Source organism: Nicotiana tabacum, chromosome 21, assembly GCF_000715075.1.
Source record: "Nicotiana tabacum cultivar K326 chromosome 21, ASM71507v2, whole genome shotgun sequence".
Lineage (NCBI taxonomy): Eukaryota > Viridiplantae > Streptophyta > Magnoliopsida > Solanales > Solanaceae > Nicotiana > Nicotiana tabacum.
Genome location: NC_134100.1, coordinates 34,476,820 through 34,548,908, shown reverse-complemented (window position 1 = coordinate 34,548,908; position 72,089 = coordinate 34,476,820). Strand labels below are relative to the sequence as shown.

The 72,089-nt window shown below is 39.3% G+C and overlaps 5 protein-coding genes across 7 annotated transcripts; 1 reads left to right on the top strand and 4 right to left on the bottom strand.

Moving 5' to 3' along the window:
* Window positions 1–4,390: 4,390 nt before the first annotated feature.
* On the bottom strand, window positions 4,391–5,091 carry LOC142175197 (uncharacterized). The gene is made up of 2 exons (XM_075241777.1): window positions 5,056–5,091; window positions 4,391–4,918 (listed from the first exon to the last, which is right to left on the bottom strand). The coding sequence occupies exons 1-2, from the start codon at window positions 5,089–5,091 to the stop codon at window positions 4,391–4,393; spliced, it is 564 nt and encodes a 187-aa protein (XP_075097878.1).
* A 34-nt stretch (window positions 5,092–5,125) lies between these two features.
* LOC142175196 (uncharacterized) lies at window positions 5,126–5,518 on the bottom strand. Its single transcript, XM_075241776.1, has one exon. The coding sequence runs from the start codon at window positions 5,516–5,518 to the stop codon at window positions 5,126–5,128; it is 393 nt and encodes a 130-aa protein (XP_075097877.1).
* Window positions 5,519–10,996: 5,478 nt separating this feature from the next.
* On the bottom strand, window positions 10,997–12,223 carry LOC107760002 (uncharacterized). Its single transcript, XM_016578022.1, has 2 exons — window positions 11,470–12,223; window positions 10,997–11,343 (listed from the first exon to the last, which is right to left on the bottom strand). Exons 1-2 carry the CDS (start codon window positions 12,221–12,223, stop codon window positions 10,997–10,999), a joined length of 1,101 nt encoding a protein of 366 aa, XP_016433508.1.
* A 29,543-nt stretch (window positions 12,224–41,766) lies between these two features.
* Window positions 41,767–43,768, bottom strand: LOC107760005 (bidirectional sugar transporter SWEET12-like). 3 transcript variants are annotated; one of them, XM_016578027.2, is made up of 6 exons: window positions 43,648–43,768; window positions 43,235–43,271; window positions 42,925–43,135; window positions 42,671–42,832; window positions 42,442–42,561; window positions 41,767–42,354 (listed from the first exon to the last, which is right to left on the bottom strand). In XM_016578027.2, the coding sequence occupies exons 1-6, from the start codon at window positions 43,691–43,693 to the stop codon at window positions 42,034–42,036; spliced, it is 897 nt and encodes a 298-aa protein (XP_016433513.1). In that variant the 5' UTR covers window positions 43,694–43,768; the 3' UTR covers window positions 41,767–42,033. The 3 variants fall into 3 exon arrangements, with proteins under 3 accessions (XP_016433513.1, XP_016433511.1, XP_075098185.1); XM_016578025.2 differs by having other exon boundaries at window positions 42,925–43,147; window positions 43,648–43,765; XM_075242084.1 differs by lacking the exon at window positions 43,235–43,271 and having other exon boundaries at window positions 42,925–43,147; window positions 43,629–43,766.
* A 16,854-nt stretch (window positions 43,769–60,622) lies between these two features.
* LOC142175195 (secreted RxLR effector protein 78-like) lies at window positions 60,623–61,326 on the top strand. Its single transcript, XM_075241775.1, has 2 exons — window positions 60,623–60,728; window positions 60,881–61,326. Exons 1-2 carry the CDS (start codon window positions 60,623–60,625, stop codon window positions 61,324–61,326), a joined length of 552 nt encoding a protein of 183 aa, XP_075097876.1.
* The last annotated feature ends 10,763 nt before the right edge of the window (window positions 61,327–72,089 follow it).

Here is a 72,089-nt window from a genome sequence, read left to right as displayed (position 1 = left end):
TGAATTAGGGTTTTTGGAATGAGACCAGTTGGTCTCTGAGTTAAAAATGGGAGAAAGGATCTGGACCGTTGGATCACTTGATCAATAGCCCTGATAAATCGGGGAGTTACTTATTTAAGAAAAATGATTTTAGGAAAATATGGGGACCGTTGGATCTATGTAATTCAACGGCTGAGATAATTTCTGATAATGGATCGGGATTTAAACAGAACATAAGGATAATTCGTGACCGTTGATGATTTGAATCAACGATTCAGGTCGCTTGTGTTTGTTTTGTGAGTGGGATTAGCGGGTGATGTGTCAGATCGTGATTGGTTGAGAAGTGATGGCAAGGATTGCCAAGTTGGAAGAAGTTGGGGTGTTTGGACTGGGTTGTTCCGATTTGGGCTTGGTATTTGGGCCAAAATTAATTTAAAGAATAGCCACTTTATGCTTGGTTAAGGAATTACATTTGTAGCCTTTTAGTTTTAAAATCTATTTAAAATTAATTTAAATAAACTTAACAATTTCATTAAAATGTGATGAAATTATAATTACTATATGTTACTAATTATTTTAATTATCTATAAATGACACATATTTCAAATTGTAGCACTAATTTCAAAATATTAATAAAGTAGCCTAATTTTGGAAATGGAGGAGTAATTTTATCAAATTATAAAACCTATGTAATGTACATACAAAAGTTAATTTATAATAGTAAATATATTTGTAATTACACAATATTAGTACTATGTAATAAATTTTGAAACTAATACTTAATTAATTTATAAAAATAGATACCCATTAATAAAAAAATACCTTTAAAGCATTTATTGCAAATTGTTAAGCGTGAATAAATTAATTTTAAAAGGGAGGGTCAAAATTGGCCGTCAACAACTGCCCCTCTTTGACCGGAGATGATGAAAGAGTTTTTGGACAAAAAAATTGAACCAAAGCCAATTTGTCCCGACTTTTAGGCAGGTATTGCAAGAATGACATGAAAGTTATGAATTGAGGAAGAATCTAGGAAAGTTTGGGAATATTAGGTGGAATTCTGGCTTTGAATTGATTACATACCGCAGACTTAACGAGTATCAGGCCTCATGTAGTTATGGAGTAGGGACTTTGGGGAAGCGGCACTCGCTGGAATTGCCCCAGTATCATATTTTGATGATACTAGGAGACGGAAGATTGGTCACTTATGATAGCCTGAATTTTGCCACCTGATTTGAATGACTCAAAATTTTGAACTTACTGGTCATCTTGAGTGGGGATCTTGAGCCCGCTACTGGGTTGGCTGTCCCCAGAGCGTTGTAGTTCGGTTTGCTGCTAAGAAGTAGTTCCACGCTGCGGTGTTTGTTTCTACAAAACAAAATAAAATACACGCATACCAATATAGCAGAATATATTAAGATACCATGTAAATGATGCAGGAATGATGATGCCTGGCTACCGGCGAGCCATTATTTGGAATTGGGATGATGGGATACTTGATCCTTACTCGATTTGTTAGCCGGGCTAGGTATCGTTTCGCAGCTGTCAGAGCATTTGAAAATTGTCTCCGCTTGTTGGGAGAGCTTGATTGGTGAAGTGCGTCTCTGCTTGCTGAGAGAGCTTTGCACTGAGAAATGTCTTCGCTTATTGGGAGAGCTTGATTTGCAGAGTGCATCTCTACTTGTTGGGAGAGCTTTGCACTGAAAAATGTAGAGTATTTTCTTCTCGAGAGAGATCGAAATCATGCCTAAAACTGAACGAACAAAACGTTAAAATATTCAAGGTAACACCGAAATAAAATATAAGCATGCCCAAGAGATACTCCTGACTGCGAAGCTAGTTGCGGCCATCGATTGGTAGAACGTTGGTGACAAGGTTCGCGATTGTCTATTCCGACATTCGTGATTTATGGAGCAGTGCTGCAGATTGCTTTTTGTTGGCGTAGTTTGCAGTTTACTATATACAAGGCTCCAGTTGGTGAAGCCGATGTTCGATTTGTACAAGGCGCTCCGATTGATCGAGTTGACAGTTTTCTTTATACAACACTTTAATTGGTGAAGCCGGCGTGCGATTTGTACAGGGTGCTCTGATTAGGTGAGTAGACGGTTTGCTATTTACAAATTTCTGCATCAGCTGTCTGATTCCGAGGCACTTGCAAAGAATTCAAGAGTTAGCTTTAGCCGTGGTCAAAAATTTTAAGTAACAGGGAGGAGAGATAATATTAGGTAAATGGCGGGTCAGTCATTTGCCCCAGTGTGGTCCCAGTGATTCTTTACTCCCTGTTGAGCCTTCACTGAAAGAAAACTTCTTAGTAGGGGGGGAGGTTGGTTTGCGTCGACCCTAGTGTTGATTTTCCCCAACCTTTGACATGATTGCGCCACGGAGTTCGGTAGATGGAACAAGTTACTTTATATATATATATATATTAGAAAATATTCTGATCATATTTGTTTCTTTTAAGGAAAATGCCGTCATTCTGGATTATGACATATTGCTTAGGGTTCTCTGCACGTGAACACATTTCTCTGAGAATCTCGTCCGGTTTGATGTCGATCTTCCATGGTATTTCTGACAACGCGGCTACTAGTCGTTGTGATTGTGTCCTAATTAAGACCGATGCATTACAGAGGTTTCCTAAGGTTATGACCGAACCCTTTCAGATGGCCTACGTATCCAAAGCGGAATGAGGTCTGAACATAGTTCGTGGGGTAATGATATAATGCGATGAAACGACCGAGCCTAACTCAGACAGCCTACGTATCCAAACAGGAATCAAGTCAGGACATAGTTCGATTATAACAGATGCAAGATGATGAGATTAAAAGATGAAAACGGGGGAGTCTGACTCAGACAGCCTACGTATCCAAATGGAATCAGGCCAGGACGTAGTTCAATTACAAAAAACAACTGAATCCGATGAAGATTTCCTATGTATTCCTTTCTGAGGAAATCAAGTTGGCGTAGTTCCTGAAGAACATACAAAAATGATATTTGGTATTTCTATTACAAAATAAAGGGGGAGAGAAACCGAACCTTATGTGGGTTGTCTACGTATCCCTCCGTGGGAAGTCAGGTTGAACGTAGTTCTGTTACATAAGAATCTAACTCTATTTGTCCTCAGAAGTAATATCTCTTGATTGCGTTCGAGTTAATCGGCTTCGTGCTGACTCTTCTATCCATTTATGCTAATATTAGAGCTCCGCCAAATAGTTCTCTGTGGACCACGTAAGGACCTTTCCTGTTTGGTGCAAACATCTCTTTAACTTCCTCTTGATGGGGAAAAATTTTCTTCACAACCAACTCCCCCGGTGCGAATTGGCGAGGCTTCACTCTTTTGTTAAATGCACTAGCCATCCTATTCTAGTATAGCTATCCATGACATAATTCATCCATTCTTTTCTCATCAATGAGCATGAGTTTTTCTTGCCTGACCCGTATCCACTTTGCGTCATCCAATTTTACTTCTTGGATGACTCTTAAGGATGGAATTTTGACTTCTGCGGGTATTACTGATTCAGTGCCGTATACCAACATGTACAACGTTGCCCTAGTGGATGTTCTCATGGTAGTCTGGTAACCCAATAAAACGAAAGGTAGCTTCTCATTCCATTGTCTGTAATTGTCCACTATCTTTCGCAGAATCCTCGTGATATTCTTATTGGCTGCCTCGACTGCCCCATTCATTGTGGACTATAAGCTATGGAATTGCGATGGACGATTCTGAACTTCTCGCAGATTTCCCTTATGAGGTCTCTATTGAGGTTGGAGGCATTGTCAGTGATGATAGACTCTAGTATCCCACCTTCTTTGTGACGACCTTGTAAGTAGATGCCTTGACCCATTTAGTGAAATAGTCGATGGCTACCAAAATGAAACGATATCCGTTTGACGCTGTAGGCTCTATAGGTCCTATCACGTCCATGCCCCAGGCAGCGAAAGGCCAGGGTGAACCTATTACATTTAACTCATTTGGTGGAACCCAGATGAAATCTCCGTGAATCTGACATTGGTAACACTTCTGCACATAGAGGATGTTGTTGCTTTCCATGATCATCCAAAAGTATTTAGTTCTCAAAATCTTCTTGGCTAATGTGAACCCGTTTATGTGGGGTCGGCACATCCCCACATGTATTTCTTCCAACATTCTTGTTGCTTCGGCGGCATCTATACATCTTAGCAAACCTGAGTATGGGGTCCTCCTATACAAGACTTCCCCGTTGAGGAAAAAGTGGTTTGCCAGTCTCCTGTGAGGTCACTTTTGACCATTAGTAGCATTTTCTGGGTACTCCTGGGTCATGAGGAACTTCTTGATGTCGTGATACCAAGATTTACCATCTGGTTCTTCATTCATATGGAAGTAATAGGCATGTTGATCCTTGATTTCTATCTTGACGGGGTCGATGTAGTTCTTTTCTTAATGTTGAATCATAGATGATAAGTTCGCAAGGGCGTCGACGAACTCGTTCTGAATTCTAGGGACGTGCTTGAACTCAATCTTTGTGAACTTCTTGCACAGCTCCTTCACGCAGTGCAGGTACGGTAGTATCTTGACATTCTTGGTTGACCATTCTCCTTTGACTTGGTGGATCAGCAAATCGGAATCTCCTTTGACCAAAAGTTCTTTGATGTTCATGTCGGTCACCATTCTGATTCTGAGGATGCATGCCTCGTATTCAGCCATATTATTGGTAGACGGGAATCTTATCTTCGCCGACACTGGATAGTGTCGTCTAGATTCCAAAATTAGGACTGCCCCAATTTTGACTCCTTTGAAATTTACTGCTCCGTCGAAAAACATTCTCCATCCAGGGTACGATTCTGTAATATCTTTTCTGGTAAATAGTACCTCTTCATCGGGAAAATACGTGGTAAGTGGATCGTAATCCCCATCCACCGGATTCTTGACGAGATGGTTAGCTAAAGCTTGTCCTTTGATAGCCTTCTAAGTTATGTACACAATGTCAAATTCGCTGAGTAGAATTTGCCACATGAACCCGTTCATGTGGGATCCGCACATCCCCGCATGTATTTCTACCAACAGTTTGGTTGCTTCGGCGGCGTCTATATATCTTAGCAAACCTGAGAATGGGGTCCTCTTATACAAGACTTCCCCATTGAGGAAAAAGTGGTTTGCCAGCCTCATGTGAGCTCATTTTTGACCATTAGTAGCATTTTCTGGGAACTCCTGGGTCGCGACAAACTTCTTGATATAGTGATACCAAGGTTTACCATCTGGTTCTTCATTTACATGGAAGCAATAGGCATGTTTATCCTTGATTTCTATCTCGACGGGGTCGATGCAGTTCTCGTCTGGATGCTGAATCATAGATGATAAGGTCGCAAGGGTGTCAGCCAACTCGTTCTGAATTTTGGGGACGTGCTTGAACTCAATATTTGTGAACTTCTTGCACAGCTCCTTCATGCAGTGCAGGTACGGCAGTATCTTGACATTCTTGGTTGACCATTCTCGTTGGACTTGGTGGATCAGGAAATCAGAATCTCCTTTGACCAAAAGTTCTTTGATGTTCATGTCGATCGCCATTCTGATTTCGAGGATGCATAGCTCGTGTTCAGCCATATTATTGGTACACGGGAATTGTATCTTTGCCGACGCTGAATAGTGTTGTCTAGATTCCAAAATTAGCACTTCCCCAATTCCGACTCCTTTGAAATTTGTTGCTCAATCGAAAAATATCCTCCATCCAGGGTACGATTCTGCAATATCTTCTCCGGTAAATAGTACCTCTTCATCGGGAAAATATGTGGTAAGTGGTTTGTAATCCCCATCCACCGGATTCTCGGCGAGGTGGTTAGCTAAATCTTGTCCTTTGATAGCCTTCTAAGTTATGTACACAATGTCAAATTTGCTGAGGAGAATTTGCCACTTAGCTAGCTTCCCAGTAGGCATTGGCTTCTGAAAAATATACTTGAGCGGATCGAGCCAAGATATCATATGCGTGGTGTATGCTGACATGTAATGCCTTAGCTTCTGAGCAATCCAGGCCAGAGCACAAAAAATGCGTTCTATCAAAGTATACTTGGGTTCGCATGGTGTGAACTTCTTGCTTAAGTAGTAGATGGCCTGCTCCTTTCTCCCAGTTTCGTCGTGTTGCCCCAACACACAGCAAAAGGCATTGTCCAAGACTGACAAATAGAGCAACAATGGTTTCCCTGGTTCAGGGGCAACTAGCACTGGTGGGTTTGAAAGATACTCTTCGATTCTATAAAAAGCTTTCTGGAATTCCTCCATCCATTTTGTGGCAGCATCCTTCTTTAACAGTTTGAAGATGGGTTCACAGATTACTGTGGACTGGGCTATGAAGTGACTGATGTAATTCAATCTTCCCAAGAAACTCATGACATTTTTCTTGCTCTTTGGTGGTGGTAATTCCTGGATGGCCTTGATTTTCGACGGATCCAGTTCTATCCCTTTCCTGCTTACAATAAAACCTAATAGTTTTCCAGCCGGGACTCGGAACACGCATTTTACTGGATTCAGTTTCAAATCATACCTTCGTAAGCATTCAAAAAATTTCCTCAAGTCGTCCAAATGCTCTGAAATCCTAGATTTTATGATGACATCATCCATATACACTTCGATCTCCTTATGAATCATGTCGTGATAAAAGGGTCATCATGGCCCTCATGTAGGTGGAGCCGGCATTCTTGAGACCGAACGGCACGAACCTATAATAGTAGACTCCCCAAGGAGTGGTGAAAGCTGTCTTCTCTGCGTCTTCATCGTGCATTAGGATTTGGTGGTATCCAGCAAAACAATCCACAAACAACTGCAGTTCATGCTTCACATAGTTGTAAATGAGGATGTGGATATTTGGTAAGGGAAAATCATCCTTTGGGCTAGCTTTGTTGAGATCCCGATAATCCACACATATTCTGATCTTTTCGTCTTTTTTGGACACTGGGACGATGTTTGCCTTCTTTTATCCTCAGACCTAAATCAGGTTTGAATTTCCTGGGCTTCTGATTGACAGGCGGTCTGGTGGGGTTAGTGGGTAGTCGATGCGAGACAATATTGGTGCTTAATCCTAGCATGTCATCATAGGACCACGCAAAGACATTGACGTACTGTCGGAGGAGCTCAATCATTGTTTCCTTCTGCTTGCCTTCTAGGTGAATGCTGATTCTAGTTTCTTTCACGTCTTCTTCACTTCCAAGATTGACTACTTCTGTTTCTTTGAGGTTGGGATTCTTCTAACTCTCCAACTACTCGATCTCATGCGGGAGATTGTCTAGCATCATACTTTCATCATATTCCTCGGAATCCGGATCGTGGCGCTCAGCGGTTTTGTTACATGTCATAATCGCGGAACGCGGTTTTGTATCAGTTTGATTACTAAAAAGAAAATCTAGGTATAAATAAAGCAGTAAAATAGAGTTGCGATACATAAGAAAACGATTCTTTTTATTTCATCAAAAAGGGGAAGGTCTTAAGCGTTCACAAGAGGCAAATGACAAAAAGGTACAAACACGATACATGCCTCAATTAACCATGTTCTTTCAAAAGAATACTTTTACAGTTCCATACTACCAAGACTTCCGGGGAACTAAAGATGGACTGGCTGTCCAATTCTGCAGCTCTTCCCCTGGTTCGGCATCCCTGATAGTCGTTGTCTTGATGTCTGTTCCCTCACAACATTCTTCAATCATATTCACGATTAGCTTTCCCATCCCGTCAATGATATCATCTTCGGGCGTTGAACTCTGTCCCGGACATGAAACATGCTCTGGCACAACAACATTTTTCTCGGAGCTAACATTGCGATTTTTCTTTGACTTCCCTCAAAAACCCTTACGTGGCTTTCTTTGACTTCCCTCAAATGAATTACCAACTCCCGCAGGGTGGAGAGCGGGCAAATGTTTACTCCTGATCCCACGTTGACCAGCACTCGAGATACCACTTTGTCCCCATATTTGACAGTGATGTGAAGAGCCTTGTTGTGACTTGCGCCCTCGACAGGAAATTCATCTCATCTAAAAGTGATCATGTTTTCCTCTACCATTTTCCCAATTGTCACGGCTAATGCCTGGCTGGTGATGTTACTTGATACACTTACCCCGCTTAGCACTTTCAACAAAGCATCCTTATGGCTATCCAAACTCATCAATAGATCCATGATGGATATATGCGATGGAGTTTTCTTTAACTCTTCTTCCATATAATACTCTTTACTCGACACCCTTTTCCAAAACTCCGCGGCTTCCGGGTCTGTTATGTTTCTCCTTGGAATTTGCTCTCTCCCTTGATTGCCTTGATTGACCTTTTCAGGGGCGTAGCATCTCCCAGACCTAGTCATACCATGGGCTACGATAGAGTCTATCATTTTGGCTTTTCCCTTTTGCTGATAGGTCCATGGATGGTTTTGTATTCCCGATCTTCTTCACCCTAAGTAGCATCGGCGGGTTGCTATGGATAAGTTTGAACTGTCACTGTAGGCTTTAGTTATATTGTAATGATGGGATCCTTCCAAGGAGGGATCATTGCGGCTTCTGCATTTCCTATAGTGACAATTGTTCCCTTCAGGTCATATTCTTCATCCAATGTGATCAAGTTGGCTCCCTGGTTTCGATGATTTGGCAATGGGTTGTGATTTATATTAGGTGGTGCTGGAGTGCACTGGACAACTCCGCTCTTTATCAGGGTTTCAATTTCATTTTTCAACTTGAAACAGTCTTCAGTATCATGCCCTGGCACATTGGAATGATACATGCATCTCTTAGTGGCATTAAAATATTTGGAGGGATGTTCAAGAACCTTCCCTCAATTGGGTGTATCAATCCTGCTCTTCTCAACCTTTCAAACAATTGGGCCAGAGGCTCAGCAATTGGGGTATAGGTTCTAGGACCCCTCTCTTCAAAGTTGGGACGAGTACGTGGTGCATACACTGGTCGGTTTTGGTGAGTAGTGGTTTGGACATGAGCATATAGCCGTTGTAGGTTTTGGTTGTTGTTGACTCAAGGAGGGTTGTATTATGGTTGAGGGTGGTAGTATGGTTGGGTATTATAGATTGGAGCATAGGTAGGTGGTGGTGAGTGGTAATTTGGGGAGTACGAGGTGCTTCCAGGAAATGGGTTAGTTTGATAGTAGGGGACTATTGCTCAGACCTTCTCTTTCTTTTTCTTCCCGCTACCGATCGATCCTGACTGGATGGCCTTGTTGACTGCTTGCAGTGCTGCCATAGATTGCGCCTTTCCACATTTTATGACCTCCTCTAGAAAATTTCCCATCTTAACCAGCTCAGGGAACTTTTGACCCATCATTCCCATCATCTTTTCAAAGTTTATTCCCTTCTGGGCTCGGATGAAGTATTTGGTTTAGTTCACTGTCGTCCGGTGGTGGTTGCGTCCTGGCAGCTTTCGTCCTCCAACGTCGTGCATATTCTTGAAACAACTAGATCATATTTTCGGTAGGTTCACCAGCACAAACTGATCAGGAGTATTTTCTGTATTGAATCGAAAATGGTTCATAAAGTCCTCCACCTTATCTTGCCAAGTTCTCCAATTCCGCGGGTTCTGTCGGGTATACCGGGTGAGTGCTTCTCCCATCAGACTCCTTATAAACAATTTCATCCTCAGCTCCTCATTTCTCCCTACTCCAACCAACTTGTCGTAATAAGCCCTTAATGTGCGTGAGGGTCCCGTGTCCCATCAAAAGTATCGAACTTTGGGGGTTTGTAACCTATTGGCATATCCACATCTGGGTGAATGCACAGGTCCTCATAATCTAGGCTTTCACTTCCTCGGGCAACTTGGAGTCTCTTCATTTGCCTTCTTAACATCTGCAACTGCTCAGATACCTACTCTTCCTCCTTACGCCTGGCCTCTCTCTCCATCTCAGTGTATTGATCGATCTCATGTGGAACCCTGACCGTGATGGGTGCTGTAAAGGTAGGTTCGGCAATGACATATACAGGTGGAATATACCGCTCATGAGTAGGGGCATGTGCCATGGGTGTGTGCTGGTTGGTGGTGAAAGTGACTCCGTCACGAGAAGGGGTAGTTGTATTAGTGGTAATAGGTGGGTTTTGTGTTGTCTGAGGATATTGTGGTACGTAGGGGGTGTGAACAGGAGCATTTGGAGGGTTAGAAGGTGATACCAGAGGTATAACCAGGTGCGCCAATTCTCTGATATGTTGCACCTCTTCGCTTAAGGATTCCGTTTCTTGGGCCATCCTGGCCATGTGCTCATCATTCCTAGTGTTGTCCTTTTCCCCCGATCTCCCCGGGCTATCGGCTATGACCAGAGCATGTTCAGTTGGGGCTTTTGTAGCTGACATCTTTCCCTTAGACCTTAGATTGTATGGTGGCTCCGCCATTTTTAGTCAACGCAAACCAACTTTCTTTTCTTCTTAAGGGGTATTAATAAAGCAAAAGAAAAAATAAGAAGAAAGAAAAAGAGTAAGAGTTAGTTTCTTCATTTATGCGGGCAAGAAATCACATAAAGCAGATAATTCGTGCATTACAGCTAGCGTTTTCCTAGAATTCGCGGGGACCTCTCATTGCCAGAGGTAGGCCTAATTTGCGGATGCTTGACAAACATTTAGACTTGACACATTTAGAACCGAAGCGATTTGCTTTCATTGATAATATGGACTGATACAAGCGGGAACAAGGATTACATCACGAAGTTGCATGGGCTTAGATAGTTGCCCTTTTGGAAAGTAAAAGAGAGAACTAGGGGTAAAGGTACAAAGTAGGGAAAAGGAAGGGAAATCAACCAATTCTAATAACCATCCCCTGAGTCACCTTCTGGGCCCTTCTCTTCTTCTGGATACTCTTCCAGATCCTCCTCCGGGTCTTCCTCAAACTCTTCATCATCATCATTGAATTCAGACTCCTCCTCTGGATCTTCTTATGGTTCTGTGCTTGACTCTATCTGGATGCATTCTACCACCCGATCATCCTCTTCAGCTGGTGGCAACATATGGTCAATGGATCTTGGGACCACCTAATGATGCATTGATGTGGTCACAATATAGTGTGGTTGTATCTCATGGTAAATCTACAAAGAAACCACCGCATCCTCTAACCAAGCTATACCCTCTCTGCTCGGGCGGGCCAGTTCTTCTTCTTCATTAATCCAGACGTAGTACTCAGGGGTGCACCAGGAATTTTGACCCATATGCATTGTTACCAGGTCATTCCACTCTTCTTGCAGTTTCCTTATCCTAGGAATTGGGATCTGGCCATTATAGTCATCCTCGTACAACGTCGTCCTTGTCCACAACGGCACATCTTGGATCATACCAAATTGTCTGAGGACCTGCAGTGGTGAGTACGGCTGAATGCCTTCTAATCCGATCAACTCAATGAAGTACCTTTGGGAAGTCCTCAAGATTGCTCTTCCACCTAACCAAGAGAGTTTCCAGTTGATCCATTCTCCTGTCAGATTGTTCAGTGTTTCCCTCTATTCTTCTTGGCCATGTGGGGAAATCCTGTGTCTTATTCTTTCATTGTGGTTGCGAATCATATTACTGACACCTACGAAGTGGTCGATAGTAGCCTCCCATTGGAAAAAGTGTTCAGTAGCCCAAATCTGCAGCAACAAGTTGTATCCTTTGAAATTATCGTATCCCCGTGCATAGGCGGATAAGGCTCTCAGCATTTCGGCTAACACCATCGGCACTAAAGTAGCTTGAAGATTGCCGTGGAAGGTTTTCAGTACCACTGGTAACAAGTTGATGTTGATACGGCCCCTTCGCTGTGGGAAGACCAATAGTCCTAACAGTTCCATTGCGAAAGTGTTAGGCCTGAGGCTTTTCCATATCACTTGGTCAAATTGAAACTCCCCTGAATACCACTCGTAGCTTTCACGGTGCCCAAACCTATCAAACATTTGGTCGAGGCTTACCCATCCATCCTCGATACTTCTGAGACTTCTGCTGTTGGTAAGACCTAGAGCATCGAAGAACCGATAGCCAGCCATGGTGACTGGCAGCACTGGCTTTCTTACGTTGAATGGCAGCTCCGTAAAACTTGTGACTTCTTCCAATGTCGGTACCAGCTCAAAGTCGGCAAATTTGAATACCACTTTAGTTGGATCCCAAAATTCTATCAACAGGCGAGTGAGCACTTTGTCTGTTCGGATGTTCATCAATGTAGTTAATTCCCCTAGGTGCGTCCGAACTTCATCTCCGTGTTCCCGACGAATATTCTTCCACCACTGTTTCATCTTATGTGGTGCTCCCTTTACCATGCTAATTTTAGGGATGTTCTGGTTGATTTCCATTTTTAGAGGTGGGTAGAAGAAAATATATTTGGGAAGTGTTTGCTTCGGATCCATAAGTGTCTTGCCATGTTTGTCCGTCTTTCCACAGAAATTATATCATTGGGTGCATGACCCGTTGACATCAGGGTGGTTGTTCTAATTGTGTGTTGGTACCTGGGACCAACTCACCTAAGGTTTATGCAGTATGACCTATTTTACTAGAGTAGAGTGTTTCCTATTTTTGAATTAGACTGTGAACTTCGGGAAGTTATGTCAGTTGACCCGACAAAACTATTCTCTGAAACTAGAGAGTTTTGAAAAGAAGGTTCGGAGGGGTATAAAATACAACCCTCATGTGCCATTGTGTGTGATAGTGTACGGCCAAGACTTGATTGGAAGAGATGTGATGACTGTGTATATAAAGCAGTAACAAGCAAGGGTGTAGCAACAATATAGCAAAGTGAGCATAGAGAGCAGATAATTGTAAAGAGCAAATAAGTCATGTAAGCATGTAATAGCAATTTCAATCATAATCAAAGCAAACTACAAATAAATCTAGAAGCCAAATTAGTCTAAATCTACTAAGGTCAGAACCTAAGTGTGATATCCCCAGCAGAGTCGCCATATTGTTGCACCCTATTTTGCACTAGTCAAGACAGGATTCAACTTGTGATTTTTGTATTGTTGAAGAAAGAGAGTCGCCACCTAATATTTAAAGGTATACTAGGGTACCTATCTAATTACTAAGTCATGTTCTTTACGGGTCTTCTAACCCGTGAGATTCTGGGTAAGGGTTCTTGTTCTTCTAAGGGGAAGGTGTTAGGCACCCTTTAAAATCAACCTGAGTTAGCTCCAAAGGATTTAGACTAAGTTTGGGATCAATTATTTGTAAAGAAAACTTTGATTAATAATAATGAATGCTTCTTACTGTACGCCTAAGGATGATAAAGAATGCAGAGTCTTAAAAGGATATGAATTTATCAAATGGTTCATAAGAGATGTTAAAAGAATTTTAAATTAGCACATAAGTGGTCTAAATTTTAAAATAAAGAGATTGAGTTATAAAAATACTTTGATTTGGGGGATGGTTATTTACATAATGATAAAAAGATGTTTGAGAAAAAGCATATCTAAGATTTACCATAGATTCGAAGGATTTTTAAAAAAAAAGTCATTTGCTGGAAATTCCTTAAAGCGATGATTTTCTGAAGTTCTGATTTTTCCTTTGAGAAAACAAGAGTTGAAATCTAGTTTTCCTTTTAGAAATAGAGATGCTTTTCACGAAGTTCTGTATTTCAAAATCTTTTAAAGAAGAGAAGGGTAAGTGAAAAACGTAGCAATTAGTGAGCAAATTACAACTTGCGAACTAAAAACTTACTATTAGCTGATTTTCCCTTTTTTTTAAAATCCCATATTGTTTAAGGCTTGCCTAAGTTCATATGATACTAAAGCATAAAGGAAAAAGGAAAGCATGTATTCTAATATATGAGTGTTATATACATGAGAAGTAAAACCACAATAAAAATATAACAAATACATCTAAACATTAAATTGGTAGAGGCGGTAAAATAAATTAATGAGGCAGTAATAATGATAAAAAAAGTTGAGGGAAAGAGGATTGGACTCTGGGATTGGGCCTCAAGAAGGTAGGCCCAACAATAAAGAAGAGCGAACACAGCTGGCGGTGCAACAGAGCTGGAATTGGGCATGAGTTCATTAAGAACTCAGAGGCCCAAACAGATGTACATGTGAAAAATAAGAAGATTATTAGATATATATCCAATACATTTAACATATTCCAACTACAGAACATTTTTTATGTACATGAAAAATACATGAACAGTTAATTAAAGCAAGAACAATATTAACAAAGTAGAGGAAATTATATATTAATGTGGTGGCTTTACTTAGTGACTAATTCACATTGAAAACTTTTCGTTGTCATTAAACACTAAACCCTTAAAGAACTAAATGTGTCAATGAATTAAAAGCTAAGGAGGGAACCCCACTCAAGGTCGAAGCTCCCTTTGGATCCCCTGACACTTCAATATTCCCAAGGGACTCAAGGCCCAGGGCAATGCTTGTGCCGGGGAGTGCAGCCCAACCTAAAGTCGAACTCCGCTCACAAATACCCTTAATCACTAACGACATGTTTTCCTTATGGGTTTAAGTGCAATGAGGCCCTTCTAATGCGAACTAAATACTAAAGTATTACCAACCATAAAATATATACTTTCCTCTTAATAAAATAATACAAGAGAATACATACTACTATGATACTAAATAGGGAAACATATCAAGGAAAACTAAAGGGATATAGGGCTAAGTTTAGAATGTACACAGTTTCATAATCACATTATTACAAGAATGAATCACTAAAACATAACATATTCAAACATGCATCGATAATATTACTTGGCAACTTAAAGACATCAAAGCAAATTCAAACTAACAGTCATAGTCAATAATAGTTTTAGAGATATAATCAAGGTCATGGGACTGAATTCTTATCATGATTACACACTCATAGTTTTAAACATATCATCCCTAAGGTATCGACAGGAACGTGCTTCTAACAGTATCAACCAGTTATTATGTTCAAACAACATCAACAAATGGACTTCAATAAGGTTTGAGAGTCAAATCCAATTTTAGATCAACAGTAGGAAGAAGGACTGGGCATGGTTAAAAACAGATTATGGTGTTGCAGATTTAAGCAAAGGGTAGAAACATTCAGTCAACTGCTTATCGGCAGAATAAATGAAGTAGTGACATCAAACAGGTATAGGAACTCTACACATTACAGAATCAAACTGATCAGGCAAGTGGAGAAGGAGATGAAAACATTATATCAAACAAGTTCAAACTCAACATGAATCTAGCTTAGCATATAGGTATGAAGTAACCATGCTTCAATTCTATCATTTGGTTTTAACAGTAGGCCTAGATCATTTCTTCATGAGAGATAAGCTAACTATAAATGCATGCAGACTTTTCAAAAATCATTAGGGGATCAAAGACTGAGGACAGGCATGTATTGCACACGTATATGAAGATCTCAATTGATTATGGAACAGACAAACCTAGTTATGCAACAATTACTAATTCACTTTGTCTAAATAAATCATGATTTACACTAAAAGAGGAAAATAGTTAATCTTACAGAATGTATATGCAACAAAGATTCATGAGGAAGGAACAACTTGATGTAAGTAAGATAGTTTCTTACGCATACAACATTTGAACATGATAATGGGAAAGTTCTAGTGACAACTGAGATATCACTCTTAGAATTAACAGGTACAGATACAGAGAAAAAACATCTAGGTACTCAGATTCTTCAACTTAGTTAAGTGACATGGACCTATGGTATATCAGTTAAAATTACCACATAATGAACCCGACTACAAACATATAGAATGCAGGGAAATGATATGCAGAGGTGGACATTATAACAATATTATTGGTGAAATGGAAACATGAACATGATTAGTTTATCAATGTTAGTAATCATGCAGAATAAAGACCATAATGCTAATTCAAAAGTAGTTTTAACAAACACATGCAGACAAGAAACTTCTTGAACATTGTAATTTCAAACTTAAGGTTTAGGGACAAGGACATAAGTCTTGAACAAATTCAAGTTTCAATAGCTATCAAGTAACACACTTAACTTTAAAAACTCATAAAATTACAGAAGTGCAATAAAATAGGAATAAGCTCATCATGGGTCACTCAGAACTATGAAGTCTACATTGAACATAAACATATACGACTTTAGGCATAGAGACTATAGGAAAAGCTCAGAAAAAAGACTAATAGTTATCATTCAACTAATCGATTGTCACTTAAGGAATCATAACAGAATAGGCTACTCGTAAAGGATTATTATACTAACAAAAACATGACTATCAAACATGTCCAACACATACAATATAATTATGATCTACAAAACTTAACATTAACATATCTAAATCATTTAGCGAGGTGAATAAAGAAAGGGAAAAGAAAGGTGCTGACCTTCTTAAGAGCAGCATACGAAACGAATTCCCTTTGTTGCTCAAAGATCCCAGAAAACCTTCAAGCTTGAACCAGCAAATAACTTGGCAAAGAGAGGAAAAATAATAAGAGACCTAATTATCAGAAACCCTAATTTCTTAGTGTTTATGACTTTTTAAAGTTTAGATTGATCTGGTTTGTTGGTGTTAGATTGTGTTCGATTGTAAGAACATTAAAGATCCCTTTTTATAATGACATTTAATGCTCTAAGGCTTTACGAATTCAAAATCAGTAGTGGAGAGTGACGCATGGTAGATGATGATAGCTAATTGAGTGAAAATCAGAAGACAGAGGGGGAATCTAGTAATGATTTTACATGTGTACTGGAGTGGAGTGAATTGTTGAACGTTGAGGCAGAAGCAACTATCGGTCAAAACCTTAATACCCAGAGGTCATTGCATTTGACCTATAAGTGTCGAATATTGATGATGAAGCCAACTAACACTTCCTGCTCGCTTTGATTTGAAAGAATGAAGGAAGAAACAAGCGAGTTTGAAGTTTCATCTTTGGGGTCTGATTTTGACTAGGGTTTTGAAATCGAAAGGCGAAAATGGAAAGAACGACGGGGTTGGGAATGCAGGAACAAAAGGAATGGCCATGCATGCCATGGATTTGAAAAATCAGTTACGATTTGAAGTTTTATCTTTGAGGTCAGGGTTTCAGAATTTAGGCGGTTTGAATTTGTGATTTGAAAGGGAATGTTAAGTGAGAACTGCGGATAAGGAAAGACATATGAGATGATTTCTTGATGGGTTCATGACCTTGCACGAATTTGTGCAAGGCTCAAGTGATTGACGGGTCTGTATGCTCGAGTGAGAAGAGAGAAGAAGAGGAAAGGGGGAGATGAGGCGGTTGAGTAAGGTGCAAATGAATTAGGGTTTTTGGAATGAGACCAGTTGGTCTTTGAGTTATAAATGGGGGAAAAGATCTGGGCTGGTGGATCACTTGATTAACGACCCTGATAAATCAGGGCGTTACTTATTTAAGAAAAATAATTTTTAGAAAAAATGGGGACCGTTGGATCTATGTGATTCAAAGGCTGGGATAATTTCTGATAATGGGTCGGGATTTAAACGAAAAATAAGGATAATTCATGACCGTTGAGGTCGCTTGTGTTTGTTTTGTGAGTGGGATTAGCGGGTGACGTGTCAGGTCATGAATGGTTGAGAAGTGATGGCAAGGATTGCCAAGTTGGAAGGAGATTGTGTGTTTGGATTGGGTTGTTCCGATTTGGGCCTGGTATTTGGGCCAAAATTAATTTAAAGAATAGCCACTTTGTGCTTGGTTAAGGAATTGCAGTTGTAGCCTTTTAGTTTTAAAATCCCTTTAAAATTAATTTAAATAAACTTAACAATTTAAATAAAATGTGATGAAATTATAATTACTATATGTTACTAATTATTTTAATTATCTATAAATGACACATATTTCAAATTGTAGCACTAATTTTAAAATATTAATAAAGTAGCCTAATTTTTGAAATTAAGGAGTAATTTTATCAAATTATAAAACCGATGTAATGTACATATAAAAGTTATTTTATAATAGTAAATATATTTGTAATTACACCAATATTAGTACTATGTAATTAATTTTGAAATTAATACTTAATTAATTTATAAAAATAAATATTCATTACTAAAAAATACCTTTAAAGTATTTATTGTAAATTGTTAAGCGTGAATAAATTAATTTTAAAAGGGAGGGTAGAAATTTGCCGTTTATACACAATATTTGATTTTTTCAGATATCAAGAAGGAATTAACTTCTTTTTTTCCAAATTTACCCTTGGTGTAAAGAGCCTAAAAGTAGTTTGTTATATTTTCAATGAGCAAATTAAGGTTAGTAAAGTCAAATTTATTGTTAATTAATGCTAAAAGGTGAATTTCTTAATATGTGTAAAAAGAGCAAAAAAAAGAAATCACTTAAAGTGGACCTTGGGAATACATTTTTAGTGGTTAATCATATTCAAAGGCAGACCTGAAGCAGAAGAACAATTATTGATGGATGATCCTGCTGGCTCGATCTCAAAAAACATCACAAGGTTCTTATCCTTTCTCTCTTTATTTTTGTTTACCCTTAAAATTGGATAACAATTAAACTTATAATATGGTTCTAAGGACACGTGATTTCACCTAATACCAATTGATAAATGTGAGGATCAGTAATAGAAATTAACAATAAAGTAAAGCAAATCAGTGTTAGAATGAAACTCAACCCTCGAGTTTGGACACCCTCGAACTGGTTGGTGCAAGAACTATGAAAGTATAACAAGCTGAATAACAATGGTGAGAACAATAAAGAGAATTTTATTGCTTTTTATGTCTGTCAACCATGTCCTACAAATGATTAGAACCACCTTTATATAATAGAGGAGTTACACTTATGGTTCAATTCTAATTACAGAAAGAAACACCATGATTAGATAATTAATCGTTTCTGGTTTGATCTGTTCCGAAATTTACGCCATGATTCTCGACCAGTCACCTAGATTTATACCATGATCCTCGGTCACCCACGGATATCTTGCCTTTCTGTTAATATGCTATCTCCGATCTTGCTCGATGTCTGTCTCATTTGGCTTCGATCGCTACTAGCCTCGATCTCGACAAGTACCTCGGTTCTGAGCTCGGTACCTTACCCTCGTGATATGGCCTATTCCGTTATGAGACTGTCCTTTGATGCAAACCCCCGGTCTTGGTCAAACAGTAAAATCGGGTGGGCCTGGATTTAACTGTATACAGATAGTCCCCTCGTTTGTTTGAAGTGTAATGATAAGAAACGAATTGAGCCTTCGATTTTCTACCTCGACCTGTCATGACGTCATCCTTGTGACGTAAGCGACGAAAGTGAATGAAACATCCCGTCTGTACAATTACCAAGGCATTAAATGTGCGTCAGTCGATGGCCAGCCACCGCCAATATTGAACCGTCGTTGTAAAATTTATAAATAGCCCCTCTCTCCATCATTTCAAACTTTTACTTTCAGATTTCTAATCTCCAAAGCTTTTTATATCTTCTAACTTCTTCATCTGCAAATCTATGATTTTCACTGCTACCATCTTCTCAAAACACTAAATCTTATCATCTCCATCTATTTTTAACTTCAAACCCATACAAAAATAGCAAAAACATCAAAAATTGTTCCTCAAAAGGAAAACTCTTCTTCATCGTGGCCGGCCGGCAACAAAACACAGGTGGAACTACGACCTGAAGAGTGTGTTCCCGGGGGGGGGGGGGATGTTCTCACTTCTGACTTCAAGACTGATAAAGCCTTATCGATTCCTCGTCGATGTGAGCCAGTGTCAAGGTATATATGCTCGATAACCAAAGGGTACCTTAAGCAGGTAAGGAAAGACTGCAACTGAAAAGGCAAAGAAGTGGTGGTCCCGACCCCGGAAGAAGACATTACCACCCATGTGGAAGGGTTTTTAAGTGTTTGCACTTACCCTTTCACGTTGGGCCCCATCGACCCCGTCGTTATTGATTTTTGTCGTCAGTATTAAATAACCCTAGGCCAAATCCATCCTTCTTTTTGGCGAATTGTCATTCTGCTCCGATTCTTCGTGAGTAAAGTCAAGGGGATGCCTTTCACCCTCGACCACCTCATCAGGTTATACAGCCCCCGCCTCTATCGAGGTGGGTTAATAAAACTCCAACACTGGGGCACCAAAGTGCTATTCTCGAGCATAGACGAGGACAAGGACCGAGGCTGGATGGGTCGGTTCGTTCGGGTGAGGACTTCCGACCTAATCCCGGCCGAGAAGATGCCATTTCCTGAGAAATGGAATATGAAGCGTAAGTACAATCCCACTGTTAGTTCTTATTTATTATTTTGCCCTTTGCTTCTTCTTATCGATATCCTTTTCCGTGATGTAGCAGTTGCTTGGATACCCGGTGCAATTCCTAACCTCAAAAGCTGGGTTCGGGACCTGGCCTCGACCTCTAAGTACGCTGAGCACTCGTGGCGTGATTTATCAAAGGGCCGATGGGAGGCCAAAACTCATGGTAAGACCATTTTCCATGTCTTTGATGGTTCTGTCAAGGCATTTCTCACTTAATTTCTTTTCATATAGCCTTTGGCAAAGATGCTGTTATGAGGCCCCTATCTGGTGAGGAGGAGACTTCGATCCCGGCACCGAAACTGGCGAAGGACAAAAAGAGGAAAAAGACCTCACCCTCCGAGGATCCAGAACCTAAGACGAAGAAGGCTTGGAAGCTGAGGAAGAACATCATCCTCCTGACCGAAGAGTCTATTCGGCATCTATGGGAGGAGGATGAAGAAGAGGAAGAAGATGACTCCGGGCTGGTGGCCCAAGCGGGAATGAGCACCGAGGCCCCAAAGGCCAGTGAATCGGTGAAGGCTGTAGAGACTCCGTCTCGAGATGAGGGGGTCTCGGGAAAAGACTTGGGCGAAGTCCCTGCGTCATCGAGGATAGAAGATGCTTCCCGCCACACTGATCCAACAATGGGTACGGCTGTCGAGGCCCCTCGAGATGAGGAGAACGCCCCGAGTGATCCACTCGGGGCAATAGAAATTAGAGACTCCCCGCTGCTCCCCTTGTTTTCTGAGGAGATGATTCAAGAGGCTCGGGCCTTGAAGACCCTCTCCATCGAAGGAGTCCACAGAAGGGAGGATCCCTTATGCGATTACTTTACTGGGGTCGAAGATGCTACCAACTTGAGTGACTTGGAGGCCTTGAGGAAGGACTCGGGCGAGGCATCGAGCCTTTTCAGTGAAGCGCAACAAACTCTAAATAAGGTAAGCCTTAACTCCCCTTGTTGGTATTATCTTTGTGTTTATTTTTCTCTTTTTAACTTCTTCTCTTTTTTCGGCGTAGGCCTCAGCGCTTCATCGGGAAGCATTTTCTCGGTCTCGAGCCGAGATGAGTCGGTACGAAGCCAACATTCAAAGGCTTACTAATGAGAGGAATGCCCTCAACCTTCTCGGCAAGCAAAAAGAAGAACAAATCAAGGACCTCCGAGCCGAGTTAGCCACGGCTCACAAAGATCAGACCGACCTGATCGAGCAGGTAATGAAAATCATAAAAGCTCATGGGCTTGATTCGGGAATGGTGGCTAACATTTCAATCTCACAGCTGCAACAAAAGATTGAGAGGATCGAGCAGTTCCGCAAGGAGGTAGATACGATAAAGGTGGAGATCTTGGGGTGGAAAGAAGGTATGGACCGCTTTGCTGCAAAAAACGAGACTGCTCGAGCCCAATTATCATCGGTTGAAAGTTAGCTTCAAGGTATGAAGGAGAAGAGCTTGATTCAAGAAAAAAAAATAGAGGAGCTCGAGGCTCGGTTGGCTTCCGAACTTGCCAAGGCCAAATCTAAAGCCGAAAAGGCAATGGCCGAGGCAGAAGCTATTGTGGCCGTCTACTGAGCCGATGCTGAAGCCGCTCAAGTCCAAGCGAGAGAGGCATCTGAGACCACTCAAACTCAAGCATACTGGATTGCCGAACTTGCCAAATGCCAATCTCGGAGGGAAACCCTCGAGAAAATCCACGCTCGAGGTTTCGATCTTACCAACGAGATATTAAAGGCTAGAGAGCATGAAGCCAAAGCTGGAGCGCTGGCCACTTTCGATGAAGATGATGATGATGGCAGTAAGAGCGGGTCCGAGAATGGGGAGGACCTCGATGGAGAAAAAGCTGCCCCCGAGGAAGATTAGGAACCTTAGGATTTTTCACTTTTGATCTTTTGTATAGGATCCTGATCGGACCTTGTAAATATTCTTATATATATAAAGATCTCTTTATATATATAAAGATCTCTTTCCTTTCCGACTTGTATTTATTTCATTTATGCCTTGTGAAAATTTTGTTCATAAGTTCGAGGTTTAGGCAATTTGATCGAAGCCGAACTAGTGTTGTTTTTATAATTGAGTGAGTATTTGCTCGAACTCGGAATAGGGTGACCCTTAGGTTTTAATTGAATGAGGATGATTTTTCAAAAATAAACTGGCCCTTTAAGCTATTGAATTAGGCCGACTATCTAATGAGAGAAGTTCATGAAGGAGTGTAGGGGAACTATTCCGGTGCAGACTCATTGCTTCTCAAGTTAATAAGAGCTGGCTACTATTGGCCCCGGATGGATCAAGACGCAAAGACATTTGTACAAAATGCGATAAATTCCAGTTAATACACAGTTAGTGCATCAACTTGGCAAACTTCTATATTCGGCGGTGTCACCGTGACCATTCATGAAATAGGGGATGGACATAGTCGGTCCCTTACCACTAGGACCCGGTAAGTTAAATTGTTTTTTTTTTTTAATTTTAACTAATTATTTTACTAAATGGGTTAAAATATGTGCTTACTAAAAGATCGGAGAACGATAAGTGATTGATCTTATATGGGATTATATCATCTTCCAGTTTGGAATACCAAAAGAAATTTCTTGTGACAATGGACCACAATTCATAGGTTCCAAAGTCACAAAGTTTTTGGAAGGATTGAAGATTAAACGAATTACATCTTCACCATACCACCTGAATACTAATGGACAGGCGGAGTCAACCAACAAGGTAATTATCCAAAACCATAAAAAGAAGTTAGAATATGCTAAAGGCAAGTGGCCAGATGATCTACTAGGTATGTTGTGGGCATATCGAACCACGAAAAAGTCGAGAACGAGTGAAACACCTTTCTTACTTGTGTGCGGATAAGAGGCTTTGATCCCGGTGGAAGCAGGGGAATCGACCTTAAGGTTTTCCCGAGCAAACAAAGAAACAACCAATAAAGCATTGCTGGTTAAACTGGATTTGCTTGAACAATACCGAAATTTGGCATATGTGGGGATGGTGGCACAAAAGCAAATGATGGAAAATTATTACAACCGCAGAGCAAATATACGATATTTCAAAGTTGGGGATTTAAAAATCTAAGGAAGGTTACACAAAGCACTCGGGAAGTTAACTCCGGGAAGCTAGGGCTAACATGGGAAGGACCTTATCGAATTTCATATGAATTGGAATATCAAGATGGAGTTAAATTGACAAGCAATTGGAACGTGACTCACCTCAAAAGGTATTACTGCTGAAGATCCTTGTTGATACTTAAAGTATGTGCTACACTCTTTTTTCTTTCGACCAGTTTTTATCCCAATAGGATTTATCTGGCAAGGTTTTTAATGAGGCAGCAATGTAAAGCATACTACGAAGGAAGGGTCATCGACAAATGCAAGACTTTCAGTATTCGAATTCTCATACTTAGCATCCAAACACTTGGGAGGGGGGGATAATATATGACAAGGCACTAAAATATTTCCGAAGATCGGGGACTGTTAGAACCGGGATCAATATCTTATCAGGACCGGGGACTGCATGATCAACCCCGTAGAAATAAGTTGTACAAGTTAGCCACATGTGTTTGCAACTTTATTTACTTAAGAAAAAGAATATTTATGTAAATGTACTTTTAAAGATAGAGAAATGAATCAAAGTCCTTTTATTTTTATCTTATTTCTTATCCGAATGATAAGTTAATTTATTTTATCATTTGAAAGTTAGTTAAAACTTCAAATAATTGTGCCGGAATGAACATAAGACGTCCTTTTCAAGAGCACCGTAAACATAGACGCCCTCTATTATGAAACCCTCACAGTCAAAGGGTAGATTCCGAAAGTGATTATGCCTAGAATAAAAAGCTATCGGATGTAAAAATATTCCCGAAGCTTTGTCAGCTAAATGAACAAGAATAGTTTTTGCACAACACTTAAGCAAAGAGTTTCTTTTATTAATTAAAATTCCAAAATCACCAAAGATGTTTTGGCATAATTATAAAAAGTAAAGAAAAACATATACATTAGTTCTTGCTGCCAGAACCCTAAGGGAGAGAAGAGTCTTTGTTATTTTATTGGAAGAAGGTTGTTTCGCTTTCGGTTCGAGGCCTTCATCTTCTTCAGTTTCTCCTTCGGTTCCCGAATGGAGTTAGTAAATCATAAGTAACGGGCCGAGCAAGGAGGTTCTCGTAAGAAGTTGTCTCCAGCTCCCAGGCCTTGGTAATGCATTTATCGATGTTAGCGATGCCTTCTTTGGCCTCCTCCAAGTCTTCCTCTTCGTATGATATATGTCATAGGTTTTTTCGAGGAGGATAGAATATTCTTGGTCTTGAAGTTTTGCTAGGATTTTATCCATTTTGGATTGGAGCTTTTTATTTTCATCTTTCATAATACTGATTTTGGAATCAAACTTTACGTTGGTGGTCGAATGAAGTTTTCTGCTCCATGACTCTTTTGAGTCTTTCCTCCATTATTTCTCTCCTCTGCTTGACATCACTTGCCTTCTCGATTTTAGAGCATAAGCTAGCCTCCAAGTTATTAACTTGTTCCATGAAAGTAGACTCACGCTTAGCAGCAGCAGTCACAGTATTATGAAGTTCAGCCCACTTAGCCTTTGCATCTTTGAGGTATTCATGCAATTGAGCGGCTTATTGGTTGTGGACCATTCTTTCTTGCTCGTACTGTTGCAATTGGTCCTCAAGATCATCCATTTGAGAAATATTTGCCTCTAATACCATGTGGCACTCGACAAGTTGATTTTGTTCAGCCAAAAGCCAATCTCGTTCCGAAGTAAGCTCTTGTGTGTCCAAAATTAACCTTTGTAGGCCCTCGGAAGCAAGAAAGTTGGCCTGAAAAGGTTAGAGTTAAAATTATAAATGTAGAGTAAAAATGAAAAAGAGATAGAAGACAGTTAGATGGATACATGCGTCGAACAATTCATGCTATTGTTTAGCAAACATTCACCGGAGAGAGAATCAATCTTTCTCCAGTCTTTTTCTGAGGCCAGTGGCTTCAGATATTTGGCAAGCTCCACCAGCTTGGAAAGTATATGGAACTCATTCGAAACCGAAAGGATGACACTTCTTCTTCCATGAGGGTCTTGAGTGGGTGCCGAGTAAGTAGTTTCCAAATTTCCATGGTCGGGCGACCGTGGAGAAGGAGCATTTTCTATTTGTTCAGACGTGGCCGATGGAGAAGAAGTAGCTAGTGTAGATGGAGAGGTAATTGTTATCGACTCAGAAGTTAGTGGTAGAGGAAGGTCAGGGATTGATTTCCTTTGACCAGAAGCAACTGTGGGGATTCGAAAATGTGATGAAGTATTTTCAGCCATTTTCATTTCCCCCCAGAATTCTTGAACCTCTTCTGGTGGTGGAGTTTGAAGCTCTCCCAGTTGAGCATCCGGTTAAGCTGATAAAGATCTTTTTCTTCTCTGAAGGAGAGCCTCTTCATCATCGGCTCCTTCATCAACAAGGACCACTGTGGCGGTCTGGTTGGTGTTTCTTTCACTATCTTCTCCTGGGTCCCGGCTGAGAAGGTACATTTCCTCTTTGGTTTCTTATTTTTGGGCTGGGGACTCCGGGAGGAGGTACCTTCACTGGAAGTGCGAGTAGAATCGCGATCTCTCATCCGGTTAAGGACATTTTGCAATAATAGTTCGGCTTCTACTGGGTCATCAAGAGCCTCGATGTCGGGACAAACGATGAATCCCTTCGGAAGTCCTGTGTGATACAAGAAGACAGTTAAATTGTTTCCCAAGATATATTGAAAAATTTGAAAGAAGGGAAGAAGAATTTTTGTTTATCATGATTTTTGGCTTTCCACCCATATTTGGAGCCATTTCTTTTCATCTTTGGGATTCTGGTGTTGTGATATTAAGATTATTTTGTACCCACGAGGCTAGATCTTGAACCCGTGGTGGTTTCCAATGAGTAGCTAGAATAAGGAAAGTATAAAGTTAGTAGCGAAGGAAGGTGTTTTTAAAACATGAAAAGAAAAAAGATACTCCAAGACTTACAGAAAAGGTTCCATGATTCAAGAAAAGCAGGTGCTGTAGTCGAGAGGATGTCTCTGGTAGCAATGACAGTGAACTCTTCCATCCATCCACGGTCGTTGTCATCATCGACGCTGGTGAGAAGGGCATGATGATCACGTTTGCTAAGTTTTAGCACACCCCCACGAAAGATCGTAGGGAGTATAGGTTCATCATGTGTGCAAGAATTAGGGTTTCCCCAGTCCTAGAGCACAATTGGTGAAGGCAAGATATCGTACGCCATATGGATGGGCCTACTTCTGCCAAATAAATTTGGTACCGGTGGCAAAATTCCAAGATTATTGGGTCGGTTCCTTCACTCACTCCCAAAGTAAAAGGGTATGTATAAACATACATGAACCCTGGCTTGGAGAAGGTGATCCTTTGTACCTCATTAGACATGAGTATTTCGAAGTTGCTACAATTGCAATCCTCCTTCAAGACAAGGATGTTAGAAGGACGGATGGAAGAAGGATATCTACGAACATGCCAGTATCTGTCGCTTGTGAAAGTTGCATGTTCTTTTTGTTCTTGGAGGTCAGATTTGGTGCTAAGTTAAAGGGATATGATGGAGTTCACGGTAGGAGGTTTAGACTCGACATCAACCTCTTTTTTTTTGTTCTTCTTTGGACCTCCACCAGAGAGAAGGACAGAGTTTCCGAAGGCAGCAGTGTTAGAAGACATGATGGTAAGAAATTTGTGAAGGAAAATTTTACTGAGAAAGTTGAAGTTTGCAGTAGGGTTCAAAGGTAAATAAGAGAAGAAGAAGAAGAAGAAGAAGTTGTGAAAAGTAAAGAATAAATATGAGGAGTAGTGGAGAAGTTATAGACGGCAAAAATCGAGGTCATGATTACCTCGAGAACTGACGAAAATATTTGCTAAATCATGGGGTAACACGTATTTGGGTCATTAAATGCAGAGAGACGTGCGTCCTTTCAAATATCAGAAACTGTTCAAAATTTTGCCCGCTAAGGAAAGAGGTTTTCTCAACTTTTTGGTGACACTAAAGTATTGTCACCGAAAAGTAGGGGGACTATCTATATACGGTAAAATTTGTTGCTGACAGTTGAACGAATGAAGAGGTGACACGTGGAGTTTAAAACATGTAGGATGTGAGTCAGCAAATAGTCGATACTGGTTGAAAGTATGTGACCGGTGTTCGATGAATCTCGAAGATAGAGTAGCCAATGACAAAAGTTCAAAGTATTGACATTGGGTAACATTCAATGAGCGGTCGTTACGGAGAATATATGCATTTATAGCCAACTGTTATGCAGCCATCAATGACAGTTTTTATTCTCATTCAAGAGGAGCTTGATTTGGAGATCTTGTCTCCCAAAATAAAGCTATAAATAGGGGAATTAACATCCATTGTAGACACGAAACATTCGGTACACAAAAGCTTAAGTCAACTCTCATCTTATAATACTATTCTTTGTCTTTATTCTTGAATATTGTTCTCGCTTATGAGGCTAAGTTCATAGCCAGACTTGTATTTTCTTTAAATTTATTTCATAATCTTATTTTTGTTCTTATTCATTTCAGATTTTTGGGTCAAACATATTCACTTGTCTATAAACCATGCTATAAATTCAACTGTACCGTTTTGCGAGTAAACACTAGGTTGTTGTACGCAGGGCAGAACTACAATATTAGCTACAGGGAGGGTTTAGAAGAATCCAATAACTTTTGTTAAGAACAATATTTGAATAGAAAATCTATTAAATATGTATAAATATTTAATTGTGAACCCAATAACTAAAACGAGCTATTAGTTCAATAACAAATTCATAACTCAGAAACTCAATCTCTGGTCATTTGAACATTAAAATGAGGAAGGATCCTTGCTTTACTGTGTGAGGAGCTTACACACAAAATAATAGTCAAGTTTATTGACCAGTTTCTCCAAATCTTCCAACAAAGATATTCAAAAGTTGGTCTTTCCCTAATATTCGTCGTTTTCGAAATTTTCACGACTGTTTGCTATACAATGTTTTATAAGGTAATCTATTATTGGAGAAAAAAGGCGTTTAGTGGAAACATGAAGGTAATAATAATGACATATGAACTTTTATATTTATTCATGTCGTTTTTTGACAGTTATAAGGTGCTTAATTAATTTACACATACATACAAGCTAGCGTAAGACTTGTTATTATTATCATTATTATATTTTGGAATTCTTACCCAGTATAGTCACCCCAAGATAATAATTTGTTAGTATATTATTTGTAGGTGAAAATACAATTATATTTGAAAAATAAACTGAAGAAATAAAATATTTTCAGGCCGAGAAGCGAATATCTCGCTCTTTTTAAGGAGATTCAAGTCCACTGCAACAAAAATGTTCTTATCCAGCAATAATCTTCTTGATTTGTCTCCCCTCAGAAGCGAAGCCAGAGTTTTAAATTTATGGGTTATAAATTTTAAAATGACGATTTTAAGTGTTAATAATTGGGTTCTAAACTTAATATTTATACATATTTAGTAATTTTTTCTTAATAAAAATACCTATATCGGGCTTCTAGCTTTGCCCCTGGTTTCCCCCAGAATATAACATTCCCGATCATGTTGTATGACTCTGAACAAACTTTGAATAAATTGTTGTGTCCAAAGATCCATCACTTGAAACACCTTCCTTAAACAAAGTAAAACTCTCTTTTTTATTTTATAATTTTAACCTTACTTTTTCATGTACTCTATAATATTTAACACACTATATTATGAAAGAAATACACTTATTTATAGGTGTAAAATTTTTTCCTTGGATTAAATTTAAAAAAGGTTGGGTAATTACCTATGAGATCATGAAAAACATGGTTAATGTATGTGGTATGTAAGTAGTGGCAGATAATGGAAGAGAGATTACAAAACAGCCATTTTCTTTATCATAAAGCAGTGGGTTAGTGGGTTATTACCACTTCTCAAGATCATGGGGTAATAGTAATTAATACGAGATCATGACATAATAGAATTTTAATATTAAAATGCTGAAATGCACCAATATTTTTTTTTATTATATATTAGTAATTATTAGACTGAAGTTCTATTACAGAAGATCGCCAACTCCTATCCGATACAAAGCACGTGGTCCTCTTCTTTTGTGTCAAAGTGTAGTGTAGTGTGGTGAGATTTTGCCGTACGGAAAAAGTGAAAAATTAGGAGAAAAACATATAGAATTTTGGCTCTAATAATAATAATAATAAAATTCCCCAAGAACTTACGAGCGGGACAACAGTCTCATCATGTCTGACGACCAACCTGTTGGTAATGATATTAAATTCAGCAATACCAAATAGCTGATTTAGATATAGAGGTGATGGAGGAAGATTATCGAGAGTGGTATATTCCCAGAGCCTTAGATCTCTACAAGCCTATGTAAATACCTCAACAAATTCATATGGACACTCCTCATGTCGATGTCAATCTCTGAAATACATATGTTGATGTCGTTGACCCATTTTTCTTTCGGTCTAATTCGTATTCTGATAAAAAAATTTATTTCTTAAAATGATTTAACCTTTTTCCTCTCAATAACAAATTCAGAGATAAATATACATTCTTGTGATTTCTATCCAAAGGTCACTTAGGCATTAAAAAACTAAAAATTGCGAAAAATAAATATTGAATTGGATCAATACTTTCAATTGAGTAAGTATGAACAAAGGATCCATAGATGAAGATAGGGTTAGACTCCGCTCCTTGCTCGAGCTATCAACTTTCTTGGATTTCATTTCTGTTGACTAATCCGAGTCCTTGGGAGGACGTTAGCAGCAAAGAACTCCAAAAGAACTTCATCGGCTCCTTCCCACTTGCCCTCTTTGATGGTATCCCGTTAAAATGGGGTTGTTTGATTGCCCCAGTTCAAGCTTTAAGTCAAGCATTCACGCACCTCAATTGGTTTGGGAACATTAATTGTTGAAGGTTACTTTTTAATTGTGGAACACATGGTCTTCCTGTGGCTTCATATATTACTAAGATCATGCCACCTTTGGTTAATATACATATTTTACATATACGTGGTATATAATCTTTTATATTGAGTAGTAGCTGTAATAGTTTTCGGCCTAACGAACAAATGTGTTAAAAGCTCTTCTTTTTTTTTTTTTATGGAGAACCACCGAGGTTCATCCTTAAGATATATTTGTTAACAATTTATTATGGATAATAACACTTTGATCCCTCGATGACCGGTAAAAATGATTTTCTATTTGTCATATACGACTCATCACATAACATTCACTTAATTAAAATGTGTGCTTGCATAGGGTAAAATCGGTTCACATTAAATACACGAATGATAGAGTGACACGTGGAACTGGAGACAGACGGAAGTCGAAGCGAGTGAAAATCAAGACCGAGGACAACAGTTTCGGTTGGCATCGGGTAGACACCGAAGGGAACATTGTTAACGAGGGCAAAGGAATATTTGCCACCGGATGACATTCAATGAAGAATATTCCTCAGTATTGAATACACACCCGTTACAGAGAATTTTGGCATTCATTGCTTGCCGTTACATATTCATTAATGGTCCCCATTATTGTCAATTAAGAGGGGCTTGATCCTAGGAACTTGTTCCCTAGGTTTAGCTATAAATAGTGACTTCAACAACCATTATAAGACACGAAAATTCTGACAAACTTATGCTACATATTATTCCAAGCTAAATAATACTTTATTTTCTACCTAACAATATTCTTATTGCTGTCTTTGGAAGCCTTGCTACCGGAACCAAGCTGCCTGCTATTTTATCTCGATTTCAATGCTAAGACTTGCATTTTAATTTACTTTATTTATCATTTTCGATCAAATCGATTCGCTTGTCTATAAATCATGCTATAAATTTAACTGTACCGTTTTGCGGGTAAACAGTTTGGCGCCCATCGTGGGGCTTAGACAGTTGTGTAATTGAGTTGATCCTTGCGTCTATTACTAATCTGTTTGATTCTTTGCTTCCTAGTAAAAAAATCATTAAAGATGGCAGATAACAATGTCAACATCGCACACAATATCGCACACAACAGGAAAATCTGCCTTAACACGAGGATTCGATCAGCGATACCCGCAACGAGGAGGATGTAGCCATGCCGTTCATGGCAGGTGGTATATCCGACACGTACGGGAGGCGAATCCTGATGATGCTGAAGACGAGCACGTTGCGGAAACAGTGAGGATCCTGAGAGAACAACAAAAGGCTATCATGGTCCATCTCTCACGGCAAGACCAGGCCATGACAAAATTGAGGCAAGCATTGTCAGGTGCTTCAAACAAAGAGAATGGAAGAGTTCCAGTTTCTCCCGGTGCTCCCGCCAATCAAACAACGTAAAGGGTTGATAACAACACCCCGGGAGGTGAGGTCGACTTCGACGGGGCCGGGGGGATCGGCGGCGGATCTGGTACCAATAACGGTAATGATCCTTTCAAAATCGAGCTCATGCGGTTTATGAGGGAAATACACGCTCGAATGGACCAAATTTTGGGTGCACCACCAGTGCTGAAGGGTCCAGACACAAAGAAATACACCCGTTTCCGTTCAGACCGAGCGCAACACCAGAGTTGATTCTGAAGCGGTTCAAAATTCCAAACGTACCAAAATATGATGGGACTTCTGATCCTCAGGAGCACATCACCACCTATACAACGGCGGTGAAAGGAAACGACTTAGCTTCACACGAGATTGAGTCGGTCCTGCTAAAGAAGTTCGGAGAAACCCTCTCGAAGGGGGCCCTGACATGGTACTCACTTTTACCCGAGCACTTAATAGATTCCTTTGAAATGCTCGCAGACTCTTTCATCAAGGCCCATGTCGGGGCCAGGAAGGTCCAGACCCAGAAGGCGGACATATTCAGGATTTCGCAAGGACAGTCCGTGTTACTATGCGAGTTCGTGACCAGGTTCCAGAAAGAAAGGATGCTGCTACCGGCTGTGCCAGACGAATGAGCAGCTGAGGCATTTACTAAAGGGATAAACCTGAGGAGCTCCGACGCCTCCCGAAAACTTAAAGAAAGCATGCTCGAGTTCCAGGCAACTACATGGGCTGATGTCCATAACCGTTACAAATCAAAGATAAGAATAGAAGACGATCAGCATGGGTTCCCAGCATCAACTAAGGGTCGAGATCGAGAAAAGAACAGGGATAAGTCAAAGGATGATTTTAGCACTGATCGACGATCTTCTAAAGGCCGGTTCTTGACCTACGAAAGGGCAGAAGGTTGAGGCAAAGGATTCTGGTTGGCGGATAGGTTTGCGCCCGATAGAAGAACTGACTGTGTCTAAAATAACAGGTCATTGCAAGATAAAACGGTATCGAGTACCCTGTATTCCACCAATCCCAGACTGTCTGAGTATAATTTCAATAGTGGAGTAGTGAAGCTGGTATCGGCAATGAGAAACATCAAGGAAGCACGGTTCCCGAGGCCAATGAGATCTGATCCCAGTCAAAGGGATCTTAATCTATGGTCCGAGTATTATGGGACTAACGGCCCATGATACTGGGGACTGTCGACATCTGCACGAGGAGGTGGCGACGTTGTTGAAAAATGGCCATATCAGAGAGCTTAAGCGACCGGGCCAAAAACAATTATGGCCGCAACCGGGATAATGCAGAGCCCTTGAAGATAGGAGAAGACCATCCCCGACAAACCATCAACATGATTTTTGGGGGAAACGAGATCAATGGTGTGACCTTCTAGGCAGCAAAAAATACAAAGGTGTCAATGACTCATAGCAAGAGTTTCCGGGAAGTCGCTTAGGACGACATCACATTCACAGAAGAGGACGCAGATGGACTTCTACTGTCGTACGACGATGCCCTGGTAATTTGTCTTAACATTCTAGATTTTAAAATTAAACGTATTTTGGTGGACCAAGGAAGTTCAGCCAATATCATTCAATGGAGAGCGCTGGGGCAAGCCAAGTTAACCGGAAGTATCATTTTGACCACAACGCTCCTCGTCGGGTTCAACTTAGCAAGCCGGAAAACCCGAGGAGAGATCCTACTGCCCACAAACGCCGAAGGGTCATGAAGACTACCTTCTTTTAAGTAGTTGATAGCGATATGGGTTACAACATAATTCTTGGCAGATCATGGCTACACGAGATGAAGGCCGTGCCATTAACTTATCACCAACTTCTAAAATTCCCGACTCTAAAGAGAATCATGCAAATAAGAAGAGATCAACCGGCATTAAGGGAGATGAACGCGATCTCAATTTCCAGCAGTACGGGGAAGGAACATGCAGTGTAGCAATTATAGGAACCGATGCCCGCTCCTGAACCAAACAAAGACAATAATGGGGAGGAGCCGTCGGTATCCTACCAGGTACCAAGGTATTTCTAGGTACCGGAAGAAACAGACGCAACCAAATCAAAGGCGGAAGAACTCGAACAAGTGGCATTGTTCGAGAAGTTCTTAGAGAGGAAGTTCCACTTGGGGACAGAACTAAATCTCGAGCTCAGGTCAGGATTTATAGAATTTCTTAAAACAAATGTTGATTGTTTTGCATGGTCGCACGCGGATATGACAGGTATCCCGCTAGAGGTGGTCATGCAGAAGTTAAGCGTGGACCTCAGTATCCCTCCGATAAGGCAAAAGAAACGCCCAATCATCGAGGTCAGAAACATGTTTGTCATAGAAGAGATAACTTGAATGCTCGATATCGGTTCAATCCGAGAGGTAAAATATCCCGACTGGCTAGCTAATGTAGTAGTAGTTCCAAAAAAGAATAATAAATTCCGCATGTGCGTAGATTATAAGGATCTGAATAAGGCGTGCCCAAAAGACTCGTTCCAATTGCCAAACATTGATCAAATGATTGATACGACGGTCGAACACTAGTTGATGAGTTTTCTCGATGCCTATTCCGGGTACAACCAAATCAAGATGAACCTGGTGGATTAGGAAAAAACTTCGTTCATAACGAACTTTGGCACATATTGCTATAATGTGATGCCTTTCGGGCTCGTGAACAAAATTTTAGAAAAGCAAATAGGGAAAATGATAGAAGTTTATATAGATGATATGCTGGTTAAATCTTTGAACGCAGGTGACCATCTGAAAAACCTCCAAGAAACCTTTGACATCCTAAGGAAGCATAACATGAAGCTTAACCTCGAAAAGTGTGCATTTGGAGTCAGCTCCGATCAAGTTTTGGGTTTCCTGGTGCCATAAAGGAGGATCGAAGTCAATCCCGACAAGATTAAATCCATCAAGGACATTCCACACCAACTGACAAATGTGAAAGAAGTCCAAAGACTAACCAGAAGACTAGCCGCTCTAAGCAGTTTTATTTCTCGGTCCTTGGAAAAATGCCATCACTTCTTCTCACTTCTGAAGAAGAAGAAGAACTTCGAGTGGACTCTAGAATGTCAACAGGCTCTAAAAGACATGAAAAGGCATCTATCAAGTCCTCCGTTACTATAAAAACTGGAGGAAGGTGAATAGTTGCTGATATACTTAGCGGTCTCGGAGTTAGCGGTAAGTGTCGTTCTAGTCCGGGATGACGAAGGCATGCAATCTCTTATCAATTATTTTAGCAAAATTTTAATGAGAGCTGAAGCTCGTTATCCGCACCTTGAAAAATAGGCCTTACCTCTCGTAGTCGCCGCTCGAAAGTTTAGGCCTTACTTTCAATGCCACCCGATTACCGTGGTAACAACTATTCCCTTGCGAAATGTCCTTCACAAACCTAAATTGTCAGGTAGACTTTCCAAATGGGCAGTCAAAATGAGTTAATTCGACATCGAGTATAACCCAAGACTGTGGTCAAATGCAAGTTTTGTCCGACTTCATGGCCGATTACAGCCCCGGGCTGCTGCCTTTGGCCACAAAGGAAGCGGTGATGGTGTTGTAAATGAAATAAAGAGTTTGGACCTTGTTCATAGACGGAGCTTCCAATGTGAAAGGGTCCGGGCTCGGGGTAGTCTTAGTCACACCCTCGGGAGAAGTCCTGAGACAGTCCATAAAAACTGTTCCCTTGACTAATAATGAAGCCGAGTAATGAGGATTTGATTACAGAACTTGAACTGTCCTGGGGACTAGACTCCGAGGTCATTGAAATCAAATGTAATTCCCAATTAGTGGTAAATCCGGTATACAGAATCTTCGACACCAAAGAGAAACGCATGCAACAATATGTGATGAAAGTTTAAACTCTGTTCGCACGATTCAGGGAATGGTCAATCACCCACATCTCAAGAGGAGAAAACACGGAAGCAGAAGCACTGGCCAATCTGGGCTTGTCCACAAAAATGAAGGGATCAGATTCCTGTACGATCGTACAGCTCATGAACTCGGTATTGGATGTAGACAGTTATTATGAATTAAATGCGACCAACTTGGTATGGGACGTGAGAAATGAAATCATCGACTACCTTGATCACGGCAAACTGCCTGAAGACCCGAAGACATCCCGGGCACTCCGCACCAAAGCAGTTCGTTATGGCTTCTAGGGAGGAAAGTTATATAAAAGGCCGTTCCAAGGCCCGTTGGCTGAAGAAATTTGTGGAAATCATTCAGGTGCAAATTCATTGGTGCTAAAATTAGTTAGGGTAGGATACCACTGACCCCAGATGAAACAAGACATTAAGGCATTCGCTCAGAAATGCGATAAGTGTCAACGCTATGCGTCGTTGGTGCACCAACCGGTAGAGCTACTATACTCGGTATTATCCCCGTGGCCATTCATGAAATAGGGGATGGACATAGTCAGTCCGCAGCTACCGGCTCCCACTAAGGTAAGATTTCTTTTGATTTTAACTGATTACTTCTCTAAGTGGGTTGAAGCAGGTCCTTACCAGAAAATTAGTGAGCGCAAAGTGGTCGATTTCCTGTGGGAGAACATAATTTGTCAGTTCGGAATATCGAAGGAGATTGCCTGCGACAACGGGCCATAATTCATAGGCGCAAAGGTCACAAAATTCCTTGAAAATCAAAAGAATCACATATTCGCCCGAGCGCAAATGGCCAAGCGGAATCGACAAATAAGGTGACTATTCAAAACCTCAAAAAGAAATTGGAAGCAGCCAAAGACAAGTGGCCCGAGGAGTTACCGGGAGTGTTATGGGTATACCGGAAAATGACCAAGTCAAGCACGGGAGAGACACCTTTCTCTCTCGTATACGGAGCAAAAGCTCTGATTCTAGTAGAAGTAGGAGAACCGACCTTGAGATACTTCCGGGCGGATGAAGAAACAAACAACGAAGCATTACTAGTCAAATTGGAGTTGCTTGACGAACGCATAGACTTGGCGCACATAAGGATGGTGTACCAGAAACAAAAAATGGAAAGATACTATAATCAAAGGGCCAATCTCCATTATTTCAAAGTACGAGATTTGGTTTTAAGAAAGGTAACTTAAAACACCCGGGAACTCAATGCAGGAAAGTTGGGTCCGACATGGGAAGGCCCTTACCAGGTTTCAGCTGTCACCGGAAAAGGATCATACGAACTAGAAAACCAAGATGGAGTCAAATTGCCGAGTAACTGGAACGTGGCTCACTTCAAAAGGTATTATTGCTGATGGGCACCCCTTATACCGAAAGTATGTGCACTCTTTTTTCCCTTCGTCCAGTTTTTGTCCCAATTGGGTTTTTTGGCAAAGTTTTTAACGAGGCAGCAACAGAAAGCGTAATATAAAGGAAACACTATTAGAAGAAGTAAAACCTTTAAAAAACAAGGAATCAAAATGAAAAACCACTACGAGATGGTTAAATAGTATTTGTCCCGGTTGCAAATTCCTAATGGGAAGCAAAACTTGCCACCACACCAAAGGCTATTCAACCCTTTACAAGTGTTTTCCCTACAAGACACTACGGGGTAGTTAGATAATCTTTGGATTGATAGCAAAGTTCCTAACGGGAAACGGAGCTTGCTATCAGACCAAAGATTATCCAACCATTCACTAGGAATCCTCAAAGGAGCAAGACTTCTAATGTTCCAATTCGCATTCTTCGCATTCGAACAGTGGGGGGAGGGGGAATGATATGAGAATACGACAATCTGATTGCCACAGAAATCGGGACTATAAAATTCAGAACAAAAATATCTCATCGGGACCGGGGACTGCACAACCAGCCCCATAGAAATAAGTTGCACAAATTAGCTGCACATGTAATGGCAATTTCTTTAAGCAAAACGAATGCTTATGTATTATTGAAGATAGAAGGAATAAAATAAAGTCCTTTTATTTTTATCTTGTTTCTTGTCCAAACGATGAATTGATTTTATCATTTGAAGTTAATTAAGTACTTTAAATGCTAGTACCGGAATGAACATGAAACGTCCTCTTCAAGAGCACCGTAGAAATAAGAGGGCCGACTCTTATGAAACCCTTACCATAAACATAAGCCTTGCATAATTCGATGCAAAAAAGTAAGCTTTGCGCAATGCTTAAACAAAAATCACTTTTATTTATCAAGCGTGCCAAGCAGCACAAGTACAAAAATTCAAAAAGAAAACAATAAAGGAAAAGAAAGCAAAAGCTAAACTATGTCGCCTCCAGAACACGGGGGAAGAGAAACATCAACACCCCCAGGACAAGTAGGCGGATATACCGTCGGCTCGGGATCTTGGCCTTCATTATTATTCTCTTCAAGTTTCTCCTCGATTCCTGAGAATTCGAAATCGGAACCAGAAGAGTCAGTTGCATCAGGCTGAGCAAGGAGGCATCTTCGAGCGGTTGACTCCAGCTCTTGGGCCTTAGCGATTTTATCATCAATATAAATGACGCCCGCTTCAGCCTCTTCCAAGGTTTTTCTACTCATGCTATACATAGAATATGCTTTTTCAATAATGAGGGAATCCACTCGGCACTGAAGTTCAGATTTAAGCCGCTCAACCTCAGTCGAAAGGCCATCCCGCTCGGATCTTGCGGCGCTAAGGCTAAGATCAAGATCATAGATAATGGTTAAATGAACCTTATTGTGTTCCATGATCCTCTTATACCTATCCTCCATCTGGGCACGCTTATCCTCGGCAACAACAGCCTCTTCAGCTTGGGAGTTCAAGGCTTTCTCCAAGTTATTCAATCTCTCAATGGAGGCAGATTCGCGTTCGGCAGTAGCAAGCACAACATTCTGGACCTCATACCATTTAGCCTTGGCTTCTTGAAACTGTACATTTTGGTGAGAGGCTTCTTGGCTGAGGGTCATCACTTCCTGCTCACTCTATTGCAGCCGAGCCTCTAACTCACTAGCTTCAACAGCTTTTTCTTCTAGCACTGGGAGACGAGCAATAATTTGGTCCCTCTCAGCCAACAGTTGATCCCGCTCGGACTTAAGCTTTCCTTTATCGAGGATCAATTTCTGAAGGCCCTCGGAAGTAAGAAAGTTGGCCTGCGAAGAAAAAACCCAAATTAGAAACTTTGTCATAGCAAATAAAGAAGAAACAAGCAGTAAATAGAATAAGTATGTTACCGTTGCTGCATTATGCATGCCATTGTTTAACAAACACTCTCTCCAGAGAGAGTGTATCGTCTTTTTATCATTTTCTGAAGCCATCGGCTTGAGATAATTGGCAAGTTCCATAGGTCGGGACATCAGATTGCACTCAATAGATACTGAGAGGGAGACACTCCTCCTCCTCTGGGGATCTGCAAAAGTGGGAGAATAGTTGTGCCCCGAATTCCCATGGTCTGGGGACTGGGGAGGAGGAACATCCTCCTCTCGGGTGTGTCTATGGCCGGTGGGGGTAATGTAGCAGTTGCTAGTGATGAAGGTATAACCGGCGTAGAAGGAGATGAAGCTGATGGTGTTATGGGTTGAGAAGTAGCTGCAGCAGAGGCAATGCTGGTTGTTGGTTGCTCACCAACCGAAGATGGATGAGGCCCGGTACTTGGCCTCACATTACCAGGAGTAGCAGCTGGGACCGAAAAGGGAGAATTGGCATTCTCCACCAGGTCAAACTCTCCCTAGAGCGCTTGCGGTTGGGTTTATAAGCTCTTTAGATTGAGTATTCTGTTGAGCTGATGAAAGATGTTGTCTCCTTTGTAGGGAAGCCCCTTTATCACTGGCTTCCCCATCATCATCACCACGGTGATTATGGCAGGCTCAGGCACAAATTTATTCACCTTTTTATTCTTGCCCTCAGCCGAGGAAGAACGCCGCCTTTTTGGTTGCTTGTTCTCCAGCCAAGGACTTCGAGAGGAAGCGCTTGCACCGGAAGCAAATCCGATGGTGCCTGTTCGGGTGAGATCCTCCTTCAGCAACCTTGCAGCCTCAAAACATCCTCCTCAGGGATGGTAACAGAGCCCTACAAGAGACCTCAATCCAACAAAAAAAGAGGTTAACCAATTTTCTTATCCACGAAGATGAAATGAGGGAAGAATTAGTCAACTTACCATGATTCTTGGCCTTCCATCCGTATTTGAGGGCCATTTCTTTCTACCGACGAGTCTCAGGCATGGTGATGTTCTGAATCTTCTGAACCCATCGGTCCAGGCCTTCAACCATTGGTGGTATCCATCGAGTTACTGAAATAATAAAAGAAGAAAGATCAGCAACGACATGAAACAACCTTTCTTCAGAAAAAGACAGACTTTGAACTTACATGTACGAGTCCAAGACTCAGAGAAAGATGTAGTTGTGGCTGGGATGATATCCCTAGTGGCAACAACGAAAAACTACTCCATCCATCCACAGTCGTTGTCGTCATCCATAGTGGTAAGCAAAACATGGTGGCCACATTTGCTGAAATTGTATTACCCTTCCCCTCTCACGGAAAGATCTTGGGGGAGTAGAAATTTATCATATGAGCTAAGGTGAACTCCTCTTGTGCTTCGTGGCACAGCCGCCGCATACAGGACACCATTTTCCATACCGAAGGGACAACCTATGCCAAACAAACTTGGTATCGTTGGCACAGCTCCAAAATCACGGGGTCTAGTCCCCCGCTCAAAGAAAACGCACCCAAAATGAATAGGTACATATAAATATACATGAAGCCCTTCTTAGTGAAGGTTACTCGCTCTGCCAGTTCGGGAGTAATGATGTTCAGGTCATGGCAATCACAGTCCTCTTTCACAGCAGAAATGCTAGAAGGGCAAATAGAAGAAAGGTATATGCTAACAGCCCAAGTGCGAGAACTTGAAGAAGGGAACTTCTCTTCGAAGTCCTTGGTTGTGTTGAGTCGTTTTGGGATGATGGTGCTCACCGTAGGGGAGTCAACATCAACATCGATTTCTTTGTCTTTGTTCTCCTTCGAACCCCCACCGAAGAGAAGACTGAAATTCTTGGAAGAGTTATTAAAGGAAGCCATGATCAGTAGAAGGTGGTAAGAGTTCTGTAAAGAAAGATGAAAACACCAAAGAGTTGAATGTAAAGAAGTTGAGAGAATTTGTAGAACTGTTAAGTGTAAAAGAAGAAGAATGAGGCGTATAAGTAAAGGAATAGGCGGCTAAAATCGTAACCATGATTACCTCGAGAACCGATGAAAATATTGCTAAATCGTGGAGTAATACGTGTTCGGGGTATTAAATACGAAGAGACGCACGTCTTATCAAGCATCAGAAGCTTTTCAGAAGGGTTGAGAGAATTTCTCGCCAAGAAAGAAATCTTCACCAACTTTCCGGTAACACAAAGATATGGCACCAAAAAGCAGGGGGGCTATCTGTATATGGTAAAATCGATTCATATTAAATACTCGAATGATAGAGTGACACGTGGAACCGGGGACAGACGGAAGTCGAAGCGAGTGAAAACCAAGACCGAGGACAACAACTTCGGTTGGAATCGGGTAGACCCCGAAGGGAACATTGTTAACGAGGGCAAACAAATATTTGCTGCCGGATGACATTCAATAAAGAATATTCCTCAGTATTGAATATACGTTTGTTACAGAGAATTTTGGCATTCATTGCTTGCCGTTACATATTCATCAATGACCCTCATTATTGTCATTTAAGAGAGGTTTGATCCTAGGACCTTGTTCCCTAGGTTTAGATATAAATAGTGGCTTCAACAACCATGGTAAGACATAAAAATTCTAACAAACTTATGCTACACATTAATAATCCTTTATTTTCTGTCTAACAATATTCTTATTGCTGTCTTCGAAAGGTTTGTTCCCGGAACCAAGCTGTCTGCTATTTTATCTCGATTTCAACGCCAAGTCTTATATTTTTATTTAATTTATTTATTATTTTGGATCAAATTGATTCGCTTGTCTATAAACCACGCTATAAATGCAATTGTACTGTTTTACGGGTAAACATTACTTTTGGCCACCCTATATAGAAGATATAAAATATTTGGACTATTTTTAGAAGTATATTAATTACTTTCAAATATGGAGTAATAGTACAAGCTTAACATAACACATGAGTAATTAACTGATGGAAGGGAAGGGTTAGTAATTCTGGAAATATCTGAATATTCACAAGCAAGAGGATTGAAAGTGCGCATTTCAGGTATTTAAAGGTTTAATATACTTAGACATCACAAGCAGAAATTATTTTACCAACAATCTAGTGGAGAATGCACAGATATCTCAAGTTTATCTTGATGTTAAAAAAAACTCCCAATATACTGTACATATCCCCGCATACAACCACGCATATAGAAATCAGAATGCATAAAACGATAATCCAATGTAAAACCAAAAAAACTTGAACTAAAATAATGGATTATAATAGATGGGTATCAAATCTTCCATAGTTTCTAAAATAGAGTATTGACATGATTCTAATATAAGAAAGCACGAAAATTGTCAAAATTAATTTGATATAACACAATTTGTATACACGAGTAGGGACGGACACCAGAGCTTAAATTAACTGAGAAATTTAATACATACAATTCAGTTTATCCGTCATCAAGTTCGTATTAATTACATGTAGCTAGCTGAAAATAGATCCAAAACAGTCCTCATTAATTGTATCTATCAGTGTATATATATAATGTAAATTTATGTGCATTTTGTGATATACGCGAAGCGGCAAATTAGCGAATGATTTACTAGCCAAGTCTCAGATTAATTTCCACCGGTTGCAGCTTGGGCAGCTTCCTATGATCTTTAGCTACTTCAGCTACATTTTCATGCAGATATGAAGCAACGTTAAATTTCTCTGTACATGAAATCAATGAAGCAAGTTTAACAATATCAATAATCTGTTCTTCAGTTAGTTCTGGGAGATTCTTGTCATTGTGTAAGATTATGACATGATTTTGTAGCTCAGGAAACTTGTGCTCCTTTACAATGACTTCCTCTTTCTTATTGTACATGACATAGAGCACCATTTGGAGGATACCAAGGATGAATCCCAATACGTTTGGAATCTATTCAGTGAAGAAAAATATTAGTGTTAGAGTTCAAGAAATATAGATGCATGAAAGTCAAGAGTAGGAAATGAAATTACAACTTACAGCAATATTGAAGTCTTTTAATAGAAGACCATAGAAGAACCACATAACAGCACTTAAAGTGAGAAAAACAGAGAGGAAAAATGGCATGTATTCCGCACTCTTTGTTTTAATAACTTGTCTCTGCATTAAATGAGAAATGAACATTATAATTTCCATTCATAAAACAAAGAAGCAATTAGGGTAGAAAGCTTTTGAGAATATATTGATTTTTTAGCATGTATAAACTTACCATTATACATAATGGGGATACAAATACACATAAGGAAAACACAAGGCAAATCCATCCAACAACTTGCACACGAACAACTCCTTTGAATAGAAACTGAGTAACAAGGACAATAGCTCCAAACCCTGCAAATACTGATAAAAGCAGTAGCTTTACAGTTTGGACCTGCAATAATTGAAGAGGTCCGGATTTTTATTTTCTTTCTATAGAACTCTTGAGAAAGAATTAGTAGTAGATTTTCTTGTAAAAAAGTTTACCCGTGCTTTCTTTGGTGCATAGAAAAGGTAGAAGCCAACGTATATAGTTTCAACGAAACAACCAAAAGAGTTTATAGTGATGAGAAGGGTGGTGTTGGACTTGAGAAACGCATAGTAAATCCAAAGCATTGCACTGAATAGAGCAACCACGTACGGAATTGATTGATAGCCTTCTGTTGATTTCTTCCTATATATTTTATAAAAAGTTGGCCTGCGCACATAACTATGAAAATTAATTAATTGCACAAGTTGTAAGAAAAATACACTTTGAAAGAGGGATGAAAACGAACATAAGGAACTGAAGACATACAGTGGAGAAAGGAAAACGAAAAATGAGACAATGTTTCCTGCAAAATGGAAGCCAAGAAAAGACAAATCCCCACATTCATCAATACAATGATTTACATAAATGATTAAGGAATATGCAAGTAAGATGAAATGATTACTATTCCACTATTTTTGGAACGTATGAGTATTTTATTTAGATAATTCAATTAGCAATATTACATCGGTTATAACATACGGTTTTACTAATATTTATTTCTCAAATCATACTATACATAAGGAAATAATTAAAAAGTTTTAATAATATATACTAAAATGGGAAAAGAAAATGGAACTAATTATTACATTATTTTTTGTATTTAATTTGTTCCATAATGGTAATTAGATGTCGTGTACACTTCGATTCTAATTATAATAACAAAACGAAAAGGAATTTACCGAGGACACCAAATGTAAAAGCCCAGTGACCAGAAAAATCAGCCATCTTTTTTCCAAAGAAAGAGAAATGCCTTGTCTTGCTCTCTTACTCGCTAACAACTCAAGAACTTGCTAGTTCTACTTCACAATGAAATAAAGAGCACTTTTACATATTTATATAGCAAGAGCAAGAGTAGGAAAGTAGGTGCATTAGTGGAGGTCTCTTTTTATTGTGTATTCTTTTCAATTTCTTTAAATAACAAAGCACCTTTACTCTTGGCTAACGTTTTTGGTGTAAGAGGGGTTTGATTTGATATCCAAAAAGGAAAAGGTCCCATAATATAAGGCGCTTTTATTATGTCATCTTCCAATCCATAGAGGCACTAAGCTTACAACTCATGCATTAAATTGTTGGAGGGGTTTGATTCTCTTTTATTCTCAGCACAAAAGGGATCGAAAGGTGATGGAGAGACCAACCAATGCTTGCCATTTGGCATCAATAATACAATGGTGCTACTAATTCTGGCTCTAATAGTGTTACATAGAAGATCAATAGGAGTTCGGGTAGAGAGCCGAGAGTCTATCGGAAACAGTCTCTCTATCCCAGGGTAGGGGTAAGGTCTGCGTACACACTACCATTCCTAAATCCCACTAGTGGAATTATAATGGATTGTTTTTGTTGTTTAAGATCAATTACTGTGATCCGAATCAACAGAATATAAATTGCTTTGGAAGCTGTTTTATAGGCTTATATTGTCTTGGTGGGTTGTACCATTTATCTGTACAGTATATATTATAATCAGATGAATCCAATTTATTTGTTTCTATAAGCTGGAAATGCTGATAATGTGGACCATGATTGGCTTATATGCTTTTCGTCAAAATAGCATGACAATTCAAAAATAGCCCACATTTGTGAAGTAATTAAAAAATAGTCATTATTTAATGCGGAGATAAAATCTAGACAAAATATCCTTATGTGAAACACGAAAAAAATTCAGCATAATTTGATGGATTATGAAACTGTATAAAACTCCATCATATTTGTGCTGGAATTCAAAGAAGCTTTGTATGTGAATATGCGGGTGTTTAAACTTTTAAAAGTTAAATTTTAGCATATTATATTGGAACTCCAAGAACAATGCTAGAACTCAAACTAGACACAATCCTATAATTCTACTTTCAATTTTTGCTGAAGTTCGAAGAAAGTTAAAAAGATAAACACAATCTCGCTAGAGTCTTTGCACTATTTAAGTTAGGTATTCTTGTCCAAATATTACCTCCGCATGAAAAAGTGACTAAATTTTAATTAGTTTTAAAATTAATACTAATTTACAATTTACAGTTATAAATCAAGCTAATCCAAAAAACAATTCCATGTTTTTTCCATGTAAGGATTGGGTTTCCAGGCAGTTAGGCCTAATATTTTTGTAAATCAGAATTTGTTAGGAAATCATGTTATGGCCTTTTCTGCGCACGCGTGCACACACAAAAAGCAAAGCCACGCAAAATAAATTACCTTGTATATGGCGAGGGTTATACAGACTCTCACCAGTATATTGTAATTAATTAAAGAAATGAGTCTAGTGTTATGTTCACTGTCCCTTCTATTTCTGGAATATTGTAATCAAAATATCTTGCTATATTTTTAAGGTTAAAAAGAGACTAATATTAATACTTACTAAGAGTCATTACAAACTTGTACATAATAATAATAATAATAATAATAATAATAATAATAATAATAATAATAATAATAAGAGTCATTACAAACTGTTGGGCTACTTATATAGATTACACAAGTTACCCTTGTGCAAGGATGACATGCGGAAAATGAGAAATAGTCCAATTATTTCCCCCTCCATTTTTTGTATTATCAGCTGTTAAATTAGAAATTACCTTTGTAATAGTTTAGCCCGCTTGCTATTAGAAAATAATATTCCTTATGTATGATAAAAGTTTATTTTTACTCCTTAAATATATATGCTGTATGCACATGAGCTGGAGCACATATCGTCTACAAAAAAATGAGCAGATATGGTCTAGCTAATGGAAAAAGTTAAACAGAAACTAGAAGGTAGCAAAACTTTCCCTATACCCAACTCGGCGAACCATCTGTATTATTTTCATTATCTCCAACTCCAAAGCAAACAAATATATATCTAGAGGCTATACATACATATACCAATATCTAATTGTAGAACTGGAACTTATTCCCTCGCCTCTCCTTTAATTCTGTCACCAGTTGTATACGCTGCTCGTATTATTGTTGCTGCTGCAATTTGTATCTACATATTAATTTCTGTATTTATATATTTTTTTTATATGTGTGTGTATGTATATATTCATACATGCTTCTTCGTCTCTATACGTTTTAAGCTATGACGAACTCCTACATAAAGTGTAATTTTATTTGTAAAGCATTTCTTTTTAGGCAGAGAAAGTAAAGAGAGAAAGACACTCATATTCTTTACACTATACAATGAGTGCATAGGTGAATTAGCTAAAGTAACTCTGCCATCAACTTCTCTCTATATCTCTTTGTGTTAATGACTCAGTTTTTATATTGATATAATAGACTATGAATACATATTTATGCATAAATTTTCATGAGTGTTTTAATTAATGGTTTGAAGATGACGTATGAACTTATCAAGATTATAAATACTACATGAATAACAATAAGGTTGTAGTCTTGTAGAAGAGATTCACTGGCGTTAGGACTTGATGTAGTCATCTCTGTCGCCGCAATCTTATCATATGCCGTCGTTGGGTGTTGATTTCACTGCAAAGGAAGTATCATTGTGTATTTGAATTTGGGAGTTTTTATCCCTATAGGAGGGCGGGATGACAATCATAGGACAACTAATCTCGAGATAATTAATTTTGGAATAATTTATTTTCCAACTAAACTAACCCTAAAAGCTTAAAAATCCGTACCTTGTAAGTTGCCGTTTACTAGATAAGATGTGAGTCTCAGTACGCCAACGTAAACTATACCTCTCATAAACAGCTAAATTCTTTCAAAATGTCGAATTTCTAAAAATCTTGTGTCTTAATTCACATTGAAATCAAAGGTTTCATTTTTATAAATTCCAATTCATGTTTGAGGGTGAGGACGAAGGAAATAATTTCCTTGCTATAGGAAAAAGAAAAAGCCTAATATGTGAGAAAAATGTTCTAATTAACTACTTTACTCATTATATTATACATGGACATTTTTTTTGGATGCTCAAAGACTTGAATAGTCTTGCTAGCTTTTTCTTCACTTCTCTTGGACAGGATTCATCTTCCACCTTTATAGTAGGAAAAGATACTTTAGGTTTTTGTGGATATTTGTCCTCCCAATTTCAGCAGCCAATACATGGGCTTTGAATTATATACTTTCCCAGTCATGATTGAACCAAGGACGTGGCACACAATTTTATCCTTAGTCCCCAATCGAAATGCATACACATAATTTTCTATCCTCTCATTTTATTTTACTTCTTTATGTTTTAAATTTGTTTTCTCTTTTTGTTCGACATGTTGCATCAATTATGTCAGTCCCTAACAGTCAAAAGTGCATTTGTCTGCAGAAAGAATGAAAACAGCTAAAGCAAAAATACCCAAATACTAGTTGCAACGGATAGGAAATAGAAAGTTTTAAATTTATTAAGTCCTGATCCCATCTTCTCTGAAAAACCCAAAAGCTCTTCTTTGTGGCGATAATACACAATTGCAAGAGTAGAGAAGGAAATCCAGGAGGAGGAATAACATAAACTTTCTAGCAGTTATCTATTCTCCTCTAGTTTCCTTTCAATCTCTTGATCAGTGAATTAGGAAAATAATCTTTCGTTCAGATAATTTATCCATCACTTGACATTATTTTGATCTAATGTGCTAATCCTAGTAACGGATGACTTCTTGTCAATATATACATGCAGTATATGTATAACTTTTCAATTACAATTTAACTCAGAGTGTAATAAAGAGTGTAATATGAGTAGTGAAAACTTATCTGTATGAGTGGATTCCGGCATTTGCAGAAACTTGAATTACTCATCTAGTCAGAATTGGTTATGACCATGCACCACTGCTTATTTCCACTTCCAATCCTCACATGGAACCTAAGAAGTATTTCAGATTCCTTGACCTTTGGACTGAACAAGAAGGATTCATGCAAATGGTTGAGGATGCTTGGCAAATACAAGTGGATGGGGGTCCTATGCGGAAATTCCATCTTAAGTTCAAAAACGTATGCAAAAGGCTCTCTTACTGGTCCAAAAACACAATTGGTATTATTTTTGATAACACCAAAGAGCTACAATCTAAGGTTGAGGAGTTAGAATAAAATTGTTTGGTTGACAATTCTGAAGCTAATTACAGAATGGAATACAATAATATTAATATAAATGTATACTTCATTAGACACATTAAGAAGGAAGAGTCATTTTGGAGACAAAAGATTGGACTAATGTGGTTCACAGATGGAAATAGCAACATCAGGTTTCTTCACTCTGAAATAAACTCTAGGAGGAAGAAATTGCACTTGACTAGAATCCATAAGCAAGATGGAACATGGCTCGAAAATAGTGGGGACATAGCTGCTGAAGCTATCCAATTTTTTTAGCATCAATTTACTCAAGAGACTACTTGCAGAGATTTCTCAATTCTGAGTGTCACGACCCAAAAATTCATATAGTCATGATGACACCTAACCCCAGTGTTAGATAAGCCAAACATAGAACAAGGTAACTCAAATAATAGATTATTAACAACAAGAAGTAAATAACTGAATTCTATGCAACCTCTCAAGAACTAGTAGTACAAGTCATGAGCCACTATGATATAGATTGACAAAGTCAATATGAAGAATAAATACAATATCTGTTTGAAGTTAACATAAACAGAGACGAATTCTATACTACCATGAACAAGAGGTAACTTGAATCCGGAATGCAGGTACGTATTCAATGCAAGGCTCCGTCTTCCATAGCTACACAACTCCAAGATTTGCACACAAGGTACAGAAGTGTAGTATGAGTACAATAGACCCAATGTATTCGGTAAGTTTCTTGCCTAACCTCGGTGAAATAGTGACGAGGTTTAAGTTAAAAGATACTCACTCAATATTTTTTACATGTGCAGATGACAAGCAGAAAGAGACAAAAAAAATCACGTAATAAATGGAAAAAGAATACAAATGACGGAGGGACCCATAATATCGTCACTTCTTAGTTTCACAATACAATACGATAACAGAAATCTATAGATAAGAACAATCATAATAAATCTTCTCCGTTGCGGCGTGCAACCCGATCCTATATATAATATCGATATCGTTGCGGTGTGCAATCCGATCCCATATATAATATCAATACATAACTATTCTACAATAACCAAGCACAAGAAATTTACAACGTAACCCCAAGAAAACTAACACGCGAAATTTAACTAGGAAATACAACCTCAACAAAGTAAGATGAGCAATACAACGCCCCAGAGCTAGTCTCCCACATCTAAAGACAAGGCTTCCATAAAGCACAATTACACAACCAATCCAAAAGTCACCCAATCCGGCTAAGCAAGGAGGTGTAGAACATGAAACAGGGAAACATGTACGTCAAGTAAAAACAAGCATCAAGTAGATGTATGTAATAAGTGAAATCATGTAAAAAGTGGAGGCATGTGGCAAGTAAGGACACATAGGAAGTGAAGGCAGGTTGTAAGTGAAAGTAGGTAACAGGTCAAGACATCTAATAAGTAAATCACGTAACAGGTAGAGACATGTAACATGTATGGGTTAATAACAAGTAAAGACATTAATCCGAATAGGACATGTAGCATAAGTAAATCAAGTAAAGACGTAGGTGTAATAGTGACAGACAAGGTAAGGACATAGTGATAATAGTAACAGGCCAAATGGAAAATACAGAGGTAACAACATAAGGAACTCAAACGGAAGGTATCATACAAAAAAACAAACATTAATAAAAACCAAAGTAAAGGGCATGTGAGTGTTTAACGAACGAGAAATCATAACAGAAATCCAACTTCCTTTCTTTTCGTAGGGTAACAATCAACAAACCAAATCTCATTTTAAACCGCATGGAAATTCTCAATCATCATCTCTTATTACGAATAAAGAAGCCTAAGAAACATGACAATACTAGGTTTAGATATAGATTTTTGATACTACAATCAAGTTATGTATGCAAACGAATCTTGAAACAACACTTTAAATCCTTTTTAATATGTCATATATTCTAGCATGATTTCTAACCCAGTTAATTGAGTTTATTAGTTATCGAATTAAACGAAGCATAAGTTAAGGGATCACCAAGTTTAACAAGGAACAAAGAAGCATATAGGTCCTTCCTCCCGAGCATAGAAACCCTGGCACATGCATATACGCTCGTCACCTCGTATATGCATCACCCCTGCATGTAGCAAATAATATCATTTAGTAGGAAAAAATTCTCTCAACAAAGCTATGCAAGACACTTACCTCAAACAAGCCAAATCGATACACTAAAAGCGATATCCCTGCGCGAATTGACCTCTGAACGGCTCGAATCTAGCGAAGAGCAACTCAAAAATATCAAATAATACCATATGAATAGAACCTAACGATAAAGGTCGAGTCTTTAATCAAATACTCAAAGTCAACCAAAAATTCAACCCGGACTCGCACCCCGGAACCCAACAAAACTCACAAATTCGGGCAACCCATTCGAATACAAGCCCAACCATACTAGTTTCACTCAAGTCCGACTCCGAATCGATGTTCTATTCTTAAATTTTCACTTAAAATTTTTTTGACAAAAACCCAAATTTCTCTTTTAGATTCAGCACTCAAATGCCAAAATCAAAGATGGAATCATGTAAAATAATCAAATCCGAGTAAAAAATACTTACCCCAATCCATGTGGTGAAAATCTCCTCCAAAATCGCCCAAATCCGAGTTCCCAAACTCAAAATATGATAAAAATAACTCAAAGTCCAAAATAAAGTGCTTATATGCACTGCCCAGTTATATGAATCGTGATCGCGGTATATACCTCGCGATCGCGAAGAAGAAGATAACATTGCCCCTGAGTAAGCCTTTGCGTTCGTAGCTTCATCTACACGAACGCGATGAACAATATTCATCCCACCTGCACCTCTTCGCGAACGCGGAGCAAAAACTCTCCCAACTACAAGAATCACTACGTGATCGCGATACCACTGGTTCGAACGCGAAGAACAAACATCTCAACCCTCCACGAACGCGCTCGTCCTCTCGCAAACGCTATGAATAAACCACCAGCAGCTCCCAGAACACTACGCAGTCGCAGCCTCAGCTTTGCGATCGCGATGAAGACCTGAAGCATCAGAACCAGCAAAAAACCAGCAATACCAATTAGAGACAAAATGTCCAGAATCACCCCAAAACTCATTCGAGCCCCTCGGGACCCTGTCCGAATATACTAAAAAGTCTCAAAACATAATGCGGCCTTCTCGAGGCCACAAATCATACATAACAACATCAAAACCACGAATCGCACCTCAATTCAAGCTTAATGAACTATTTCAAATTTTCAAATTCCAAATTTACGCCGAACACGTCTAAATACCTCGAAATCACCACAAAATTTTCACACAAGTTGCAAATGACACAACAAACATTTTCCAACTTCCAAAACAATAATCCGAACCCAATAACATCGAAGTAAACTCCCGGTCAAACCTATAAACTTTTCAAACCTTCAAATTGCCAACTTCTTCCAAGTAGTATTAAAACCTTCTAAAAATATCCAAATACAAATCTGAGTATACGCCCAAGTCCGAAATCACCATCCGGATCTAACAGAACCATAAAATCTCCGATCCAAGGTTAATTTCACAAAATTCAAACTTGGGCAACTCTTCCAACTTAAAACTTCTAAAATGAGAATCATTCTTCCAAATCAATCCGGAACCACTCGAAAATCAAAACCGACGATACACGCAAATCATAATAGACCATATGAAGCTACTCATGACCTCAAACTACCAAACTGAATGCAAATTCTCAAGACAATCGATCGGGTCATTACATTCTCCCCCACTTAAACATATGTTCGTCCTCAAACGTGCCAAGAGTCATTCCAAAGCCATCAAATCACTGTATAAACTTACCATGCACATACCCATGGGTGATCCCACGTCACTCCAATCCATATAATCCTGACAACACAACCTAACTGAAGATCCTTACTTCAACCTTAGTCTATAAACCTTAGAACCCAGTCTCCAACATCTGAAATCCATTATAAGATTTAATCCTTGTACATATACATTGTATCCACCCCAACAAGCTACATCCAGCTATCAATACACTGCCAAGATTAAACCTTTGATATGCCACATAGCTCATGCACTCACAACAATAACATCTGACCCCAATAGCTGCTCATTATCAGTCCCGATACCAGAAATATACTTATAATATCAAATGAAACCTCGTTCCAAACTTTCACAACACTGGTAATGAGAAAGAAAGCATGCAGAAACTCGTAACCACCATGAAATCAACAAGTCGGGGAGCTCTCTCCTCTAACAAAGACCATTGCCAAGTTCTGAGTGAAAGTATGGTATTATTCTCCCAATCATTCCTTAACCCAATACGATAGTGCAAATCCTAGGTCCAAAAACCTCATCTCAAGCAATACAAGCAACCCAGCAAACAAGTCACACCAAAGGTCGCATAGAACCTCACACAATGCGGTTTGTACACCAAACAAGCAAGAACTCGGATATATCCAAAAATAGGAAAAAGCAAGGTACGAGGACTATCTAACAAGTACAACTGATATAGCAACAAAAGCAAAATTTCATGAACTCACCCCATAAAGGGAAAACAAAACACACGAAATAAACACAAGGAAGGGTATCCCACATAACTCCATTGTGGAGCACAACCCGATCCCAAACACATCAATCCAAATGGGGATACCCATCGAACCATAATGCTTGTGCTCACTAAGCACATGTGCGTCAACATCAAGCACTATAGAGTGCACAAATATAACTTTGGGAAGATGATTAGGCATAAATAATACTGAGAAAGACAAGCACAACTATGGTGCAATAAGCAAATCAACATCAAGAGGGCCATCTCGCCCATAACGCTGTAAGGCCTAAATGGAATTACAACATGCATGTGAATAATCATGTATCCCTCATAACCCGCCATAGCATAAGAGAGAAACACATAACATAGACCAAGGCACGAATAACATCCATTATTCCCGATGATATACATATAGTAACAGTTACGTAAGAGTAATCAAACCCGATCTGATATAGAATACACATTCTTATTAGGCCAACAAGTAGCCCTCAACCAATTCTGATCATTCGCAAATGGTAAATAACCTTCCAAAAGTCCATAGCAACTTATCCATAACACATACCATCAGCTACCCAATTCGTAACATATCTTTACAGTCTGCAACCAAGGAATCGTATGCCTACGAGAACATCCAGTCTCTAAAACCTCACGAATACAGGAAATCTCCATATCCGATCCCAACTCCGATAATCAAATGACTGATACATCACTCATACACCATCATTTTACAGAAAATGCTCACATAGATTTTTCATGCCACGTAACAAAACCTAAACCTCAGCAGCTCCAAACCAGGCAATCACTGTAACATTGGCCAAGCATCCGTAAGTCAAAATACAATGCGAATCTTATAATGCACACCCTTCTCAGGTGATACCAAATAGTGTCATCATTCTCTTAAACACCTGAAATCGTCCATGCCATCTAGATCACATGACCTTCCCTTTGAAACTAAATCGCAACCTTGTAATCGCAACTTCTAACCCCACACAACGCATCGTAATCAAATTGCTAATTCGTGAAAATACGAAAACCTCATAAGCAACTCTGAACCACAAATAAGTTGAACACCTCATCGACCAAGAACATTCCATATAACTTAATCGGGGAGGACATCACTACATGCAACACACCTTCTATACCCGTAGAAGACATCAACCCTGAACCGTGGCCATAACCATCGTGAATTCTTCAAAACCCATTAACACATAAGTAACTCAACCCGAAATGCTCGCTGTGAAGGGACCTTCTGAGAACCCGAAGCTGTTTCTTGCATCTCTCTGATACTACCATGTAGAGTCAATAATGATATAGAAGTACCTCAAATATAGACACCATCTAATATATATCTCAAGTCCTAGCCATACACAAATAAGAAAAATCTTTATATACCACATATGAGTCTTGAACTTATCAGAACCTTCTCGATAGTCATTATTCTTGCTCTAAATCATCCTCGATGAAACCTTTCTCAAATCATAGCCAATCTGCAAGCACATCCTAGTCAAAGAACTAATATAATGCATGACCATGCAATCTGATCATCTATAACAGACTCCCCCACTTGGCTCGAAGCTATAAAACACATCATCTGTAACCCATAGTACCCTTTCTTCGTAGCTGCCCCCGTCTCGCACTATTATTCAGATGAATACTTCATAAACTCAGGTAAATATAAGTCATAAAACACTCCAAAGACTCTGCCAAGTACATACTCATCCTTGTGACAGTCAAGACAACTTCTTCAAGCGCTCCGAAATGATAGTATATGCATTCCACTAAATAGAAGCCTCATACGAAACACAAAACCTCAAATCTTCTCGCAGGAGATAACCCACTGGCTAGCCTCAAATCAACGTCTTCCCATGGCCCTACCATGGTCACAATAACTAGGCAACCAATTAATCTTCCCCAGTCTACACTCGTCAACACAATACAAGAATTCGCTTCATTCCTCAGGTAAGCAACTCACATATCCACCAACATATTCACATCTAAGCCTGGACAACACTTTGTGACGATAATCAAGAATCCACAGACCTTCCTAGCCCGTCCGCAACATCACAAGCCGTCGGTGCACAATGATACTTGGCGCTCAGCACCACATACATACGAGTAGAAAGAAATCAAAGTTACGAGCTTCAAGCTAAAACAAGATCTCACGACAAGGAAAGAAAGAAGGGAAGTTTCCTAAATGCCTCGTCGCCTCTCGAAGATAGGTATGGACGTCATCATACTGATCCGCTAGACTCTACTAGACACTTTCTCATGACTTGTAGAACCTACGAACCTAGGGCTCTGATACCAACTTGTCATGACTGAAAAATCTACCTAGTCGTGATGGCACCTAACACCACTATTAGATAAGCCAAACATAGAACAAGGTAACTCAAATAATAGATTATTAACAACAAGAAGTAAATAACTGAATTCTATGCAACCTCTCAAGAACTAGTAGTACAAGTCATGAGCCACTATGATCTAGATTGATAAAGTCAATATGAAGAATAAATACAATATCTGTTTGAAGTTAACATAAACAGAGACGAATTCTATACTACTATGAACAAGAGGTAACTTGAATCCGGAATGCAGGTACGTATTCAATGCAAGGCTCCGTCTTCCATAGTTACGAAACTCCAAGATCTGCACACAAGGTACATAAGTGTAGTATGAGTACAACCGACCCCATGTACTCGGTAAGTATCTTGACTAACCTCGGTGAAGTAGTAACGAGATTTAGGTTAAAAGATACTCACTCAAATTTTACATGTGCAGATGACAAGAAGAAAGAGAAATGCGAGAAAGAGACAAAAAAAATCACGTAATAAATGAAACTCTAAAAAAATCTGAAACGCTCTCAATAGAGGCGACTGCTGTGAACAGTCGCACCGCCGCACAAACATGGACCCACAGCCACCGTCCGGTGGTGGGAAGCCACCAGAATAGTCCTAAATGACGCGTCTCTCTATCCTACACAAAACCCACCTTGTATCGACCAGTAATTCCACTCCAGCAACTATAACGATCAAACATGGCGAAGGATCCACTATAGCACATAATCGCCTGGAGAGTTCAAAAATTTTCTCTGGCAATTCTGCACCAAATCGAGTGATTCCAAGCCATGAATCTTCTCCCCAAGTCAAAGGCTACATACAGATAAAAACTTAGAACATTTTACCGTGGAAAATCACCTATGCGAACATTTGCAGAGCTCCGATGATAACTAGTTGGTCGGAAATGGTGGTCCGAAAGTCCAAACGGTCCAAACTCAGTTCCAATCCCTTCCACATGATGAGGAGACTATTAATATCAATCTAACTCAGCATGGGTATCAACCAATTGCGACTATACTAGATTCGATCACCATGGCTTGCGCAGACATAGCAGGTGCTCAAATCAACCAAACCCAATACAAAATGGTTCCTGCAGGTAAGGAGAATGTCTCTAAGCTACCACAACTCCACTTCATTGAGCCAAGCTCCTCAACATTGCACCAGGAAAACAATGCAGAAATGAGCACACCAAGTTTTTGACTAAATGATGGCGCCCATTCTAGCCTACCTCAGCTAATTTTTTTTATTGGAGATGATTCCCTAGACCACAAGGAACTTCACTACAAAATCTCACATCAATCCATCGGAGGAATTGGCCACTTAGAATCTTTGAAAGCTTCAGTTATTTCACAGTTGATCGATAATGGTAGTGTGGCTGATCAAGTGACATTGCACCAATTGAAGATGCTCTCTGATGCCTTAATCAATGTTTCTAATATCCTATCGCAACCAAATGACCATCACAATGCCACAATAATTTCAGAGAAAGCCTCAGCTCCACAGGTGGTCGAGAATGCTGCACCACTTGCCATATGTAATCAAACTCAAATTGATGGAAATCCTGGCATCATGGCAAAGGTGCAAATACCATCTTCTAACCAAACCGACCAGCCAAAGTATTAGACCATGCTCAACTCAAACTCAGGGATCCTCCAATCTACCACTGTGACTCAAGCTGTTAGCCAAGATGTACCAGCTCCTACAATAATCCATAACACTCCCAAACCAGTTCATAATGTTCGTATTAAGGTGTCCAGTAACTTTGATAGACCAAACACAAATAGAAAATATCAGAAAACTAATGCCAAACCTTTTGAACCAATGCAAACCACTCAGCCAAATCAGCCTAGTCAAACCAATCATGTTAACCCTCAACCAAATAATGCTCCAAACAAAACCAAAGCACCTACCTCAAAACACCCCCTCCACCACCAACTGTGACTTACTCATATGTCACTAGGATGAGAGCCAGATACAATGCATAAATAGCCCCCATAGAATTCACCCCTCCCATTATTACCACCAAACAAGGTAAACCAGTAGTAATTTTCAGAAAACATGACTACATGGTAAAGTTTGCCGACAGATGCAAGTATACTGTGGTTGGCAAGTCTGCTAGCACTATGCCAATGATGGATGTTATTAGAAGGAGCTTCATAACTCAAACAGAACTCAGAGAAGGTGTTAAAATAGCTCACTTCATTGCAAAAACTGTGTATATCGACTTGGATAAGGAGTATGATCATGCTACTGTCTAGACAAAGCAACATATGTACATCCAAGGCCAAATGATGAGAATTGAAGCATGTAATCCTATCTTCAAACCTAATGAGGATTCACCTATTATCCCTATTTGGATTATGATACCTGAACCGACATGGCACCTTTACTACATGGAGATACTTACTCCACTGTTGTCCTAAATTAGAAAAGAATTATTTCTGGATTTAGCCTCCTTCCAAAAAACCAGAGGTAGTGTGGTGAAAGTAAAAATGCAGATTGACCTCACCAGAGAAAGACCAACCCATGTTTGGTTAGGATATGATGAAGACCAAGATGTAAATGGGGATGGTCAATGGCTTGAAGTCCAATATGACAACCTTCCAATATATTGCACCCATTGCAGACACCAAGGTCACTCAGTGCAGTCATGCCCAGTTAGGCTTAGGGAGTTTGCAATTTAGAGAAAGAAAGAGGAAGATGCAGCTACAACAACAAACTCACGGGCCAACTCTCAGCAGAAGCACACTGAAGAGGCTGAAACAAGGAGACAACATCAAAACAGCAAACTGCAAGAAACACCAAAAAGAGGAGGGCAAGACCAAAATAAAAACCAATTGACAACAGAACACCAAAAAGGAGCAGAGCACCAAAATGCAATAGCTGAAACATCCAAAGATGAATGGCAAACCCAAAAGAAAAAGAACTTCAAAGGAAACACCCAAAATAAAAGACAACAACAGGTCTACTTGCCAAAACAACAAGCAGCTCAGCAACCTAATAATGCAACCACAAAGCATATCAATGAGCTCAATCAACCAGATATGATCTCTGATCCCTCAACCTTGGCTCCAGGTGCCCTGGAGCATGATACGGATTCTGTGGCTCAGAATCAAGTTCTCAATCCCCATAACTCCCATATAGTGCATATTATAGATGTTCAAAAACTTGCTTCCCAATCCCAAATTCCCGCTGTTATTTGTGTTGTTAATGAAGCTATAGGAGGTATGGAGTTATGTCAGGATAAACCAATTCACAAATAGGATTGGGTACCTTCTGGGGCTGGGATTCCTCATGTTTTTCATGAGTGTGCTAATGCACAATTGGCTGACCATAGGTTGAACTTCCTATCCCTTTCTACCATAGCCCTCAGCTCTGGCAATCATCAACTACACCAATATGCTGATAAAACTAAACATTGTGAAAGAATGATCTCTGAAGAGGAACAATCAGTCCAGGAAAATGATCAAATAAGAAGACTGCTAAAAGGAAAATCCCATGAAATTGCAGATTTCAGTATCCAAACTCCCAAATCCAAAAATAAGCCTAGTCAAAAGAAGAGAAATTCTATGAGGAAACAAAATGCAGGAATTAGCATCAATGAGCCCACTGATAACATGCACCCAAATGCCTCCAACACCTATCTCCAGAGCCCCACCACTCAATTAAAATGGAACACATGCCAAGGAGCTGCTGTTGAATCACAAATACGTCCAACACCTATTTCTAGAGATCCTGCTATGTTCCAACCTCTAAATGTACCAATGAATCATTCTTGTCAGGAGATACCCTCTCAAAGTTCTTTGGAATCTCCAAAATCAACAGCAGCAACAAGATTTGATAGGCAAGTATGGAGTGGTACCTGCCAAGAATCAGACCTTAGGACTGAGGCAATGGAAAGTTTGCCAGTTGCTGAGCAGATCCATAAGAATCATGCAGATACCTCACAACATGCCTTAGCTTTAGACCTTCAAACAAATGACACAGAGCAGAAGCTACAAAACACTAACATTACTCTATCAGAGTACATGCCTGGGCAGCAGGATAATCATGCTACCGCAGAAGCATCAAAAGACACAATGATCTATCACCTAGAGAGTGATATGGTTACAAAATTGGGGGAAGAACAGATGGGGATCACAGTTGCGAAGAAAGCTTCAATATCAATGCCAATTGCATGTGCCTCAGCTACTGAATCTCCAATTTAGATCCAACTAAATATGTCATTGATACCTCTAAATCAAGTATTAAATGACATCATTACAACACAAGGAACTCCCAATTGAGATTCAACAAATTCTGCTTGATAAACAACATATGGAAGATGAAGTAGATGAGGAATCAACTGCTAGGAACTTCAAAGATATTGTAAGAGAAGGGGACCTATCACCTAGACTGATAACCAGAAATGGAAAGAAAGGTAAAAAGCAAATACAAGCTAAGGAAACAATACCACTAACAAGAACTCTGCCCAAGAGGGCAACCTCCACAAATAGATGATGATTAAGACACTCATCTGGAACACAAGGTCTGCCAATACTCAATAGGCCTTTCAAAAGGTTATCAACATGCAAAAGCAACATGGTGTCTGCATTGTAGAATTGTTAGAACCTTTCCAGAAACAAAGGTACATACACAAATACATGAGAAGCCTGGGTATGGAAACTGCATTATCAAATATCAATGGGAAGATCTGGTTATTCATTGATGCTGATGTGGAGTGGGAGCTCCTAATAGACACTGAGCAACAACTAACAATCAAAGTTTTACATCATGAAATTGGCAAGCACATCATCATAACAGTTGTATATGCAAAATGCTCCTCACTGGAAAGATTAGAGTTATGGGATAATCTGTATTACCTTGCTTCTGATATGGAACTCCTTTGGGTGGTTGGAAGAGATTTTAATGTGATTCTTAATGAAGAAGAGAAGATTGGGGGACTCCCAGTATATCCACCAGAGTTTGAAGATTATGCTTTATGTGTCAACTCCTGTGAATTGTTTGATACTGGATACACAGGTAGTCCCTTCACATGGTGGAATGGTATATCCAATAAAGAATGCATATTTAAGAGATTAGACAGAATATTTGTCAACCAGCAATTCAACACATTATTCCCAAGTGTTGATGTTGAGTACCTCATAAGGACTGGGCCTGACCATGCACCTATGTTAATGACCTTGGAGAAGATGCTGCTTACTTTTTTAAACCTTTTAAGTTTCTCAATTTCTAGACTACACATGAATCTTTCAATGAAGTAGTGAAGCAAAACTGGATTGCAGACTTTGTGGGTGACCATTTTCTCATGTTCAAACAGAAAATAAAAAGATTGAAAGACGCCCTATCACATTGGAGTAAACTTACCTTTGGGGATATATTCAAGCAGCTGGAAATTAGAGAAGATATTGTTAGGATAAAAGAGATATTTTTTGAGGAAGAACCAACAAATGAGAACAGAATAGTTTTATAGCAGGCACAAGCTGCATTAAGGAGATACCTGAGCATTGAAGAGTAGTATTGGAAACAAAAGGCAGGAATGAAATGGTTTGCAGAAGGAGATAGAAACACCGCATTCTTCCACAATCATGTTAATGGGAAGAGACAAAAATTGCAACTGAAAATGATTTAGAATGCCAATGGTGATTAGCTTGAAGACCAAGAAGGTATTGCTTATGCTGCAACTACATTCTTTCAAACACAATTCACAGAGGAAGGACAGTTCACCAGTTCTGAATTGATAAATAATGTCCCTTCCATGATCTCTAATGCTTAGAATAAGGAACTCTGTAGATTCCCAATAATGGAAGAGGTCAAGAATACAGTAATTGCACTGAGTGGGGATAGTGCAAGTGGCCCAGATGACTTCACTGGTCTGTTTTTCCTACAATGCTGGGATACTGTGGGAGGTGACATATATAACATGCTGCAGCAGTTCTACACAAAATCCCCACTTCCAAAATCCATAACACATACAAACCTTGTGCTACTCCCTATGGTTCAACAACCATAAATATTTTCAGACCTAAGACCTATAAGCCTGAGCAATTTTATTAACAAGGTGATTACAAGAGTGGTCCGCGACAGAATGAAGAAGATTCTACCATCACTAATTTCTTCCAACCAGTCTGCTTTGTGAAAGGAAGGAGCATATTTAAAAATATTTTACTCACTCAGGAGATTGTCACTGATATCAGACTGAGAGGAAAATCAGCTAATGTGGTTATGAAACTTGATATGGCAAAGGCATATGACCGGGTTTCTTGGAGTTACTTGCTACATGTGTTGAGAAAAATGGGATTTGCAGAACACTTCCTCAAACTGATCTGGAACTTAATAGCTAATAACTGGCACTCAGTCTTAATCAGTGGCCAAGCTACGGGATTCTTTAAGTCCATCAGAGGAGTCAAGCAAGGTGACCCTTTGTCCCCATCACTTTTTATATTATCTGCAGAGGTCTTATCAAGATCACTGAACAAATTATTTGAAGATAAGAAGTTTATATGATTTAGAATGCCTAAGTGGACAGATCCCTTGAATCACCTGGCATATGCTGATGATATAATAATATTCTCATCTACTGATCCATACTCCTTAAGGAAAGTTGTTGAGGTACTAAAGCAGTATGAACATGCATCTAGTCAGCTGATAAACAAGTCCAAGAGCTCTTATTACATACATGAGAAAGTGGCAAGGGATCTGGTACCTTCAATTGGCTGTGTTACATGTTTTACAAAAGGAAACTTTCCTTTTAATTACCTTGGGTGTCCAATTTTCTACAATAAAAGAAGGAAGGCATACTACAATGATCTCATCAAGAAAGTAAAAGCAAAATTGCACTCTTGGAAAGGGAAACTTCTTTCTTTTGGAGGAAAGACAACTCTCATAACAAATGTGCTACAAAGTCTAACTACTCACATTCTATCAGTTATGGACCCTCCTAACAATGTCCTTGAGCACTTGCATAAGACGTTTTCTAGATTCTTTTGGAGCACTAAGGAAGAAGGGAGAAGCAGACACTAGATCAAGTGGTTAAACATGTGTCTACCTAAGGAGGAAGGAGAAATAGGGTTGAAGTCACTATTTGATGTATCTAAATCACTCTTTGCAAAACTATGGTGGAGATTCAGAACCAGCAAATCATTATGGTCCAATTTCATGTGGAACAAATACGGTAAAAAAGAAATACCAGTTTTGGTATAGTTTAGAGGAGGATCCCATATGTGGAGGAAAAATGTTAGAAGAAAGAGAAGAGATTGAACATGAAATTCTCTATGAACTAAATAGTGGCAACACAAGTGTTTGGCATAAGAACTGGACAGGCATTGGACCCCTATATCATGTACTCCCTCAAGACTTCAATATAAATGAAGAAATACAAGATGTGGTAGAACTGAGGGACGGTAATACATGGGATGATCTAACACTTGATCAAAACTTTCCAGAAGACATCTCATACCACATCAGGTACAATGTGCCATTTGATCAGACCATTGGTAAATGGGACACTCCTCAATGGATGCCAACTACATCTGGCCAGTTCTCTGTTAACAGTGCATGGAGGATTATGAGACATAGAGCAGCAAATAACCCAGAATTATGTAACTTGTGGACAAAAGGTCTACCTTTCAAAATCTCTTTCTTTCTATGAAGATTATGGAAAATGAAGATCCACACTAATGACTTATGGAGAAGAAATGGATACATAATAGTCTCTAAATGCTGGTGTTACTCACCTCCAAATGAAGACTCCTACCAACACCTCTTCCTGAAGAATGAAATAACAGACAGAGTATGGAAAACCTTCTTACAACCAGCTGGAATTATAATAAACATGGTACAAGTGCACCAAGTCATCAAAGCATGGTGGAATGAACCATGCTGCCCAAAGCTAAAGCCACTTTTTCAAGAAACCCCTGCCATTATAACTTGGGAACTTTGGAAGAGGAGAAACAAAATGAAATACGGGGGAGCTGTTTCAGAAAAGAGGGTAATACATGAAGTGAATAAGACACTCTACTTCCTGGCAAGAGTCAGATATCCTTGGCTGACAAACATTCCAGTATTGTGGACAGATATGATCAGATATTTTGAGAGCTACAAGCTTTATGTAGTTAGCAGAAGAGTTACCTGACATCTGCCCAATGCAGGCTGGTTCAAATGCAACTCTAATGGGGCATCTAAAGGGAACCCAGGCCCTAGTTCATATGGCTACTGGAGATAGTGCTGAAGATTTGCTATATGCTAAAGCTACAGACATAGGTCACACAACCAATATAGTTGCTGAAGCAAAATGAAGCTTACATAGCTTGTTATACTGTGTGGATAAACAACTCTATCCTCTGATCATGGAGACTAACTCTTTAGTAATGAAAAAGATCATTGAAGGGGAATGGGAATGCCCATGGACAATAAGAGCAGATGTCAAGAAGATAAAAGAGATCAAGAACAACTACAATGTCCTGTTTCAGCATGTGTTCAGAGAAGGTAATGTTGATGCTGGCCTTTTAGCTAACTTGGTTTTTTCTTCTGCATGTAATTCCATTTTTCACTCGTTCAAAAGTATGCCTCCAGCAGCAAAGACACTCATCAACATGGACAAATCATAGATCCCTAACATTAGGGTAAGGGTAGCAAAAAGGATCTACCACACAGATTAAGACATTCAGTGCCATATTGCAGGGATATATTGGTTGTTGTTACAAAAACACAAGGCAACATGCATGTTATTAATAAGGCAACAAGACCAGTGTGGGAATGACTTGAAGATATTCAACAAGAGACCAACAAAAGAGCACCAACAACAGACAATCTCCATCACTCACCATCCAATTAGCTTCAAAGCTCCCAACACACACGAGAATCTGAGAGCACAATATTACTCCCTAATGTCTTTGCTTCAGTGTGCAGGCACCAGAGAGGGGATAAAACTTATTAGGCAATTATACAGAGGGGTGCTGGCATTACAAATACTTAGTACAAAATTATCACACAGCAAGGAGCCAGACATAGCACTGGATTGGAGATAATTACCACAACACACAACATACTGGAGAATTTTCTCTCTAACCTGGTTGTTATAGTTTGCAGGAATTGGATATAAGTCAATATTCTTACTGCAAGGATCTTTGACCCCTGTAACTGGAGCAATGATATACCCTACATCTGGAGAAATGTTTGAACACTCACAACAATCACAACAGTATAGATCAGTACTGCTTCTGCAACATATAACATGACAACAAATTACAATAGCTCATCAGCAACACAGATAGGAATACTTCAGGATATGAAAACTGGAAGCAATTCTGCTTCTCTAGCAGCCAGAATTACTCAGCAATATGCTATCTTTACTCAGATAATAGAAGAAGCTATATATGTGGAGAAATCTAACTAAAACTGTAAAGCCAAGCTTCTTCAGTTCTCCCAGAAGACACAAACCTGGGAGCACAAAACCCCATTCTTAACTTTGTTTGATTCATTGTGCAGGTACCAAGCAGAGAACAACATAGATTAGTATGGCCACTCGAGCAGACAAGCACATCAATACTTGTCTATAACTCATTCACAGCTGTCTGCATTTAACTCCCAGTAGTGGACAATAAAGGATCAAATCTATTCACAAGCAGATTCTGAACATCTTGTAACTTTTACCCAATTTGGGGTTTATGCTAAAAAAAAAAGAATACAAATGACAGAGGGACCCGGAATATCATTACTTCTCAGTTTCACAACTACGATAACAAACATCTATAGACAAGAAAAACATAATAAATCTTCTCTGCTGCGGAGTGCAACCCTATCCCAAATATAATATCTACATTGTTGTGGCATGCAACCCGATCCCAAATATAATATCTTCTTCGTTGCAGCATGCATCCTGATCCCAAATATAACATCAATACCGCTGCGGCGTGCAATCCCATCCCATATATAATATCAATACCATTGCGGCATGTAACCCGATCGTATTTCATATGATACCGTTGCGGCGTGCAACCCGATCCCATATATAATAAATTTATACATAACTATTCTACAATAACCAAGCACAGGAAATTTACAATGTAATACCAAGAAAACTAACACGCGGATTTCAACTAGAAAATACAACCTCAACAAAGTAAGATGAGCAACACAGCGCTCCAAAGCAAGTCGCCAACATTTAAAGACAAGGTTTCTACAAAACACAATTACACAACCAATCCAAAAGTTACCCAATCTGGCTAAGCAAGGAGGTGTAGAACATGAAACTGGGAAAGATGTACGTCAAGTAAAAATAGGCATCAAGTAGAGGTATGTATTAAATGAAATCATATAACAAGTGGAGGCATGTGGCAAGTAAGGACATATAGCAAGTAAAGGCAGGTAGTAAGTGAAGGTAGGTAACAATTCAAGGCATCTAATAAGTAAAACACGTAATAGGTATGAGGCATGTAATATGTATGGACTAATAACAAGTAAAGGCATGAATTTGAAGAGGACATGTAGCAGCCGTAAATTAAGTAAAAGTGTAGGTGTAATAGTGATAGACAAGGTATGGACATAGCCATAATAATAACATGCCAAATGGAAAATAAATAGGTAATAACATAAGGAACCCAAACGGAAGTTATCATACAAAACAACAAATATTAATAAAAATCAAAGTAAAGGGCATGTAAGTGTTTAACGAACGAGAAATTATAACCGGAATCCAACTTCCTTTCTTTTCGCACGGCAACAACAAACAAACCAAAGCTCATTTTAAAGCACATGGAAATACTCATCGTGCCAATATCATATCAACCGCACGGAAATACCCATCATGCCAAACATAGCCCTAAGGCCCCAATCATCATCTCTTATTACGAATAAAGAACCTCAAGAAACATGACCATAACAGATTTAGATATAGGTTCGTGATACTACGATCAAGTTAAGTATGCAAAAGAATCTCGAAAATGGAACGTTAAATCCTTTTTAAGATGTAATATATTCTAGCATGATTTCTAACCCAGTTAATTGAGTTTATTAGTCATCAAATTAAACAAAGCATAAGATAAGGGATCACCAAGTTTAACAAGGCACAAAGAAGCATATGGTTCCCCTCTACTAAGAATGGAAACCCTTACACATTCATAGACGCTCGTCATCTCATGTATGCATCACCCCTGCATGTAGCAAATAATATCATTTAGCAGGAAAAATTCCTTCAACAAAGCTAGGCAAGACACTTACCTCAAACAAGCCAAATCGATATGCTAGAAGCGACATACCGTGCGACTCGATCTCCGAAGGGCTAGAAATTAGCAAAAAGCAACTCAAAAACATTAAATAATGCCATATGAATCAAACCCAAATGATAAAAGTCAAATCTTTAATCAAATACTCAAAGTCAAGCAAAACGTCAACCTGTGCATGCACCCCAAAACCCGACTAAACTCACAAATCTTAGCAACCCATTCGAATACAAGTCCAACCATACTAGTTTCACTCAAATCCGACTCCGAATTGATTTTCAAATCTTAAATATTCACTTTAGAAACGTTTTCGCAAAACCCCCGCAATTTCCCTTTTAGATTCATCACTCAAATACCAAAATCAAAGATGGAATCATGTAAAATAATTAAATCCGAGTGAAAAATACTTATCCCAACCCATGTGGTGAAAGTCCCCTCCAAAATCGCCCAAATCCGAGCTTCCAAACTCAAAATGTGATAAAAATAACTCATATTCCGAAATATAGTACTCATATGTACTGCCCGGTTATATGAATCGTGATCATGGTATATACCTCGCAATCGCGAAAAAGAAGATAACACTTTCCCTGAGTAAGCCTTCACGTTCGCGACGTCATCAACGCAAACGTGATGAACAACATCCGCCCCACCTGCATCTCTTCGTGAACACGACACCTATGTCGCGAAGGCAGAGCACAACTTTCCATGTTCCAAGAATCATTACGCGATCGCTATACACTTGCGCGAATGGGAAGAACAAACATATTAACCCTCTGTGAACGCGCTTGTCCTCTCGTGAACGCGATGAATAAACTACTAGTAGCTCCCAGAACACTACGCGATCGCGGCGTCACCTTCGTGATCGCGACCAAACTTACCAACAAGTCCCAAAACATAATGTGGACCTAATAAAGGTCTCAAATCATACATAACAACAAAAAAACCATGAATCACACCTCAATTCAAGTTTAAGAAACTATTTGAAAATTTCAAATTCCAAACTTACGCCGAACACATCTAAACAACTCGGAATCACCTCAAATTTTGCACACAAGTTCCAAATAACATAACAAAAATATTCCAACTTCCGGATTAATAATCCAAACCCTATAACATTGAAGTCAACTCCTGGTCAAACCTATAAACTTTTCAAACCTTCAAATTACCAACTTTTTCCAAATAGTGCCAAGACCTTCTAGAAACATCCAAATGCAAATCCAGGCATATGCCCAAGTCCGAAATCACCATCCGGTTCTGACGAAACTATAAAAACTCTGATCCAAGTCAAATTCACAAAAGTCAAACTTGGTCAACTTTCAAACTTAAAGCTTCTAAAATGAGAATCATTCTTTCAAATCAATCCCGAATCACTCGAAAACCAAAACCGACAACGCACGCAAATCATGATACACCATATGAAGCTACTCATGAATGCAAACTACCGGACTGAATGCAAATGCTCAAAATAACCGGTCGGGTCGTTACAAGGAGGCTACCCAAACTGGTAGATGAGGAGGATAACATGAATCTTGGGGATATTCCACCTGTGGAGGAGCTAAAGTAGGTTGTATTCTCCATGAGTAGTGTCAGTTCTCTTGGACCAGATGGCATATATATCTGGGAAGTTTTTTCATCATTGTTGGGACATAATTTCAGCTGATCTTTGTATGGTAATTTTTGACATTTTCTCTAGTAGTGAGCTTCCCAAGTCCTTCACGCACACTAATCTGGTGTTGATTTCTAAGATGGATTGTGTTTAACCGTAAAATGGTACAGTTGAATTTGTAACGTAGTTTATAGACACGTGAATTAATTTGATCCAAGAATGTAAAATGACTAAGAACATAAATAAATTGATTAAACAAACTTTGAAGAAAATACAAGTCTGACTGTGTGATGAGCTTCTACGAAAGCAATAATAAGAGAAATATTATTAATATAATAAGAGGAGGTTTTGCTTTTTTTTGCGTACAAATATTTTCGTATCGAACAATGAATATAAATTCATCTATTTATAACTCAATTCAGAGAGACAAGATCCCCAAATCAAGCTCTTCTTTAAATGAAACCCCTCTTGATGGCTGCATAATGGTTGGGTATTAATGCAAAGATTCTTTGTAATGGCTACTCATTGAATGTTGTCTTTTCTAATCGATATCTTCCTTTGAGATCTTCGTCCCCGGTTTCAATACCTTCGAAACTTATTCAACACTGGTTACATATTCGTAATCGGTGCCAGCTATTTACTGACTCATATTATACTTGTCTTTACTTTCACATGTCAACTCGTCGAGCAACTACCTGTTGTTTATCAATTTTATCCCATACAGATGGTCCCCCTACTTTTCAGAGACAAAACGTTATGTTACTGGGAAGTAGATCAGACCTCTTTTTTTGGCACAAAATTCTTGAACCGTTTCTATCACTTGAAAGGACGCACATCTCCTTGAATTTAATGAGCCGAACACGTGTTATCCCGTGATTCTAAAAATATTTTTTCCAGTTTTCTAGGTAATGATGACCATGAATTCTGCCACCTATAAACTTCTCCACTTTTCATCATTTTTACCTTTCACTTTTACAAATTCTTCTTCTTCGAATTTCCTTAAAACTTTTCTGCAAACCTTTCTTTCCCACTCAAATTTCTTTACTAAGATTTTCTATCATCATGTCTTCTGCTACCTCTTCCCCCGCAAGGTGGTGGCATTTACATAGGTGGTGGCCCTTCTAAGAAGAACAAAACAAAGGAAGCTGATGTCGGTCCTCCTACTACCAACACAATCATACCCTCTTAACTGAACTCTGAGACGGATCTTCAAGTACAAAAGGAACCTCTCAACCCCAATAATGATAGAAATTGGCCTGTCAGCAGATATCCTTCCTCCATTCGTCCTGCTAGTATCCCTGTTGTGAAGTAGGATTATGACTGGAAAATATTGAAATCTTAGCCCCCAATGAAGTGGAAAGGGTCACCTTTAGCAAATCGGGGTTCATGTACATTTACACATACCCTTTTACTTTAAGAATAGGCCAAGAAATTTATCCCATTATTTTAGAGTTTTGCCACAACTACCAAATCTGCTTGGCTCAGGTAAGCCCGTCAATATGGAATTCGGTGGATTGCCTCCGGGTATTGTGCCCCTGCCACCGGTGAAACTCTGATTGTTGCCCATTTGATAAAACTTTACTCCCCAAAGAATTTCCGTGGAGGCATGATCAAACTCATCAAGCACGGTCACCATGCCATCGTTACCAATGTCAATGATGATAATGACCGTGGTTGGATGGAAAGGTTCATTATCATTTCCATAAGGGACATTCTTCCGGCGATAACACCTTCATCTTGGAACTTTACTCGTAAGTGTTTCAGATATCCTTTGTCTACTGTGTTAAAGAAAGTCCACTCTTTTGCTAATTTTTGTTTCTCTTATTTCAGCTACCCGTTGAATTCCACCATCGGTTCGAAACCTGACCTAATGGATACAAGAGATTTTGGATGTTTCCACACCGGACTCCTGTAAGTAAAAAGTAATTTCACCCAAATTTAATTGGAAGGCCAAGAACCATGGTAAATATAACTTCTCTTTTTTCCCTTTTCAATCTCCAACAAGACGAAGTACAAATTTACTGATTCCATTCATAATACGCAGGCCTTCCGAATGGGTCTTCTATCTGCCTTGTTTTTTAGGTTTCCCATGACCCAATGATGGTCCAACAAAAATTCAAGCAATCATTGATCGGAAGAGGGCTTGTGATTCCGCTCTTTCTTCTGGTGAAGGTCCATCTTCCCTAAGTCCCCAGTCTAAGGAGAAAAATCAAAAAGAAAACGTACCTCCAAAGTTGAGACTCAAGAAACGCCTTCGACAAAAGAAACTCCAACTGGACCAACCACAATGGTCCTTGATGAAGATGAAATCGAAGATGATGATAAAGCGGTTTCTCTTCAAAGAAGAAGAAAAAGATCTCCCCGTATTGAACTGGATGCTCAACCGGGAGAAATTCAAGAACTCTTCACAGGAATATAAATAGTTGAAAATGATGAGTCTCATTTTTGGGCTCCCGTTGTCGCTTCTGATCAGAGGAGTTCTATACCTCATACTCCTCTACCTCCTACTTCAACACCAGATGCAGCACCAATATCTCTTGCCTCACCACCGACCCCACCTAAAAAAATGGAAGAAGTTCGTCCCCCTCGGTCACCTGAACATGGGAATATTAGGAACACTTTCCCGACACCCATTCTAAATCTCGATGGTAAATGTAACATCACTCTTTAGGTTTCAAATGATTTCCACTTACTCTCCAAGCCGGTGGGAGTTTCTAACTACTTGAACCTTATGGCTTAAAACAAGGACCAGCGAAAGATAGAAGCCCTTTCTGCAGAATGCCTGATTAATAATAGCATGCACTTCTCTGCTCAGGTATCATCTTATACCTTTTTATTCCCTTTTATATTGCTAGACATAACCCTTAATAACTTCAATCTTTGATTTTTTAGGCTAACCTTCTTGCCTCCGAGGGCTTGCAAAAGATGATCCACTTGCTAAACGGGATCAGATCGCTGCTAAATGAGATCAACTTGCTGAATGTCTCCCGACTTTAGAATAAAGACTTGCCACAATAGGAAAATTTTAAGCTCTGTTAGAGCGATCTGAGTGAGAAAAGATAGTTCATAGCCGAGAGTCCGCTCAACTGCATAAAGAGCTTGAGGAGTTGAAGGGCAAGTGGGCTGAGCTACAGGATGCTGTGATTGTGGCAGCGGAATGTGAGTCTGCTTCCATGGAACAAATCAATTATCTGGAAGCAAGCTTACGTTCCAAAATTGAGGAGGCTACTTTTGTCGAGGAGAAGAGAGCCAGAATGGAAGAAAGGTTCAAAAAGGTTATGGATCAGAACCGCGAACACGCGAGCACATATACTGACCTTTGCCGGACCTATAGCATCGTAAGGGCTGAAAATGAATAGTTGCAGTCCAATATCAAGAAGCTTCGAGTCAAACTCTAAGATCAAGAATACTCTTTCCTCCTTGAGAAAGCCTATGCGGTTTATCACATAAGGAGGAAGACTTTGGAGGAGGCCAAAGTAGGCATTACAAATATGGATGGCTACATCGTTGAAGCTATTGAATTGGAGACAACTGCCTTTGATAATATTCCTGCTTGGCCCACTACTTCAAGCTCCTCGAGCACAAGTTCTGAGTCCTTGGGAATGAAGAGGAAGCTAAAGAAGAAGATAGGGATAAGGATGAAGATACTGAACCAGAATTGGAACAACCATCATCTTTAAAAGATGCAGAAGAGTCTTCTCTTCTTTCGGACTCCGCCAGCAAAATCAATTAATGTAATATATATATTTTTTGTTGTAACTTATGCCGAAACTTCTATTGAGTTTGGCATTTTAAGAAACAAAAGACATCTTTTTTCTTTATGTCTGTGCAAAAAACATTTTTTTATTTGATAAAATTCGGTAATTTTTTACATCCGATTACTTTAATTTCGGGCATTCATACTTCCAGTGTTTACCCTATAGTACTCTTGAAGAGCACTTATCCTATTCATTCCGGTACAAGCATTTGATGTTCAACTAACTTTCAAATGAAAAAGATCTTAACATATCACTTAGACAAGAAATAAGATAAAAACAAAAGGACTTTGATATATTCCTTCCATTTCTAAAAGTACATTTACATGAGCAAAAATTCGCTTAAGTAAATAAAGATGCCAATACATGTGGCTAACATGTACTACTTATTTCTACGGGGCTGATCATTCAGTCCCTGGTCCTGATAAGATACAACTTCCAGTTCTAACAGTCCCTGATCTTCATGACACTTTTAGTGCTCTAATGTACAATAGTCCCCTCAGTATTTGGATGCTAAGTATGAGAATTAGAACACTAGAGTTCTTGATATTGTCGATGATCCTTCTTTGTAGTTTGCTTTACATTGCTGCCTCATTAAAAACCTTATCAGAAAAAACTAATTGGGACAAAAAACTGGACAAATAGAAAAAGAGTGCAGCACATACTTTCAGTATAAACATGGATCTT

Coding starts and splice junctions, on each gene's coding strand:
- LOC142175197 (XM_075241777.1), bottom strand. CDS start 5,091: ATGGGGAAGTCTTGTATAAGAGGACCCCATTCTCAG. Junction 4,919..5,055: donor TAAGAGGACCCCATTCTCAG/GTTTGCTAAGAT, acceptor TACATAACTTAG/AAGGCTATCAAAGGACAAGC.
- LOC142175196 (XM_075241776.1), bottom strand. CDS start 5,518: ATGGCGATCGACATGAACATCAAAGAACTTTTGGTCAAAGGAGATTCT.
- LOC107760002 (XM_016578022.1), bottom strand. CDS start 12,223: ATGGAAATCAACCAGAACATCCCTAAAATTAGCATGGTAAAGGGAGCA. Junction 11,344..11,469: donor CGACCACTTCGTAGGTGTCA/GTAATATGATTC, acceptor TCTCTTGGTTAG/GTGGAAGAGCAATCTTGAGG.
- LOC107760005 (XM_016578025.2), bottom strand. CDS start 43,693: ATGGCTGATTTTTCTGGTCACTGGGCTTTTACATTTGGTGTCCTCG. Junction 43,272..43,647: donor TTTTACATTTGGTGTCCTCG/GTAAATTCCTTT, acceptor TCCATTTTGCAG/GAAACATTGTCTCATTTTTC. Junction 42,355..42,441: donor TAAAAGACTTCAATATTGCT/GTAAGTTGTAAT, acceptor TTCACTGAATAG/ATTCCAAACGTATTGGGATT.
- LOC142175195 (XM_075241775.1), top strand. CDS start 60,623: ATGGAAGAGGTCAAGAATACAGTAATTGCACTGAGTGGGGATAGTGCA. Junction 60,729..60,880: donor ATGCTGGGATACTGTGGGAG/GTGACATATATA, acceptor TTTATTAACAAG/GTGATTACAAGAGTGGTCCG.